The sequence below is a fragment of the Rosa chinensis genome, chromosome 1 (assembly GCF_002994745.2).
Source record: "Rosa chinensis cultivar Old Blush chromosome 1, RchiOBHm-V2, whole genome shotgun sequence".
Lineage (NCBI taxonomy): Eukaryota > Viridiplantae > Streptophyta > Magnoliopsida > Rosales > Rosaceae > Rosa > Rosa chinensis.
In genome coordinates, this window is record NC_037088.1 from 1768232 (window position 1) to 1834066 (window position 65835).

The 65835-nt window shown below is 39.6% G+C and overlaps 4 protein-coding genes and 4 long non-coding RNA genes across 17 annotated transcripts in view; 6 read left to right on the forward strand and 2 right to left on the reverse strand.

Annotated features, from left to right (window-relative positions):
* The window catches only part of LOC112186199 (disease resistance protein RPP4), an 8041-nt gene extending 1696 nt beyond the window's left edge, over nucleotides 1–6345 (forward strand). The window contains exons 3-11 of the mRNA XM_040512766.1: nucleotides 1–406; nucleotides 547–846; nucleotides 941–2839; nucleotides 3181–3335; nucleotides 3827–4091; nucleotides 4417–4549; nucleotides 4937–5048; nucleotides 5198–5388; nucleotides 5534–6345. The exon at nucleotides 1–406 is cut by the window's left edge and continues 708 nt beyond it. Of these exons, the coding sequence (XP_040368700.1) occupies nucleotides 1–406; nucleotides 547–846; nucleotides 941–2809 (2575 nt within the window). The 3' untranslated portion in view covers nucleotides 2810–2839; nucleotides 3181–3335; nucleotides 3827–4091; ... (2 more) ...; nucleotides 5198–5388; nucleotides 5534–6345. The remainder of the gene's footprint in view (nucleotides 407–546; nucleotides 847–940; nucleotides 2840–3180; nucleotides 3336–3826; nucleotides 4092–4416; nucleotides 4550–4936; nucleotides 5049–5197; nucleotides 5389–5533) is intronic.
* An 11134-nt stretch (nucleotides 6346–17479) lies between these two features.
* On the reverse strand, nucleotides 17480–19256 carry LOC121051017. The gene is made up of 3 exons (XR_005804813.1): nucleotides 18951–19256; nucleotides 18154–18258; nucleotides 17480–17859 (listed from the first exon to the last, which is right to left on the reverse strand). It is a non-coding gene; the product is annotated as an uncharacterized LOC121051017 (long non-coding RNA).
* A 388-nt stretch (nucleotides 19257–19644) lies between these two features.
* Nucleotides 19645–21216, forward strand: LOC121051016. Its single transcript, XR_005804812.1, has 3 exons — nucleotides 19645–19925; nucleotides 20014–20128; nucleotides 20909–21216. It is a non-coding gene; the product is annotated as an uncharacterized LOC121051016 (long non-coding RNA).
* A 2787-nt stretch (nucleotides 21217–24003) lies between these two features.
* On the forward strand, nucleotides 24004–25977 carry LOC112191630. Its single transcript, XM_024331016.1, has 3 exons — nucleotides 24004–24665; nucleotides 24840–24981; nucleotides 25294–25977. Exons 1-3 carry the CDS (start codon nucleotides 24004–24006, stop codon nucleotides 25975–25977), a joined length of 1488 nt encoding a protein of 495 aa, XP_024186784.1.
* A 16067-nt stretch (nucleotides 25978–42044) lies between these two features.
* Nucleotides 42045–47748, forward strand: LOC121051845 (disease resistance protein RPV1-like). The gene is made up of 3 exons (XM_040515311.1): nucleotides 42045–42303; nucleotides 46344–46707; nucleotides 46812–47748. Exons 1-3 carry the CDS (start codon nucleotides 42045–42047, stop codon nucleotides 47746–47748), a joined length of 1560 nt encoding a protein of 519 aa, XP_040371245.1.
* On the forward strand, nucleotides 47259–48688 carry LOC121051010 (disease resistance protein RPV1-like). The gene is made up of 2 exons (XM_040512761.1): nucleotides 47259–47930; nucleotides 48065–48688. Exons 1-2 carry the CDS (start codon nucleotides 47769–47771, stop codon nucleotides 48359–48361), a joined length of 459 nt encoding a protein of 152 aa, XP_040368695.1. The 5' UTR covers nucleotides 47259–47768; the 3' UTR covers nucleotides 48362–48688.
* A 301-nt stretch (nucleotides 48689–48989) lies between these two features.
* On the forward strand, nucleotides 48990–54549 carry LOC121051011. Of its 8 annotated transcripts, XR_005804792.1 has the most exons (11): nucleotides 48990–49004; nucleotides 49496–49760; nucleotides 50086–50218; nucleotides 50376–50487; nucleotides 50637–51499; nucleotides 52228–52366; nucleotides 52468–52564; nucleotides 52708–52741; nucleotides 52954–53261; nucleotides 53554–53797; nucleotides 53945–54549. It is a non-coding gene; the product is annotated as an uncharacterized LOC121051011 (long non-coding RNA). The 8 variants fall into 8 exon arrangements; XR_005804790.1 differs by having other exon boundaries at nucleotides 52228–52564; XR_005804789.1 differs by having other exon boundaries at nucleotides 52228–52371; nucleotides 52708–53261.
* LOC112186233 lies at nucleotides 54120–56170 on the reverse strand. 3 transcript variants are annotated; one of them, XR_002930710.2, is made up of 4 exons: nucleotides 55851–56166; nucleotides 55535–55739; nucleotides 54965–55217; nucleotides 54120–54896 (listed from the first exon to the last, which is right to left on the reverse strand). It is a non-coding gene; the product is annotated as an uncharacterized LOC112186233 (long non-coding RNA). The 3 variants fall into 3 exon arrangements; XR_005804803.1 differs by having other exon boundaries at nucleotides 54965–55071; nucleotides 55851–56164; XR_002930709.2 differs by having other exon boundaries at nucleotides 54965–55739; nucleotides 55851–56170.
* Nucleotides 56171–65835: the final 9665 nt, after the last annotated feature.

A 65835-nucleotide genomic window follows, 5' to 3' on the forward strand; every position in this document is an offset into this window, starting at 1 on the left:
CGTAATATTCTGTCATTGCAAGAGCAAAGAAGACTGGGAAGGTGAATTAGTGAAATTAAAAAAATTTCCTAACAAAAAAATCCAGAATGTATTGAGGTTCAGTTATGATGGATTAGAAGAAAATGAGAGGGAGATATTTCTCGATATCGCCTGTTATCACAAAGGGAAGCATATTGATGAGGCAAAAAGAATTTTAGATGCCTGTGGTTTTTGTGCCAATGCAGGAGTAAAAATTCTCGTTGATATGTCTCTCATATCCGTAGGTGAATATTCAACACTTAAGATGCATGATTTGATACAAGAAATGGGTCGGGAAATTGTTCGTGATCCACGTGTTAAAAATCCTGGAAAACGCAGTAGATTGTGGCTTGCAAATGATGTTCGTCATGTATTGACAGATAATACGGTAAGAGCCGAATACACTCTATTGAAAAAGAAAAGACCAAGCAATTCAAAATCTCATTTTCTATAAAAAGTTAAGTAAATTTAGTGAAATCATTTTTGTTCTCTACTGTATGCTCATATATATTTTGCCATTGATTTCAGGGTACTGAAGACATTGAGTGCATGGCCATGAAGATGGATCTCATTAAAGATTTATACGTGAATGTTGCATCCTTCGAAAAGATGCATAAGCTAAGATTACTAGATCTGTACTCATACTCGTATACCAGGGGTGTCAGCAAATTGCACCTTCCTCCAGGTTTCGAGTTTCTCCCTGAGGCCCTTAAATATCTGAGGTGGCATTTCTATCCTTTGACATCTCTGCCATCGAGGTTTTCTTCAGAAAACCTTGTCGAGCTTCATATGTGCAACAGCCGACTTGAGCAACTTTGGAATAAAGGCGTGTGCAGGTTTGCTTAATTTAGTTCTTGTGTTTGAATAATGGTGTGGATGGAAAATATAACTCTTGCCATCAATTGCCTTTGATTTGTTACAGATCAATCTTGGGAGCATAAAAAGTATCGATCTTAGTTGCTCCGAGCACCTGGCTGATGTTTCAGCTCTGATTGAGAGTCCAAATCTCGAGAGAATTAGCCTTTGGGGTTGTAAAAGTTTGGTTCAACTTCCTTCATCGTTTCAGAATCTTGCCAAGCTTACTTTTCTTAGTCTGGGAGGTTGCTCCAATCGCAAAATTCTCCCAGAGATGCCAGGCAATCTGGAAGTCTTAGGGTTGAATCGGACTGCCATAGAAGAATTGCCTTCATCAATTTGGTCTCTCGAGAAGCTTCATCATTTGGATCTTCAAATATGTGAAGAGCTTAAGAGTCTTCCAAGCAGCACTTGTAGGTTGAATTCGCTCCCAATTCTTGATCTACATGGCTGCCGCTCTCTTGAGTCTTTGCCTGTCGAGCTACCTTCTGCGCTGAAGGAATTGTACTTGAGCGATTGTGAGAGTCTTGGGTCTTTGCCTGCCCAGCTACCTTCTGGGCTGAAGAGACTGGAGTTGAGAAATTGCAAGAGTCTTGGGTCTTTGCCTGTCGAGCTACCTTCTAGGCTGAAGAGACTGGAGTTGATCTCTTGCAAGAGTCTTGGGTCTTTGCCTGTCGAGCTACCTTCTGGGCTGAAGAGACTGGAGTTGAGAAATTGCAAGAGTCTTGGGTCTTTGCCTGTCGAGCTACCTTCTGGGCTGGAGTACCTGGACTTGAGCGGTTGTGAGAGTCTTGGGTCTTTGCCTGCCCAGCTACCTTCTGGGCTGAAGAAATTGTACTTGAGCGATTGCAAGAGTCTTGGGTCTTTGCCTGTCGAGCTACCTTCTGGGCTGGAGTACCTGGACTTGAGCGATTGTGAGAGTCTTGGGTCTTTGCCTGTCGAGCTACCTTCTGGGCTGAAGGAATTGTACTTGATCTCTTGCAAGAGTCTTGGGTCTTTACCGAAGCTGCCATGGCTTCTAGCATTGTTTAATGCACATGGCTGCACGTCACTAGAGACAGTCTCAAGTTCGATGAGGACTGCACCCATACAAGGTAGGGATCAATATGTCAACCATTCTGAAAAATTCGAGGAACTTTTATTTATGAATTGCGTGAAATTGGATCAGAGTGCACGGAGCAACATAATGGCTGATGCACAGCTTAGAGTTATGCGAATTGCAACTGCATCACGTCTCCTCAATAAACCCAGTACGATTAATATTGTTTGTCCGGGAAATGAAATTCCAAAGTGGATGAGGTATGAAAGTGAGGGATGTTCGATAAATATCAAGCTTCCTCCTCATTGGTTTCGTCTAGGCTTCCTCGGTTACGCTCTATGCATTGTGGTTGCTTTCAACAACTATACGCCACCCGATATTGACAATTATTCCTACTTTGGTTGTGAAACCCATCACAAAACTAACAATAGTCACGAAGTTTGTTGGGAAGCCCTCCGTATAAGCCTACCAGCTATTCTCATCAATTCAGATCATGTGTTCGTGTGGTATTTCTGCCCTAAATTTGTTCGATTAGAAAGTGCAATCAATCGTGAGGATTGGGTAAAAGCATCCGAGGCCTCTTTTGACTTCAAGTTGTACCAAAATATTATTCAGACCCCAAAAGAAGGAAATCTCTTTGACCCCTCCACTGTGAGGGTGAAAAGGTGTGGAGTCTCCTTGTTGTATGCCCAAGAGATTGAAAAATTACTTGGAGGCATTGATGAAGATGAAGTTATGGAACCAAAACAAACAGTAGAAGAAGAAGATATCATCATCAAAACTAAGAGACGACGGGACGAGTCTGAACTCAGTGGAAGTGGAACTGCAAGCTTCAAAGAAGAATATAACGACCAACTACCTCCCCAGAGTAGTAAAAGGAAAATCAACATCATGTGAAATGTTCACGTTCACATGCCATTTTATGTGGTATGTACTCTCACAAGCTTTGTTTTACATTTTATGGCTCTGCTTAGCTTATCCTCAGAACAACTTGGATTTTGTTGTGGCTAAAGCATGTGGAAATTCAATTTCATACCTCAACTTGATTTGTTTTTTTTTTTTTCTAGCTCTTTTGTGAATTAAGCTTTGAAATGTGATAAATTCTTAGTTAACGACGAGGAAGAAATGCATATAGCAAGAGTACTAGAAGAATCTGGCAATGCATTTTTCAGTTGTGATGGTTCATGCTGTAGATTTACTACGGGTTCATAAAGAACGTGTATGGTTTGATTGCATAATTTTAAGAATGACAAATACTTTTACTACAGTCACAAGCGACAGGCTTGAGATCGTTGGAAGGAATCAAAGCCGACTCACCAGAAAGGTGTTTGACGTAACACCTGAGGTAACGGAGTTGAGGAGAAATAAGAGTGAGGAGGCCAGCTGTAAAGTCTGACTCTGGCTCTGCTGCGACTTTGACAAGGTAAAAATGTTCACCTATGCCTATCACTATAATCACAATATCTGCACAGATCACACAAGCACAGACTCCTGACTAGGGAAAGATATGCTCTTAAAGCTACCTGTGTTTGATCTTTTTCCTTCTATCCTTGGCCTTTCATGTTTTCTACTGGTTGATAAATTGACATTCATACATAATTTTCTCAGATATGCACATTTTGTGTTAATAAAAACCTGCTGGCGAATGAGACAGTCAACACTGGTCTATCCAACTACCCTCACACCAGTACTCAACTAAATTAGAAATTGAGTGATTTATCCATGTAAAGCCTGCATGGTTTCTAATTAAGTTGCCAATACTGCTACTGTAGTTACAATGGTGATGTGATAGGGATTTTTAGCTGCAGACAGAGTTTGACCAAAATAATGCTACAATTGTCTATCTTCTAATAAAAGTCTGACAAAGACAAGTCAAAATCTGAATTATGCAAGCTAATTATAAGAAAATGACAGGGTGCCAACTTAATCCCATTCCAGAAGTACACTGGGATCAAATTGCCAAGCACCAAACAATCCTGGTTTAACACAAGTCTGAACCTCAAGGAATGTGAGATGTTGTGTATGAAGAACTGCTCCTGTACAGCTTATGCAAATTCTAATATCAGGGAAGGAAGAAGTGGGCGCTTGCTGTGGTTAGGTGATCTGATTGACTTAAGAAATTTAGCTGAGAAAGAGAATGGACAAGATATCCATATAAGATTAGCTGCATCAGAGCAAGGTATGTAATCATCTTGATTCCTCAAGACTTGGTACTTTATACCAATTTAGAATAGGAAAGCAGAACACTATACTTCCAATAAGAATATGGTTAAAAGTATTCACTTGATCGATGGTGATTTATGCATTTAATGATCATATATGCACAAAATGATGTCAAAACAGAACAAATGTTTTAACAAATTAGCCGAAGCTCTGTCATTTAACTGACTGTGATATAACTAAGAAAATCTTCTTTTAAATTCTTTGGATGATAGACATTACAGAATTCTTTTTTGGTTAGTCTTTAACTCAAATTAATTTCTTCTTTCAAATTTCATTCATAGATAATGAAGAGACTAATACCAGAATCAATGCTAAACCTGCTAAATCCAATGTGAAGAAAGTGAGAATTGTAGCTAGCACTCTTGTTTTATCTACTGGGCGTAGCTCTGCTCTTTTATGTTTGGAAGAAAGATGGTAAGTTGTTTGTACTCTTCTGATCCCTCCGTTTTCCAGTGAATTAGTTGAGTTTTGTAGTGAGTTATTGATTATAAATTTGATTTTATAATGAAAAAGGAGCTGTACCATTTTTCTAATGTAGAAGTTTTTTTTTTTTTTTTTTTTTTTTTTTTTTTTTTTTTTTTGAGACTAGGGTATCCGAGTCTTTGACCCGACTAATCCCTAGGTCCCCCGCCTGACCCCACAACATTTGGGAAACTGGAAACTCTAGCAATTGCTAGGTGGGTACCTTGGGAGAGGGTCGAACCCCAGACCACTTGGGAGCAAACCAAGGGACTGACCGCTAGACCAACAACTCTTTGGTTAATGTAGAAGTTTATTGAAAAAACCTTTACTTCATTTTAGCAGGAAAACTGAGCCGCAGCCACAAAGAAAATCTGGAATTACCATTGTTTGACTTGGCTACTGTTGTTAATGTAATAAACTAGGAGAAGGTGGCTTCGGATCTGTCTTTAAGGTAACAGCTGACAATCATATCCACTTGATACATGTAGTTTTGGTTTTAACCTGGACTGATGGATAATTGTACTACATAGTGCAAGTAAATTGTGAAGACTACACGAGCATAAATTTTAGTCACAATATACATGAACTGATCAATTTCAGGGTATGATGGAAGATGGACAAGATATAGCAGTGAAAAGGCTCGCAAGAGACTCTATGCAAGGAATTAATGAGTTCAAAAATGAAGTTGTACATATTGCCAAACTTCAGCACAGGAATCTAGCGAAGCTTCTAAGGTGCTGCTTTCAATAAGATGAAATGATGCTCATCTACAAATGCATTCCCAACAAAAGGTTGGACTTCTTTATTTTCGGTTTGATCACTGACAACTTTATATTTGGTTTTATTGGTCCATAGTAAGTACATACCCCAAAGCATAACTAGTCTTAGTCTACTTTCTTTTGTTACAAAACTAATCCCTGATTCATTGGTTTACAGTTGTTACGTGTCCCCAGAATACACAATTGATGGGTTCTACTCGATAAAATCCAATGTCTACAGCTATGGAGTTTTGGTGTTAGAGATAGAGAGTGGGAAGAGAAACTGAGGATTCTCACATCCAGGCCAAAATCGCAACCTTTTTGGACATGTGAGCTACAACTGTCAACTTGAAAGAAATGTATTGCTGCTTGATTCTTCTTCTTCTTCTTCTTCTTCTTCTATAGATTCAGTAAAAGTGAATGTTTTCTTCTTTCAAGCATGGAAGCTGTTCATAGAAGGCAGGTCCATCGAACTTCTTGATCCATCAGTAGAGGACTCTAGCACTCTACATGAAGTTGTGCGACCAATTCATGTAGGTCTTTTATGTGTGCAACAAAAACCACAAGATAGGCCGAGTATGCCAGCTGCTGTTCTAATATTGAGTGGTGAAGGTGCATTGCCTCAACCTCAGAAGCTTGGAATCTGACAGAACTTGAAGATTCTACAGATGAGGCTACAGAATGTTCAGCTAATGAACTCACTGTTACACTAGTGAGGGCTCAATGAATGTTGATATCATGTTGAGTATTCTCTGCCCTTCATCCCCTTGCTTTCCTCTGATATGAATTGGGGCTCATTTGAAAGATGAGTTACAAGCACAAACTTTTGTTAACACTTTAGGCCTAGTTAATTATCAACTTCTCATTGGCACCAATTTGAGTCTGAATTAACCAATGGGTTGAACCAGCCAACTCTTAGTAAATGACTCTGTAAAACTGCATATGGATGCCTAACCAGCCATTTCAATTGAAACTTCGACTGCTACTCTTATATCCCAAAAGCTACACTTACTACAATACATTTTCTACAACTTATTTATGTGGATAGTTGAACGTTGAACCTCATTTAACATTGGAAGGAGATATCTCACGATCAATAGGTAATTGGAAAGCGAAGTAACATTAAACATAGGGTGTGACTATTGCCACCCTACTAATTACTATAAAGTTCCATTTTTATCCTTGAATTCAATCAAAAATAAAACAAAATGAAGTGAAAAAGATACAAAATGTAAATAGTCAAATACTAACTGAAAAGCTATTACCCTTCCCAATAGAAAAGCTCTGCATTTTCGTATCCCTTGAAATTTTGTGTTTGTTTCTGCAACAAAAAAGCTATTACCCTCCCTTTGTTCCATGATCCCATCTAACAAGACAACTATGTTGTTACGACTTGAGAGTACATTCATGCATTCAATAACACAGTTAAACCAAGAGAAGAAAAATATGTTCATATTAATCTCGCAACGATACTAAAACAACCTCTCCATTGATACACACAAAATTAGGAAACTGAATGCCTCAATTGAATGTTTCTCACAGAGAGAGAGAGAGAGAGAGAGAGAGAGAGAGAGAGGATGTCAGCGTTGTTGGTTGCGGCAAACATCACAGGTTTGGGTTGCTGGATGACGGCCTAAGGGTGAGTTGCTCGAATAGGGCTGCTGGTTTATTTGTTTTTGTTATCTTGAATTATTATTTATTTTTTCAAAATTCAAATACTCAAGGGTAAAATTGGATTATTATCATAAAAATACATATGTAGGGTGTGATAAGTATTTAGTAGGGTGGATATAGCCACACCCTAAACATATAGTGAAAATTTTTGATAATGTAGTGGTGGTATTCAATTACTTTTATCCTATTCCACTACTTTAGTCTTTCAATTCGGTATTGTAATCCTTCAACTTTTATTAATGTGTTTTCCGTCTTACTCCATCAGACTTTTGTTACATGTAAAATGGTGAGTCCAAGTCACCTCCTTGTTTTATGTCATCAAAGCTTCCTTGTTAAGCAATTCTCATATTGACATATTCTTCCAAGCTTGCAAACGGGGAATGCTCAACCTTCCGACGCTTCTGTCTACTTTCTCTTTGAACGCTCTCAATATGGTCGCCCTCATCCTTGTCATCTTCAATGTCAATAAAATCATTATACTTTCTTTTAGATGTCTTTAGCTTGATAACATCTCATAATTTTTGTCCCGGTGCTTTTAACCTCGGAAAAATAGTTTTCAATGGTGGTCATAAACTCATAAATATTGTCATATTGAGATGAGATGTGATTGGAGAATGAAACGGTCTCTAGTGGGACGGTCAAAACATTAAGTTCGGTTGATCGTCTATCCAAGTCTCTTTATGTGTTAAATAAAACAAATCGAAGTTTCTTTCAAGTTTTTGCATCGAAGAGAGTGATGATTTTGGTATAATTATTATTATTACTCTTAGTTGTGATTGGTAGGGGAAAAATAATAAAATAAAATAACAACACATTTTGGGTAAATTTTTGTGTTCATTCTGCACGTTAAATTTTTGGGTTAAAAAGCACTACAAGTATTTTCGAACACTCCTTGGAAGGAAAGGGAATGATTACGGGGTAAAAACATTCCTGCGTTTACTAACACATAAAGGAATCAGAATTATTCCGGGTAAAAGAATTCATGCGTTTACTAACACATGAAGGAATCGGAATGAATGTAGGTCTCACCTCCTTATCAGGAATCGATTCCTGAATACTCAGGAATTCGATTACGAAAGGGGGAGATGAGTTTAGGAATCATTCCTCCGGAATCAATACCGATTCCTTTCTTCTCTCATTCCACTTGTCTCCGATTCATGATTATTTTCCATTCCAAGTAAGTAAACGTACCATGGGTGTGTTCGAAAATACTTGCAGTGCTTTTTAACCCAAAAATTAACATGCAGAATGAACACAAAAATGTACCCAAAATGTGTTGTTATTTTATTTTATTAATTTTTTTCCCCTACCAATCACAACTAAGAGTAATAACAATAATTATACCAAAATCATCACTCTCAGAAATAAAGGAAGAAAATATTGATGAAAATATTGAACTGGTTGAAACACCAGAAAATGTTCCAGAAGAATATAAACCATTCATACCACAATAACAAGCTCAAGAAAATGAGCTTCAACAATCAAAAATCGTCTCTACTAGTAGGTACAGCAACTACATAGAGATTGGATTAAAATTTCCAGATCACAAGAAATATCATCTACATGCATTTGTAGATAATGGATCAGGATTTATAGTTGCAAAAAGATTTGCAATTCTAGATGAACTCTGGAAAGAAGATAGCAAAAGAATAGCTACAGGTGTCCAGTTTGATGGAAGTCACTTCACTATGAAAAAGGTAGCTAGAAATGTTCATATCACCATTGGTGGAGGAACATTTATCATCAATACCCTTTGACAATCAGAAGGCCAAGAATCTGATTTCTTGTTGGGAAACGATTTCATTCTCCAACAAAGATATATTCAAGATGAAGAAGCGATATGCTTCAGAAAAGGAGAACGAGTGTTTAGGGCAGATAGATTTACCCAGGAAAAAAGTGTAGTAGGTCCAAACTTTACTACACAATATCAGAGATCGCAATAGAATAGTGGTGATCATAAACCCTACAAACCCAAATTTGAGCCGGTGCTCCAAATCAAACAACAAGAAGAATTACTTGTTGAAGAATCTTCAGAAGAAGAAGAAGAAAAAGAAACTAGTGAAGATGAAGAAGCTAGTTTCATCCATGAGCATAATCTCAAGCACTACCAGAATAAGCTTGAATCTCAGAAAATCACTACTCTTGATAAAATCAAGAAAATGCTCGAACATAATATAGATGTCGACCCTAAGAAATTTTGGGAAAAAGACTCAGTGGTCTGTGAATTAAGATTACATGATATGAATGCTATCTGTCATGTCAAAGCCATTCCTCACTACAAAGAGGAAGACCAAAAAGAATTCAAGAAAGATATCGAAGATCTCCTGAACAAGAGATTAATTCGACTATCCACTAACCCTCATAATGCTCCAGCTTTCTACGTGAGAAATCATGCAGAAAACCTCAGAGGAAAAGCTAGAATGGTGATTGACTATAGAGATGTCAACAAAAAGACTGTCAAAGACAGTTATCAAATTGCTCAAGTAAGAGTCTTGATCAATCAGCTCAGAGGAACTAAAGTCTTTTCAAAATTCGATGCAATGTCGGGTTTTGGCAAGTCAAGATGCATCCTGATAATGTTCCTCTCACTACATTTGGAACACCACAAGGATATTACGAATGGTTAGTAACGCCCTTTGGCTTAAAACAAGCCCCTTCGATTTTCCAGAGAAAAATAGACAACATCTTCAAACATGTTGCTGAATTTTGTGTTGTCTATATTGACGACATCCTTGTCTTCTCCAAAAACAGAGAAGAACACATGAAACACCTCCATGAGGTTGTAAAGCTGATAGTTCAGCATGGAATCATCTTAAGAGAAAAGAAAATCTTCTTTAGCCTAAATGAAGTTGATTTCCTTGGAATAAACATCAAGAATGGATTGATAAAACTCCAACCACACATCCTTGAGAAGATCTAGAAGTTTCCAGATAAAATTCCCTATGCTAAAAGTCTAGAAAGATTCTTAGGAGTCATTAATTATGGGAGAGATTTCATTCCCAAGATCTCGGAGTTAACAGTAATGTTCTCTCCTAAAACAAGTTCCAAAAAAAAAATGGAGCTTCACAGAAGATGATGAAAAAATCATAATGCAGATAAAAGCTCTCTGCAAAAATCTCCCTCCTCTCCAACAACCAGAGGAAAATGATGAAATCATTCTCCAAACATATGCTAGCGATAATTACTGGTCCGGTGTTGTTCTGGCAAAAACCCCAGGAACTAACATTGAAAAGATCTGTAAGTTTTGTAGTGACAAATTCAGCCCTGCAGAATTAAATTATCCTTCAGGAGAAAAATAAATTTTGGCTGTCAAGAAAACAATTTTAAATTCTCCAGCTTTTCTTGGAAAACCCTTTACTGTACGCACCGATTGTGCTAGAGTAAAGAATTTCAAAAATTTTAAACTTGATAAAGCTGCTGATAGAGGAAGACTAGCAAACTGACAATTATTCCTTAACCAATATAATTATAATGTTGAATTAATTGCAGGTAACAAGAATTATCTTCTAGATGCATTGACTAGAGAAAAGGCAATGTTCAGCCGAAGAGACGACGATGAAGGTCGCAATCCCAGAAACAGAAGATCCGGGAAAGAACATGAAGAAGCTGAGGAATCGAAAGAAAAGATCCTCAAAAGATTCTTGCTAAGTCCAAAAGGACTAGCTACAACTGATCAATCCCAGGGTAAAGGATTGGCTAGCCCGTCTCAAACGGCAGACGGTAAAGGTTCATCAAGACCTTTGAAAGTTGTTGCTTTGCCAAAAAGCAAATCCACTCCAACAGGAGTAATAAATATTTTTAATTATGAATTTAAAACTTTTGCAGATCCTGTATTCAGAACTGGCAGGAGACTAGCATACCACCAGAAGGCAATTTTAGATAATCTCTTATATGTCGTTCAAGAAAGAAACAGTGGTCTCATGTTCCCTGCCTTGTTTGCTATAGCTGAAGAACTCCACGAGAATGCCAGACCACAATTTGAAGAAGTTTGTAAAGATATACAGTAGAGTGCTGTCCAGAAAGAGAAAATCCAGTATCTTGAAGAACTTGAGAGTGCTAGAGTTCCTGTTTTAGCACTAAAAGAATCAGATTGGTTCGACTTTCATAATCTTATTGGAAGTCAGAACTCTGCCTCATTTCCTCCAACCCTCTTCGTCATCCCTGGACCCTATGTTGGAAGATATGTGATAAATGTTCAGAGTGAACATCCTCAAGAACACAAGCTTTGGCTTGTTGAAAATGGTTTTGTCCATAATCTCTGGACTAAGACCAATGATGATCTCAAGGGCTTACCTCCCGTCATAGTCAATACAGTCAAAAATGTCAGAAAAAATGACTATATCCTCAGGCTAAAGTTCAGATCAACTCCTCCAGAATGGATCTAAAACAGAAATGGTGAAGTTAAATATATTTCTCCATATCATTATGTGAGGATTATACAAGAAAAATATCCTCAGCCTGCCTGTGTTGGATATAATGACCAGCCTTACTCTAGCATCCCCTGGATGAAGGCCATGTTCCTTGACTATATCAAGAAGATCATCGAAGAAGACCCAGAAAAAACATTCCTGGTAGCAAGAGAGAAAATCATAATTACTGCTTATGATCATCCTGAAGTTGTAAGCAGTGACATTTTCCTATCTCTCAAAAGAAAGGAGATAGACTCCTCATTAGCATGTCTGCAGTGGATCAAAAAGCTTGAAAGTGACAACCACTACAAAATGTATGCAGACACGGAAGTAGAAGACAATGAAGTCAAAGCCAGGATGGAAAATGACAACTCTTTTGTCCTTGGCCATAATTCTGAAACAGACGAAAACATGTGAAGCAGCAGGTGTAAAAAGCACCGAAAGCAGGTTTGGCTTTTCCTAAAGATGCTTTTGCTTTTCAGAAAAACACAGTTGTGAAAAACATTTCCCCAAGAGGAATCTGCTTTCCATCGAACGACCTCCATCATTAGGAGCAATCACGGGAGCAGAAAATAATTGAGTTGTGTTGTACATTTTTATGTTTTGAATTCTAGTTTGAGTTCCGCCTCCTATATAAGGAGCCTTAGGTTCAATTGTAAGGCATCAAAAAATTGAGGAGAAAACATATTCTCTCAAGAAGTAAGAAAGCCATAGTAGCAGTGTGCCTCTTTCCTTCCTGTCTAGTGTGGAAGTACTTTCTTTCCAAGTAAGTATCTGCAAATCAGTCTCATGGATAGCTAAACAGCTTTTTAACTGTTTACTTGAGAATAAGGCTCTGAATTTTAGTTTGTAATTATATTTGAATAAATAATTTCGGATTGCTCATCCACCTTGTCAATATTTCTGCAATATTTAAATGTTTGTTTATATATGTTGTTAGCCTCAATCCTATACTAGTTTTAGGTCTATACTTTCTGTTTCTTAGAGAGATTTGCTTCAACTTCATATAGAAATAAGCAGCAGTGATTCCGCCTGTTACAGTAACCGCTAGGCAGGGAGTCGTTAGGTGAAGAACTTGGGCATGTTAAAGGCTAGTTTTATTTCTTTCAAAAAGTTTGAACAAGTTTTCTTAGGAAAAAACAAATATTAGACCCAAAAGTCAGCATAGGACACGTTAGGCACTACTTTAAAAAAGACTACCCTTATAGGTCTTTTCCTCTAAGATTTGTGTAAATTGGCACAATACAAACTTGTTGGTGCAAGTGGGCACAATACATGTGATTTTTGGGTAAAAATAAATTGTCCCTTCTTTAATCAAGGAATCTGAAGTTGAGCCCAAAACAATGTCATCCACATAGACTTGAGCAAGAATTAAATGATGAGAAGTTCTTTTTACAAACAAAGTTTTGTCAATTGAACCTCTAGCATAGCCTTTATCTAAAAGGTGAGGGGAAAGTCTCTCATACCAAGCTCTAGGGGCTTGTTTCAGCCCATAGAGAGCTTTCTTAAGTCTATACATATGATCAGGATGGATAGGATCTATGAATCCTGCAGGTTGTTTAACATAAACTTCTTCCTGAAGAATGCCATTTAAAAATGCACTTTTCACATTCATTTGATAAAAGAGTAAACCTTAAATGACATGCAATAGCAAAGAGAAGACGAACATATTCAAGTCTTGCAACCGGGGTAAAGGTTTCATAAAAAACAAGACCTTCAACTTGAGAATACCATCAGCAGACAATATTTAATACTTGATTTTACCTGGAGTCAATTGATTTAATTCGGTTGATCCGTCTTAATATCAACTGATTTAGTCAGAACAGATTTGTTTATTGTCAACGGGCCTTTCATATATCGACATGTGTCATTCTCAGAGTTTACCTGGTTTTGCTGACTTAAGAGCCACGTGTACATTTTATGGGACCCGCATGCCAGCTAAATTTGGTCGGTCATAATTTCAAGTGTTGACCGATTTATTTAATGAATTGTTTTAGGGAAACGGAATTGAGAGAAAATTGCTGTGTATTCTCATTGATAATAGAGGTCTCTTTATATAGAGGATTACAAGGCATAGAGTCTGAATCATACAAGGAAAGTAATCGTACATTGGGTGTGTACATGGGAAGATGATGTCCAACATCAGTCCTATTGCAATAACCATTGAAAATCGTCGATGTAAACTCTCTAGCATTGTCAAGTCCAATTGACGGAATATGATGATTCGAGGAGTGAGCCCGTTGTCATATGAAATGTGCTAGAAGTGTAGCATAAGCAGCATTTACAAGTGGACATTGGCACGACATGTGACAAGCGTGTTTACATGTCAACCAACATCATGAGATATTTAAACGTTTGCAGGTTGGTTGAATCAGTCCATAGAATCCGTAGGGATTCTATGTAAGAACATAATGAGTATTTTCATATCCTTTGCAGAGGACGGTCTTAGTCCTAATTTCCCTACGGAACAGGCTTTGTAAACGAGCGAGAGGCTTTAGAAGCAACCAAAATAGGCGAACACGGAACCGAAGAGGTCAATGTAGAAAGAGAGAGGGAGGCAACGCCTCTGGCTATGTTGGTGGCGCCACCAACACTAAGAGCCATCTAAATGACACTTTCAAAGCGCTTCAATTAATGGAGTCTGAGCAAAGAGATACTTGTTCTCGATGTGGAGTATCCGGCAATTGGGCACACATTTGTAGAGCTCGTGAAGAAATTGTTACCGCCTATAAAGCATATTGTGAAGCAAGAGAAGCTCACTACGTGGAACAAGAAGATCAAAAAGATGATCTAGAATGAAGGATTAAAGACTTAAACAAAATTGGCGATCTATTGATCCCAACTAGATTAGTAGTCTTCAACCCTTCATTCTTTCAGGTTACTCATCCTGAAAGAGAACAAGAAGAAGGGTTAGTTTCGGAGCGGAAAAGGCTACCACGAAACATATAAAATTTTTGAGCGTAATCGCTTCCAAGAAATTAAGAATTTCCGAGTATAGTTGCTTCCAAGAAATTCAATTCCAAGAGGGGTTGGATTAGATCGAAACAATGATGTTTGTGGTCGATCGTTTCTTCTCAACAAACTCTAAGTTTGGAGGACTCAACAAGCTCCAAGCTTGGAGTGAGCACGAACCCCCACAGTTTGGCTATTGGTCTCCTCTATGAAGAAGAACGGGGGGTAGAAGAAGAAGAATGGATGTTGGAAGTCCTCGAGAAAAGAAGAAAAGAATGAAAACTTCAAAAACAGGAACTTTTAGAAAAGTTTACCTTGAAAAGTTGTCGGAATTTGGTGGCCAAAGGTGATGGCTGAAGCTAGGTTGGCTGTGCAGGGAAGCTGCGGGTTCGCTGCAGGGATGCCACAAGAATGCCGTGATGCCTCGAGGATGTTGCGGAGATGTCGCATGGATGCCGAAAGGCCGCTGCGGAGATGTCACCAGGTAGCGAGGCCGCTGCGTAGATGGCGTGGGGATGCTGCGGGGATGCCGTGAGGCCACTGCAGAGATGTCTCGGGGATGCTGCGGGGTAGGCTGCGGATGCTGCAGGGCTGCAGGGGCAGCAGATGCAGTGCGCGCATGGGCGCGTAGGAGATGCAGTGTGCGGGGAGTAGAGAGCGCAGGGGCTCGTAGGAGATGCGGGGGATTTCGGGTTTTGGTTTTTAGGGCTAGGGTTAGAGCTCGTGCTGATAACGTGTTTTAGGGAAACAGAATTGAGAGAAAATTGCTGTGTATTCTCATTGATAATAGGGGCCTCTTTATATAGAGGATTACAAGGCATAGAGTCTGAATCATGCAAAGAAAGTAATCGTACATTGAATTAGAATCTAAATCCTTCTAATGTAACCATTTTACCATTAGGTCAAGTAACCTAGAGTTTGGGTCAAACACAGAATAGAGATTTTCTTGAACATGAATTTTATTTTCATTAAATTTTGGCATCCACACTACTCAAAGACAATCAAGTTAAAGACGAAATAATTAATTAATTTCAAGAACCCGCAACGAACGGTAGCACTCTATCATCATAGTTTTTATTTTTTATTTTTTATGAAAAGACTACAGATTAAAGATGGAAGCCTCTCTGGCATCCCGAGTTTACAATTTGTCCACACATTTCCACTAGTACAATTATGGCCTAGATTAGCTATAGCATCTGCTACAAAGTTTGCTTCTCGGAAGATATGACGAAATGAAATTGAGTTAAAACTGGTAGCAATGGCTTGGATATCTTGAATAATTTTGAGTAAGCGCCAGGGTGGGTGTATAACTTTATTAACAGCATCAATGACAAGTTTGGAGTTGCCCTCAACTTCAACTCTGTAGTGTCCCGGCCTCGTTCTAAAGCACAGACGAGTCCGTTACGTAGAGCAATAACTTATGTTAAAGGAACTATATTAGTACCGACTTGTTCAGTGGCAGCTACCAGGGGCCTTCCATGAACATCACGTATAACAAAACCACCACCAACGGAGGTTCCATTTACTGATCCATCAAAGTTGAGTTTAACTGCACAAGCAGAAGGAGCTGTCCACCTAATGGTGGTTCGTTTGTTTTGGGAAAAAACTCACTCTGCTTGTCCCTCTGTAGATCTGACATTACCCATATTCGCAGCGGAAGCTGCTACCACAGATTGTGGGTTTGGGTTTGCATTTCTAAACACTTTATCATTCCTGGCTTTCCAGATTTTCCAACAGGAGGGGATTATTTTTGCAAAGAGGCTACTGTTAAAAGGTTGAGAAAGGAACAAATCATGGAAGACTTTGAGATATCCCTCATTCCAGTTCAAAGTTGCAGGTATACCTGTCAATCTCCACACTTCTGCAGCAAAACTGCAATAGCCAAAAAGATGGTCTGCAGTTTCATTGTCAGTATTACACATAGGGCAGAAATTGTCATCTATCATTCTAAATTTAGAGAGTCTATCTCTTGTTTTCATTCGTCCTCTTAGCAGTTGCCAACCAAAGAGTTTGATTTTTGGCTGGATATCCAGTTTCCATAATTTGCTGATAAGAGCAATTTGATGGTGCCTTTCTTGTGTATTAAGTTGCAACCAAGTAGCTGATTTGATGGTAAAGAGACCATATGAAGATGGTCCCCAAATGAAGTCATCTTCCTGTTCAGTTGTAGGAATAGGAATACTTGTAATCTGATTAATGATGTTAGGATCAAAAAAGAGGGAGAGCTTACCCTTATTCCAGGCCTTGTCTTGTATATAGTTTTCAACAGTTTCATCCCAATTGATTAGGTGCCTTTTGTCTTCTGCAACATAAATATGCAAGGGGTGATCAAACACCCAATTGAATATCCAGAAGTGGATTGATTTTCTATTGCCTAAGATCCATCTCATGCCTTCAAGAATGAGGTCTCGTGCATCCAGTACTCCTTTCCAGGCAAGAGAGTTTGACTGCTTTTTCCTGACCTGGAAAAGAGAGGCATTCCTTAGATACTTTTTTCTCATTATTTGAGCCCACCAGTTATCTTGTTCTTTAATTATTTTCCAAGCGAATTTGGCTATAGTTGCATTGTTGAAGAAAGCAGAGGACCTTATACCTAGACCCCTCATTGACTTGGGTTGGCAAACCTACTTCCAAGCAATCGGGGGGCATTTCATGTCCAATCCCCATAAAAAGGACTTGGCCTGCTTGTCAATACTATTAGTTATCTTCTTGGAGCATTTAAAACACGACATAGCATGGTTTGGCATCCCAGCTAGATTTGATTTAATTAAGGTGAGTCTATCTGCTCTTGAGAGAGTTCCCTTCTTCCAACCCGCAAGCTTGTTGGAGATTCTTAATAAAAGTTCATTAGAATTGATAGGATTTTTCCAAAAAATTACATTATGTATACCAAGATATTTGCCAATTGTAGCCTTTTGGTTTATGTTAAGGATATTAATTATTTCATTCCTTAATCTATTTTGAACATTCTTAGAAAAATAAAGTGAGGATTTGTTAAAATTGATTTTCTGACCTGAGGCTTCAATGAACCTGGTTATGACATTTGAAATGTTTCTCGCTCCTTTCTTTGTGGCTTTGGCAAACACTAGACAGTCATCAGCAAACATTAAATTTGAGATTCTGAAACCAAGAGGAGAAGAGAGTAGTCCAACCTGAGATTTATGGCTTGTAGCCAGATGATTCAAATGTCGGATTAAGGGTTCCATTGCTAAAATAAACAAATAAGGAGAGAGTGGATCTCCTTGTCGGATGCCTCTTGTTGGCTTAAACCAACCTGTTGGCTTCCCATTAATTAGCAAAGAAAAAGAGGCTGAGGTAATACAATTCATGATCATGTTGATCCAATTGTTATGGAAGCCAAACCTCCTAAGGCAACTGGATAAATAGTCCCAGCTGATAAGGTCATAGGCCTTTTCCAGATCCAGTTTTGCAGCTAACGCTCCTATTCGGCCCTTCTTTTTTTGGAAATCTGAGAAGAGAAGATTTCATGAGCAATTAAAATGTTATCATGAATTGATCTGCCTGGTGCGAAGGCTCCTTGGTTATTGGAAATGCATTTCTCTAGCAAAGGCCTTAACCGTTTTATCAAATTTTTTTTCATAATCTTATAGGAAACATTACAAAGGCTTATAGGTCTAAAATCTGTGACTTTTTTGGGGTTCCCCACTTTAGGGATGAGGGCAATGTTAGTATGATTCAGGAGATTTAGAGGAAGGTTATTTGCGAAGAAATCTTTAACTAGGGGAATAATGGTGTCTTTTACCTCAGTCCAGCAGTTTTGATAGAATGCTGCATGTAGTCCATCAGGTCCAGGAGCTTTATGTGGTCCTATGGATGTGACCGCATCAAGGATTTCCTTATCTGTTACCTGTTTCATAAGCAATAAGTTATCTTCATTAGTGATACAGGGATTGATAATAGAAATAAAATTATTTATGAAATTGGCACTAGGTGTATGATCAACAGAGAATCTTTTCTTGAAGTCTCGTACAAGCATCTCGGCTATTTCCTGATTTGTAGTAACCCAGGTTCCCTCATTATTTTTGAGTTTCATAATATAGTTATTCTTTTTCCTCATATTAGCCTGCATTTGGAAAAATTTGGTGTTCCTGTCTCAGAGCTGCAGCCAATTTGCTCTTGATTTTTGTAGCCAGAACAGTTCCTCATCTTTATAACATTGTGTTAATTACTTTCGTAATTCCTGATCATGTTACTGCAAATAAGTATAATCAGGTGTGATCTCTCTAAGAAGGGTGTGGTGCTCAGAGAGATCAAAGTACCCGCATAAATAGTGTTCATTTGGGTAAAATCTGAAAATGAAATGCCTAGATTGTCACCCATGACTGAGCAAGCATGGTCTTGAGAACGCAAACGCCCAAACACGGATCTAGAGACTATGGTAATGGCTATTTTGGTTTTGGGTATAGCCATAAATGGGGCTAAAAGGAATAGGAAGCGTTTCAGAGGGAAATCGAGGCGTTGGAACAAGGTGCTACCTAGGAAAAAGCAGCAACAATTATTATTGAAAATTAATGCAGAAACGCGCTTAAAGAGGCGTACCTGGTCATTACGGCTGATTTCTTCAAGTTTCGAGTAGAAATGATTATGTGCTGCCACTGAGCCGTGGTTGGATTCTGTTCGAAATCTATAGCTGAAAAAGTAGATTTTTAGGCGTGGGAAGATGGCCAGTGGGAGGGTTGCAGATTTAGAGATTTGGTTTATGGGATAGCTAATATTTTCAAGGTTGGGGTGTAGGAAGGGAGGAAGCGGCTCAAGAAATCTTATGTTATAAAGTTGTAAAAACAGGGAATCATGGACATTTGGAAGAGATTTGGGTTGGGAGAGCAACCAATTGGTGGTGCAGAAGCCTGGCCATGGCGGCCACCATCCGATCTCCCTGACAGCTTTGAATCTAAAACAAAAAAACCCTAGCGGAGCTCTAGGAGTCGAAGGAGAGGCGCGTGTAGCGCGTGTCATAGCTCCTTTTGGTTCACTCTATCATCATAGTTTTGAGGGTAAAGTCATGGACCCATTAACACGTGACTTGAGTGAGTGTTAAATGTTAACTAAGTAAAACTGTAAAACAGTAAAAGAAGTAGGGCATTGAAAAGTGAAAAAAAATAAAGAAGCTAGGTCTGCAACCACACGAGTTTGAGTTGAGTGTGAACCACACACGCACCTAAATTAGATCCTTAACATGCGCTCGCTTGAAGCAACAGACTTTGTTTTTTTGTTTTTTGGTGTGTCTCCCACAAGACTGGGCTCTGTTTCTCTCTCTTTCTCTGCTACGTCCACTACTAGAACCTTCCCCCACTCTCTCAAATTTAGGGTTTCTCCAGGGTTTATCACACACCAAAACCCCCTCAGACCCCAAAAAAAATAAAAAAGTAAAAAAAAAGAAGCAAAATTCCAATTTCACTAAAGACTCAACCTTTCTGTTCGATTGATTGATCGATAGAGCTTCCCCCCCCCCAAATGGGTGGCTCCAATGGCGTCAGGCTCTTTTACTCGCTCGCTCGCAGCTCCATTACCTCCGTATTTCTCTCCCTCCTTTATACAATCGATTACAAACTTGAATCATTATCATTTTCATTCTAATTTCTTGAATTTGGATTGGTTTTAGGTATACGCCAGAGTGCTTGGAGGTGGTTATAGGACGTTTAACACTGGGATTTGCAACAATTCCAGGGTTTTAGGAAACTCTTCTTCTACTACTACCACTACTACTGCCAGTAATGGTATGTCAAGCACACACCTTTTTTTTTTCCAGTTTTCTTTTTTCTTCAGTAGAAGGAAAAAAGAAGAAGAAAGAGTAGAGGTTCTTTCTCTTGCACAGTGGTGCTGTTGTTATTTTTGGAGACGCAAAGAATGTCTTGATGAAGAGATGCCTGCCTCTTCTTTAAATATATATCCAAACCAAAAAATGGAGGGAAGCCTTGAACTTTTTCTAGAGTAGGAAAGTGAACCTCTGCCATACCTTAATTCTCAAAATTATGATTAGTTTGGTTACCAAGATATCATGAATTTGGTTCCAAAGCTCAATGCAAATTTTAATTTTGGATTCATCCTTTCGATTTGAATAACCAAACAGGGCATTATCAGCTAGTACCATTAAGGCATCACGGACCTGACAAAGAGGACCTTTAGATTTATATAAAGATTATTTTGTGTTTTCAAGCTGTGTTACTTTTGCTTCTCTTAGGAGCCATATTTTACTTTAAAGCTTTCCTTCCTTAATATCTATGAATCATTAGAGATTTGATTATAGAACTGGCAACTATTTTTCATATCACCTACTTTTACACGTGGACTTCATAGTTTCTTTTGCTGGGGAATCCTACCATTCCAATTGTGTACGTTGCTTTTTGTTTGCGGAAGATGAAGATCGATATATCTAAAGCTAGTATTTGTTTGATGCTGCAACTTTCTTCCGGATCGATCACTTGTGATGCATTCCAATTGGAATCCTAATTACCATATTCCCATTTGACCCTTCCCTTTCTGTTTTGACAATGCAGGCCTTGTGCTACAGCAATAGGTGTTTGATCAAGGGCAAACCTGTCAGTTGATTGAACTCTGATAAGTGTGTTCAAGGAACATCCCTTGATTCACTACAACAAAATTGGCTATAGGACACCATCAGTTAAGGGTGCTTAATAATGGCATAGGCCACTGTTTTCTTCATTAGCCACAATGCAGCCACCCATGCAATGTCAGTCCCCATTGCCCCAGTTTCTAATGCAGCATAGAACACCAATAAGTAATCGGTGGCAAAACTTTTAACTTGACAAACAATCTGTCACATCAAATATGTCTTGTCATTTGCCACCTCTTTCACACCAATTATAACATTAACTAGCAGCTTTTAGAATGGTGTCTAAATTGCTCATGCTGTTTTTAAAAAAGTGGCGCCAATTTGGCACCAAACAAGAGCTTTACATTTCTTTCCTGGCTCACAAATTCACAAAATGATTTGCATTCCATTAAAATGTAATAACTAAACTATGAATTATCCATTGAATATCTGCAACGTATTGCTGTTCAAGTGCTATATTGAAACCATAAGTTATACATCATATCAATAACAGATGGTGACACTTGGCACCTATATATTCTCGACCGAGTGCAACACGCTCAATGCAAATATTTTGGAGCCAGTGAAATGTAATACGTTGCATTATGTCCTCGGATAATCTTCAAGCTCACTCTGCAGACAGTGAAATGCACATCAGATTGTAGCAGCTAATTAAGTAGAGGCAAAACTAAACATTACTAGACCATATTGGATAACATGGAACAAAGAACAAATGATAATAAATGTAATACATAACTGAGAGGAAAGAGTGGGTAACAATATGAACAAAAATTAGCTGACGACAACATGAACATGGTTTCATATAAGAACCATTCTTTTTTCAAATATAAGCATGAACCTTCTTGATCCCAGCAGAGTAACAAGCTAACAATTAATCAAGTGTTGTGTTCAAGCTTTAACTAATCTATAACCCTACAGCCTCCTCATCTTTATTCACTCTTTTTCTGGTTTGGTTCCAATAGCAAAGTTCTTTATAAGCTTGTCAAATACAAAGCCAAAAAACAGTGAAGAGCAAATAAAATAAAATCCAACGTCATAATTATGTATATCGGAAATCCAAAAGCTTAAAGGATAGGAGAAATTCTAAAAGGACACAGTTTGTAGCAACAAAGAGCACACAATAACATTCTATTATATGAGTACCTGATAAAATTTATCTGCATCATCGTAGGGTACGGAAGTGAAGAAACTTTAACCCTTTCAATATTAAAGGAGTACTTGTTAGAATTTGGTAATTGAGGAGATCAAAAGGTATCTGGGTAAATCAATACAAATTTAACTGCACTACTCAAAAACCTTCAATGGGACTACCATGTCGTAGAATATTGAATATTCAAACAAAGTAAACCAAAAAAAAAAAATCTCCGTTCAGTTGGTAATAACAAAACTGTTGCGAAATCAGGGTAACAAATAAAATTGAACCCAAATAATAATCAGACAATTTCAGAACAATAGGAATAAATAGGAGAATCCCAAAATGTTAAAAGACATAGTGGCATTGAAACCAACTCCCACTGAACATATAGATCATTACACTCCTAGATATATCTACGGCTAACTATACAACACAATGCCCAAGAACCAGAAAATTGCCAAAAAATTGAGAATTTTAGTGACTTCAAATTGGCTCCTATTGCTGGAACCTCTAACGGCCATGTTCTAAAACTCTGATCACACACTTAGATAAAATTTAGATGTTGAAAACATGAAAAACTAAATATATAAATTTTTGGCAGCATACCTCTTCAAATATGACTCATAAACTTTTGATGCGGCGGCTTCAAACTACGTTTCCTACATTGCAAAAACATTGAACTTAACTATTATATTCTCATGCACAATTGACTCTACTCTATGGATTCAGGAAAATCCTCGCTGTGTAGATTTAATGCGTCAACACTGAATACAAGTTTTATAACACGTTTATCAATTGCTTTGCTGGATGATGTTTACCTTTATGCATCACACTAGAAAATGTGAATGCTGACTAAAACAACGCAACAATAGCAACTGGAAAAACAATGATTGTGATACCTTGGCTGTTTGTAAGTATATTGGGCTATTACCATTCAATGCATGATTTCCCATTGTCACAAGGAAAACTGAGCTTCAAGGAAACAAAGAGGAAGATAAGATCAAGCAAAATTGATTCACTGATCTTGAGTTTAATATATATTCATTCCAAATCATGTTGCACAATTTAAATTGATCTACATGTCTATTAAATTGATTTGGTGCATTTTGCATTAAAGATTTTTTACATGCATAACAAATAAACAGGAAACATTGATTTCAGTTTTTGATATCTTTCTATATCTATCTTATTTGATGATTAAAGAAAAGATTTGTTTGAGGGGGAGTTTTCCTCCAGTATAAAAGGTTTCGAAACTAATACAAGTTTAGGGTTTTTGGTCTTATGCATAAAAACGTTGTTCACACTTGAACCATGAGGTTTTGTCAAAAATCATTTTTTCTGAAAACTCTCGTTATTTTGTTTCATGTTTCTCTTGTCTAGTCCAGTACTTTCATAAGTCATTCTCAAAGATCAGTGAGACATTTAGAACAAGGAAGATCAGTTGCTTGATTAGAGTTGATGAATTTACAATCAATGTTAGATCAGTTGTAAATCAAGTTAGCATTTGTTGCTTAGTGAATGTGTTTGTTATGAACAACACAACTTGTATACAGTAAACTCATTTGATTCATATTGGATTGATCTTTCGTGTTGGCTACGTGAAAAGCCACGCAGTGAAGTTTCCTCAGTGGAGAGGTTTACACTGCGTTAGCAATTTCTGTGTTCCTCTTGATATAGTAATTTCTTGGTTAAGTTGTTCTATCGATTATAGCACAATATCATTCTGTTTGGTATTTTCATTTGGCATCAAAGCGGGTTCTAGATTATTCTAGTAGATCGCAGGGACGATGGAACAACATCGAGATAGGGCTGCTGGTGGATCTGTTAATAGTCCTCCATGGTTTGATGGAGGATGTGAAAAGTATACTCAATGAAAGATATACATGAAATCATACTTGTATGCGCAAGATGAACATGTATGGAACATTGTGGAAAATGGCTGGAAGACACCAACAATTCCAGCTAAAGGCGAGGGCTCATCGGTCTCTATTCCTAAGCCACGGAAGGACTGGACTGAAGTAGAAGTACGTGATCTTCAAGCTGACTTCAAAGCAAAAAATAGCATTTTCACTGCTCTCTCTGAACGTGAAAAGCTAAGGATTAGTCACTGCGACACTGCAAAACAAGCTTGGGATCTGTTACAGACTACATATGAAGGAAACAAAAAGGTACGTGCACAAAAACTGCAAGGTTTGATTTATGAATTTGAAACTATGGCCATGGGAGATGATGAAACCGTGGATGACTTTCATGGTAGAATCCTAAAGATTACTAGTCAATGTCGTAGTCTAGGTGCCCCTTTTGATGAAGATAAGGTTGTCAAGAAAATACTTAGAGCCTTACCAGAAAAGTTTCACTCTAAAGTCACTAGTATTGAGGACTCTTTTGACATTGATGAATACCCTTTGGATGAACTCATTGGAAATCTGAAAACTTATGAACTAAGACTAAAACCTGAAAAGAAATCCAAAGGTGTGGCTTTCAAGGCTGTGAAAGGGAAAGAAGAGGAAGATGAACCACTTGATCTTGCTCTTCTGACCAAAGAGTTCAAAAAATTTCTTAGAAATAAATCCTCCTCTCAAAGTTTCAATGCTCCCAAGAAAAATTTTGTTAACAATGATAACAACGTGAAAGGAAATTTTAGAGCAAATAAATCTAGAAAAATAAAATGCTATGAATGTGGTGGCTATGGCCATATTTCTACTGATTGTGGTAATAGGAAGCATGGAAATAGCAACAATAAATCCCTCCTCTCGACATGGAGTGATGATGAACATCAGGAGGTCGAAAATGTTGCCTTCGTGTCGTCTCTTTCACTTGAATCTGAAAGTGATGAAGAATTCTCAGATGATGAGACCAATGTCCGCTGCAAACAACTCTAAAAAGCTTCAAAAGCCACATTAATAAAAAATGCAGGTTTGGAGGATGAAATTATGTTGCTAAAAGCTAAAAATGAGAAGTTGGAACTTGTATGGAGGACTTCTCAAAACACTTGGGAACAAGAAAGGAACAAACTCATTGAAGAGCTGCAGAACTCACAAAGTGACAAAAGTTCCCAAACCTGGAAGATACAATGTGCTGAACTGAAGAACAAAATCAAGATTCTTGAACTTAAGGTAAAAGGACAACATGCTCTAAACTTAAATTTACTAACTGAAAATGAATCATTGCAGAAAGAGCTGAAGTCCACTCAAGAGAAGTTCACAAAGTTTGAGATAAGCTCTGCAACAGCATCTAGGTTGTTCAACTCCGGAAAAGCCCACCACGATACATTCGGACTTGGATATTCTGGAGAAAACTCCAAAGGCACACACTTTGTGAGAGAATCCAATTCGGAAGTGGAGAAAGGTGATCCAAGCACCCAAGTCATCAAGGACACTATCACAAGGGCTGACAAGGAACCAAAATCCTCTCAGAAAGTCACTCATGCAAGGATGAATCAGATGTTTCCGACTGATCATAACAGGTATGCAACTCTTAAGTCTTTTATTCCTACATGTCATTACTATGGTAAATTAGGACATATCAGACCAAGATGTAATGAGAGACTTAAGTCAATTCCATCTGGTGAGGAAAAGCTATTTGTAAAATCTTTACATTGTGAACTTAAAGAGCAGAAAGAGCTTATCAACAAATTGGCTAACCTGATTTCTAAAGCAAACATGCAGAATAGAGATAAACCTGTCTGGATTAGAAAGGACTTGAATAATCAGCGTTCTAATCACTCTGATTCTACTGACTCTATTAGTGATATCTGTCTCATGACAAGTGTAAGTACAGGTAATTCTTCAACATATATTGAGGCAACCTGCCTGGTAGCACTCACTGCCTTGGCTGACAAGCGAAAGGATTTCTGATATGTGGACAGTGGTTGCTCAAGACACATGACTGGAGATAAAGCTTGGTTTATCTCATTCAAAGATGAAAGCACTACTGGTTCAGTGACTTTTGGCGATGGAAGAAAAGCGAAAATACTTGCACTAGGAACAATCAATACTCCTGGAATCCCTAATCTAAAAAATGTTTTGTATGTAGAGGGTTTGACTGCCAATCTAATAAGTGTTAGTCACTTGGCTGATGATTATGAGGATGTTTGGTTCAACAAGCAAAGATGTGTGATTCTCGATAAAAAGGGAGAAAATGTTATGAGAGGTAAGAGATCTTCAGATAATTGTTATCACATTCAATCTAATGAATCTCTAAATGTACAAGATTGCTTGTCTATGAGATCTGCCGAAGAAACCTTCGAATTATGGCACAGAAGATTGGGACATGTAAACTATCAGGACCTACTCAAATTATCCACTAAGCAGTGTGTCAGAGGTCTACCAGCACTAAGTGGTAAGACCGACAAGATATGTGGAGAATGCAAAATCGGTAAGCAAGCCAGATCTCCTCATAAAATAATAAACGCTGTCACTACCACAAGAGTATTGGAACTATTGCATATGGACCTTATGGGACCAGCTCAAACAGAAAGCATTGGAGGTAAGAAATACATACTTGTGATCGTTGATGATTTCTCCAGGTACACTTGGGTTAATTTCCTAAGAGACAAAGCTGAAACCTTTGAATCATTCAAGGGTTTAAATCAAAGAATAAAAATTGAAAAACAGTTCACAAACATGTGCTTAGTAAGAGTAAGGTCAGATAATGGAACTGAGTTTAGAAATGCTGCTTTTGCTAACTACTTTCATGAGTTAGGTGTTTCCCATGAGTTCTCAACCCCGATCACTCCACAACAAATGGAATAGTTGAGCGCAAAAATAGAGTGCTGTTAGACATGGCAAGAGTAATGCTGCATTCTGCTGGTCTAAGCTCGAACTTTTGGGCTGAGGCAGTCAGTACTGCATGTTACACCATCAATAGAGTTTTCTTGAGATTTGGAACTGACCAAACAGCTTATGAGTTGTGGAAAGGTAAGAAACCAAACATAAACCACCTTCGTGTGTTCGGATGCCCATGCTACATATTAAGAGATCGAGAGCAACTCGGAAAATTTGATGCTCGAAGCGATGATGGTATCTTCCTTGGATATTTAATTAATAGTCGGGCATATAGAGTCTATAACAAAAGAACCAGGATTGTTATGGAATCTATTAACGTGTCTATTGATGATTACTACATTAGACAGGAGGAAGCTTTTGCAGAAACATCGCCTACTCTCAGATCAAATTCATAATACACATCAACTACTGATGAACAGGATGAAAATGCAGACAACATCTTCGAGCCAGCTCCGCAAGTGAAAAGAGGGTTCAAGCAAGTTCAAAAGGATCATTCTCGTCAAGATATTCTTGGACAAATCTCAGATGGTCTCAAAACCAGAAGCCAAACTGCTCCACAGGTAAGTGTAGATGAGGTAAGACGAGGTAATGCTTTACTTTGTTTTATTACAGAAAATCAAATAGCGATGAATGTCATATCTCAGTGTGGTTTTGTCTCCCTAATTGAACCAAAGAATATCAAGGAAGCTCTACTAGATGATGACTAGATTAGTGCTATGCAGGAAGAATTAAATCAATTCACTAGGAATGATGTGTGGTACTTGGTACCAAGACCTAGAAACTGTAATGTAATAGGCACTAAGTGGATTTTCAGAAATAAAAGTGATGAAAAAGGAAATGTAATCAGAAACAAAGCCAGACTAGTAGCACAAGGTTACTCACAGATTGAAGGTCTCGACTTTGATGAAACTTTTGCCCCTGTTGCTAGATTAGAATCAGTGAGATTGCTTTTGTCTGTTGCTTGTCACCTAAGATTCAAACTGTTTCAAATGGATGTCAAAACTGCCTTTCTGAATGGTGTGTTGCAGGAAGAAGTCTATGTGGAACAACCTCAAGGTTTCAAAGATCCACATAATCTAAATCATGTTTATAGACTCAAGAAAGCTCTGTATGGTTTGAAACAGGCTCCACGAGCCTAGTATGAAAGACTTTCCACTCATCTGGTGGGAAAAGGATATACAAGAGGATCAATTGATAAAACATTGTTTGTAAAACTAGTGAAAAATGATCTTATCATAGCTCAGGTGTATGTTGATGACATTGTTTTTGGCTCTACATCTAAATATCTTGTCAATGAATTTCAATCTGTCATGGAAAGTGAATTTGAAATGAGCATGTGTGGTGAACTAACCTTCTTCCTTGGACTGCAAGTAAAGCAACTTGATGCAGGTATTTTTCTCTCTCAAACCAAATATGCTGAAAATCTCATCAAGAAATTTGGCCTCGAATCCAAGAAAGCTGTTGCAAATCCCATGAGCACAACCACAAAGCTGAGCGAAGATTCAAATGGAAAATCAATCGACTCGACTCTCTATAGAAGCATGATTGGCAGCTTGCTATATCTCACTGCTAGTCGACCTGATATTTCATACAGTGTGGGAGTGTGTGCTCGATTTCAAGCAAATCCCAAAGAATCACACTTGGAAGCTGTCAAGAGAATCATTCGATATGTTTCAGGTACACTCAACTGTGGCATTTTCTATACCTTTGAAACTAACGTGGAAGTTGCAGGGTATTCTGATGCTGACTGGGGAGGAAACTTAAAGGATAGAAAAAGCACTTCTAGAGGCTGTTTCTTCATTGGGAACAACCTTGTTGCCTGGCACAGCAAGAAACAAAATTGTATTTCTCTATCTACTGCTGAAGCTGAATATATTGCTGCTGGGAGCTGCTGTACTCAAATGCTCTGGATGAAACAAATGCTCAAGGATTACAGCTTCTCTCAAGGTAAGTTATCCATCTTCTGTGATAATACAAGTGCCATCAATATCACAAAAAATCCTATTCAACACTCTCGAACAAAACACATTGATCTTTGCTATCACTTTATTAGAGATTTGGTTGAGCAGAATATACTTGAGTTAAGTTTTGTGCCCACTGAAAGTCAACTTGCTGATTTGTTCACTAAGCCTCTTGACACTGCTTGGTTTGAGATGTTAAGGAATGCTTTGGGGATATGTTCTAAGTATTAAGGCACTCAAATGTTTGTCCACTGTTGAGAGAGAACATTGTGATCTTAGTATCCCTTGACCAATGTCATTAGTGACTTGTACATATAATCTGGACATTGTTGTCATGTCTTATTCTGGACAAATATTGTGTACTCATGGTTCGTATCTTAGTCAGTTAATTCTCTTATGCACTTTCACTTATAGCCTATGTGGTGGCATGCTCCTTGTTTACTATCGAAAGAGGTTCAGTGAAATAGGTGAACTAATTACAATGCTCAAATGATTCATTCCCTCTTCTCAAAGTAATTAGGTCCTAGTTGTGGTGAACTTTCTAGGATTCATAAGAAACGAGAATGGATAATTCTATCCTATCTCTCCTAGTAATCTGGCCTTAGTTGTGGTGAACTTTCTAAGGTTTGTAAGAAACGAGTTGGTGAGTGATCTGTGCATGAAAAATAAAGTAATGCAGACAACTACTCGAGACTCTCTCCATGGAGCATCCTTGTTATGTTTAGTACCCTAAGAACATCTGTTCTGGGAGTTACTTAGAAGAGTCTTGTTACATGAGTTCTAATTGTCACTACATAAAAGAAGTCTATGACTCAAATACCATACGAGCTTGGGAACAATGTTTCCTAATCCTTCTAAGGAGATATCATGAGCTTAGTTCACATGGTTAGTTCTCTTACTTCACTCCTTCTCTCTTTCACTAAACTTGTTTCTAAGCCCCACATATTGGTTCTACTCATTTTTATCACAGGTTTACTCCCTAAGATTTGAATATGAGTACCAATTCATTTTGTTGATAGAATACATCATGCTTCGTGCTCTGAACTATGTTCCTTTCACTACGAGATTTGTGCTCTCTGTGATTAAACTATGCTATATTTTCTCTCTTCAATATGCCAACTGCATTCATTGCCTTGATACTTAGCAAAGGAAACGATCATGTGATATAATTGCAGATTCTTGAAATATTTTTGTCTCTTCGTTTTCCTTCCTTGATTGTCATCTGGTTGCACTTAAATTGCTTATTGATTAAGCCTATGTTGAGGGGGAGAAATAAATTGCATGTGTGTATCTCGGAGAATTAAATTGTCATAATTCCTCTTCCCTTTGAGACGCTATCCCAATCGGTGTGTTCTTTGGTTTTCCCTAAACCTACTGCTTCAATCTATATAGCCTCTCTTGTCTCTCTCGGATTTTACTCTTGGTTGTCTCTGTGTGCAGGCTCTTTCAAAAACTATTTCTATCACCATGGTTCGCACAAAATTCACTCCTCGCCTTGGTGGACACCGGCGACGTCCTCCTCCAGAGGAAGGGCGTCAGGCCGCTGCAAGGGACGGCATTCTCCATCCTGGCATGCAACGTGAATGCAGTCGCACTCCTCCTCCTCCTCTTCGTCAATCTCCATCCCCTGATCCCTCTCGGTCCTCCTCTCTTCGGGATGCTATCCTCGTGGCTGATTGGAGAATAGCCTGTCTCACAACTGATATGGATGACATGCACTCTCTCCTCGTTCGCACCAACCATACTCTCAGGGAAGTCCTCAAGGAAATCCGCAACATGCAGCGCCACCCTCCCAGGTTTGACGCTCCTGGTCCGTCCATGCATGTCCCGGAGGCCAATGAACAAGAAGAAAGCAAAGGTTCCATGGACACCGAGGAGTATCAGGACATAGTGACCAAACTGCTGGAGGAGTTTGATGTTCCTTCCCATTCAAAGGGGGAGAAGTAATTTCCATTTTCTTCTTTTCTGTCTCTGCATTTAAATTTTTTCATGAACAATAGTTGTTTTTGTTTTTGGGTTTGTAAGTGCATAAGCACAGATATTTTTGGGATGCTTTTTGTTATTTAATTTTATTTTGATAACTTGGATTTGGAAAAGGATGGAAACTGATTCCTTAATCCAAGTAGCACTCTTTGTTTAGTGATTAGTGTTTATCTGTGAAAACTAACATGCAGGGCAAAAAGATGAAAAATCATGTGTTGAATGGGAATGCCCAAAGGGGGAGATTGTAAGTATATTGGGCTATTACCATTCAATGCATGATTTCCCATTGTCACAAGGAAAACTGAGCTTCAAGGAAACAAAGAGGAAGATAAGATCAAGCAAAATTGATTCACTGATCTTGAGTTTAATATATATTCATTCCAAATCATGTTGCACAATTTAAATTGATCTACATGTCTATTAAATTGATTTGGTGCATTTTGCATTAAAGATTTTTTACATGCATAATAAATAAACATGAAACATTGATTTCAGTTTTTGATATCTTTCTATATCTATCTTATTTGATGATTGAAGAAAAGATTTGTTTGAGGGGGAGTTTTCCTCCAGTATAAAAGGTTTCGAAACTAATACAAGTTTAGGGTTTTTGGTCTTATGCATAAAAACGTTGTTCACACTTGAACCATGAGGTTTTGTCAAAAATCATTTTTTCTGAAAACTCTAGTTATTTTGTTTCATGTTTCTCTTGTCTAGTCCAGTACTTTCATAAATCATTCTCAAAGATCAGTGAGACATTTAGAACAAGGAAGATCAGTTGCTTGATTAGAGTTGATGAATTTACAATCAATGTTAGATCAGTTGTAAATCAAGTTAGCATTTGTTGCTTAGTGAATGTGTTTGTTATGAACAACACAACTTGTATACAGTAAACTCATTTGATTCATATTGGATTGATCTTTCGTGTTGGCTACGTTAAAAGCCACGCAGTGAAGTTTCCTAGTGGAGAGGTTTACACTGCGTTAGCAATTTCTATGTTCCTCTTGATATAGTAATTTCTTGGTTAAGTTGTTCTATCGATTATAGCACAATATCATTCTGTTTGGTATTTTCACTGTTATTTTACTCTCTCTATATATTTGCAAAATCACCACTTATGGGTCAAACGAAGAAATTAGCATAAAACAGAGAAATTTGTTAAGGCATGGAGAAAGCATACACATAACCAGTCTTACTCTGTTAACATCAAGAAAATGAATTTCGGAGCACATTCATGTGGATCTGGAGAAACTTGAAACATGGTGGTGGCGCGTGTGATGAACTCTAGTGACGGCGATGGATAGTGACACGACCATATGGGTTTTGTAGATCGGCTCACCCCGAACCATTGGTGTAGACAGTGTCGCAAGCATATTTAAGGTGACAGTGGATCCGGCATCCGTAGATTATTTCAAATAGAGGAAGAAATGGAGATGAAGAGGGATTATCTGCATTTCGAAAGCTCTCTTCAAAGACCCACTCACCCACATCAAATTCAGTCCTTTTAACTAACATTGGGGTTAAAAGGGTAAATACCAGCAACAGAAAGTGTGCCACACACTCTAGTTATCGATTATTATATCGAAGTTGTATGAAAAACTAAAGTATTAAATTGAAATAAAGTAATTGGGCACTGAAGTTCAGTGACATTTCCATAACAATACACCGATTCATCCCAACCGTGTCATACTATTATGTAAGAGCACCAACCCAAATTGGCGTGCCCAAGTCGGTGCCCTCTGGCCTGTTTTCTAGTAGTGCTTTCTTGGGTAAGCAGTAATCAATCTGTATGTGAATTTTGGAGTAAAGTAGTTGGGAAAAGAAAGGCATAGTTGGAGGTCATGATTTGCATGCAAAAGCAAATCTGCAGGGCTTGTGTTGTGAGCCATCTCAAAGATGCTTTTCTTTCTGCTTAAATTATACACTAATCTTGTTTTTAATTGTTGTCTCCCTCATATCTTCCATTGTTGATACTGTTCAACATCATGTTCAAGCCAGCTCAATTCCTTTCTAAACTACGTGGTTTAGATTCATATACATATGGTGGGATTGATGCACTTTCATAGAACTGCATTAATGGGCCACAAAACAAATAAATAAACGAAATTTGTTAACCATATGTTATGCTCTTTGAAGGCGGTTGTGAAGATAATTACTAAGATTTTGCTCTTTCAGACTTTTTAATTTGACACAGCTTTGGGTACATCACTAGAAAGAATGCTGTGGTTTTTATTTATTTATTTATTTTTTAACTCAAATTTATACATATTACAAATAACATATTATTAAATATTGCTATGAAAGGCCTTATTTAAATTTTTTTTTTTGTTAAAATCAATACATGGGAGTTTGCTCACTAAAAAAAAAAAAAAAGTATAGGAGCTTTTGACACCGTTACAAAAGAATAGAGCAGTATTTCAAATAACTTATGAAGGCTAAATACCAACAACTCAATGGTAACTCAGTACATACATAACATTCATTGCACTTTCAAATGAACTAGTTATGCAGAAGGATTCTCCATGATATAGTTAGATTCAACAACTTGCTGCAATCGTTGATCTCCATAGTCATAGTTGTCAACTTGACTATTTCCATTAACATTGGGCACCACAGTCTCTAGTATTAGTTTCTCTACTCATCATATAATTAGCCACTACAAAACCATGAGTATCATAAAATGATCAATAAATGGAAAACACTAAATTTTACATTTGTTAAATTAAAGCTCATCTACTCATCACAAATCAAGTTGCTAAGAACTTGGGGGGGGGGGGGGGGGGGGGGGGGGGGGGGGGGGGGGGGGGCAAGAATAATGTCATTTTAACCTAAATAGAAAATGGCAGTATCAAATATTTCCATTGACAGTAGGAAAGAGGGTAACATGTGACAAAACTATACTACACCATCAAATCAACCATTTTGGTGACCAAACTATACTACACCATCAAATCAACCAGTATCAAATAAGTAAAAATTTATCAGGGGACTTTACTGTTTAAATGGATTAAGATTATAAGTGTGAAGGCAAACCTCAGGGTCCATCTAGAATGCAGTCCCCTACAAAACTTGAATTTCATTCACTTTGGTGGTTATCTGGAAAAAGGCACAGCGAATACTATTAGGAGAAAAGATTCAAAATGATTGTGAAAACTATTAAAAATATAGAATGGCACAGAGAACAGAAGACATTCCTTTACCAATCCAAAATCTGCAAGCTTGGCAGATCCATAAGCTGTCGCCTAAAAAATTTACACAGAAAAAATGAATAGTTCAAAATCAATGTAGACAAAAAAATGCTGAAAGCAAGCAATGAATCCATAATTCACTACTTCATCTCTTTTCTGCTTCTATTCTGCTGTCAGAATTGCTCACCTTATCAACCTGCAAAACTGTAGCAGTCTATCGTCAATCTTGCGCATTTCCATATATTTCTCTGTATGTAATAGCAAGGCTCAGTTGCCTCAAGAAACTGAATGTTGTACATTATGATCCCCACCACTAACTGTAACATCAAAACACTTTATATCCCTTCGTATCGAGGGGGAAAAAAAACCTTAATTTCTCAATCTATCTAGAAACAGCAATATCAGAGTTCGATCACCCAAACAAATGCATCTAACAAATTCCAAGCATCAAAAGCCATTAATAGAACTCACATCTTGAAACATTTGAGTAACACTATCTGCCAAGCTTGAAGCCATCTCTTGCTCTGAAACCTTATCGGAGAACTCCATTGAAACCAAAGCGGCTCTACACTTCTAAAAGTGGCAATTCTCCATGAACCTAAAGCAACCAGATGCACAATTCAAATATTCAATCCAAGAACTTGTCCATACATATAAACACAATCCAATCTTATTGAAAAAGAAAAAAAACCAAAGTCTTTCTGGGCTTCTCTGCAACCAGATTATACAACAAACACAGTAAACAAATATGAGCAAATTGAAGAAAACCAGAAGGAAGACAAATTACTACGCAAGCCAGAAGAAAGACAAAACTTACCAATGACCAAGAGCAAGCCAGAAGAAAGATGCTTCAAAAAGACAATTATGTTGCCTTTGAAACTTCCAACCAGAACAATCAACACAGTTTCAGAGGTAATAATTGCCCTACATAATATAAAATGTCAGCAATCCCTTCAAGTGCAAAGTGAACACAACAAAAAATAAAAATTGCATTTCACATTAACTTCTAATCAACCCTGAAAAATCAAAATGAGCACAGCACTTCTTTAACAGCAGAGTCATGTTTTAACCTAACTAATTAATCGACAAAAAACACAATATTGTCTCGTAGATTAGGGAAAATGGTCCGTACAGTACCTCACCTTTGGTTCCTTATAACTTTTGGTACCTGACAAAAAAAAATATCAATACGGTACCTGAAGTTCTCTGCCCGACCGAAGATTGGTACATATGGCCGTTACCTCCGTTACGGAACTTGCCAGCTGGCAAATCTACAAGGATACTTTCGTCCATTCACATATCAATTATTTTTTTTTTCTCTAAGGATTTTTCCTCTCTCTCTCTCATTATCCTTCGTCTGCATCTCTCTCTCTCTCAGCACTAAAATTCAAGCCCCAAATCCAAACCCAATCGAACCCTAAACGATCTTCCCGACGAAATTCTGATCCAAATCCTCTCCTTGATTCCGACCTTAGAGGCCATCCACAACTCCCTCGTCTCCCGCCAATGGCGATCCCTCTGGTCCTGTCTCCCCTTCCTCGAATTCTCCTACCACCTCTTCCGGTCAATGACGCCGAACCCCTCCCCGTCACGAGCCACGGCTTCGCCGAGTTCATCAATTGCGCTCTCATTCTCCGCCCCAATTCTCCGATCAAAACCTTCCGCCTCTCTTTCATCTTCTACCAGTACTACACCTCCCACGTCGACTCTTGGGTGCGCTCTGCTGTCACTCGCTTCCGGGTGCGTGAGCCTAACCTCAACTTCTTCATCGACAAAGAGTACCATCTCTGGAGCAAGGAAGATCGAGCCCCGCGTGACAAGTATGATTTCCCTTTCTCTGTGCTGAGAAACGGCTGTGTTGAGAGGCTCACGCACGTCGATCTCACATTACCAGCCAGCATGGCCATGGTGGGTGTGAGCTCGGTGAGGTCCATGTTTCTTGAGGATGTGGATTTGACGGACCAGATGTGGGAGAGTTTGATTTTGGGGCTACACCCATAGAGCTAGCTTTAGTCAATGGAGAGAGAACCAGAGCCTAGAAGAAGAAGAAGAAGAATCGACTCAACCTCAAGCAGCCACTCACGCTTGGCCGATCTATCGGCTCCATGGCATTCCCCTATATTTCTGCATCAGAGAATGATACTATGGAAAGTTCTTTAGTGTTAGGGATGTCGAGATTTGTAGCCAGAATTTTGGATTCAGTAATATTTGTTTCTCTAAGTCATGCTCTATGTGGGGTGATGATGTTCAAAAGCTTTCAGACCTGCATTGGGTCCATGATTATTTTCTTTTGAGGATGGAGAAGAGACGAAATGGGGAAGCAGATTTGGTGGTGTTTTGCCACAAAGGATCTGATTCTAAAAAGGAACTAGAACACCCACATTCAGAGAGTAAAATTTTCTCTGAGATGGTTAGTTTTGTGGATCAGTCTGGGGCAAAATATGCAGTTCTATATGTCTCTGACCCATTAAATCAATCCAATATCCTTCTCATTGAGAGTTTCTCGCTGAAAGTGCCTCAGGAAATGCATCAGACATCATTTCTTCTTTTGCATTCACCGTCAAAAAAAAATATATTCTTTTGATTTTTTTTTATTATATAAAGAAGAACAATTAAGAAATAAAATAAAATAAAGGGTAAATTGGTCATTTTAAGTTGAAAATTGCCAGCTGGCAAGTTCTGTAACGGAGGTAACGACCATATGTACCAATCTTCGGTCGGGCAGAGAACTTCAGGTACCGTATTGATATATATTTTTTGTCAGGTACCAAAAGTTATAAGGAGCCAAAGGCGGGGTATCATACGGACCATTTTCCCCGTAGATTAATTAACAAACAAACAAACAACATACATAGGTAAAACTAATACAACCTCTATTCCAGAAAACAAAAAAATTGTGGTAATTCCCAAACTCTGGAGAAACTGAGACCAAAGTAATGTCTAGAATTTAACTCTAGCTCATAGAAATTCAACCACCTCTCAAATGTAATTTTCAAAAGGGAGCTTCTATTCATACCTCCAAATTTGGCATTTGGACCTCCCTACTTAATAGACCTCCAACTTACTTTTACAAATAATTAATTTGCCATCTACACCTCTCTAATTTTCTTATAATGCCCATCGTCCAATAAAATCCATAAAAGCCTTCTTATGTTTCTTTTTTTTATAGATTCTATTCATATTTTTAAAAATCAGTAGTTAGATCTCCTTCAGTTTTTGAAGATTTGGAATTGCAACAAATTTTTTTTTTTTGGAAGTTCATCCTCGATATACGAGTAACAGAGGTGCTAGCACTTTTTCAATGATTTGTCGACTCTTGGTTAGCGTACGCAACAATACCATGTTTGCTCATCATCTCGTACAAATATGTTTTCCAAGTATTATTTTCATTGCATTTAGTCATTATCCCTAATAGCAACTTGAAATGAACATGGATGGTCCTTTTGTTTTAGATATGTATGGTATAGTGAAGGAAATTACAATAATCAACCACGAGTCTAGTGCATTCTCCATAGATTTATATCAGAGGGTCGAATTTTTCATCATATCTATAGAATAGTTCCACATAAAATTGCTTTGCACTGATGATGTGCGGGAAGATCTTATGGTGTCTACCCATTGCTGCGTTTGTCATATAAACGTGCTAGAGTACTGCTTTTTGTCGCCGCTCGTTCATATGTTTAATTGCATTCAGAATGAGTAGGGCTTCATCAACTGAGGTGTCTTTGTATTTCCTATTTTCTCTCCTTTTATTTTTTTATTTTTTTTATAGCGCAGTGATAGATCTTGTAAAAAGTAGTTATATATACACATCCCCATTTGTTAAATACACACCCTACATTTTTGTGAAAATTCAAAATCCTATTTTGCCCTTTTTTCCAAAAAGTAAATTACTTTGTTGGCAATGATGGCCGTGAGGAGGAGCTAGTTGAGCTCACCCATGTCATTTTTGCGTCTGATCCAGGGCCGGCCCTGAGGGCTGCTACCTGAGGCAGCCGCCTCAGGCCACCGGTCTCCGGCGGGCCTCCGCCAATTTTTTTATTTTTTTTTATTTTACATATATACGTTGTATAATTATATATTTTATTTTTGCCCATATCAAGCAATGAGGCTGCGCTAGTGCAGCGGTGATAGAGTTTTGCTCATTTAGGCAGCACCAAGGTTCGAGTTGTAGCAGCCTCTTTTTTTTTGTTTTTTTTTTCCCTTAATTAATTTCTTTGTAATTAAATGTTTTTTGTTCATTCTTTTTCCAGCTTCTATGGAAAGAATATTTTGAAATTGAATACTAATGTATTTGCCCTTTGTTTTTCATTAGTTTCTTTTGTAATATTTAAATATATTTTGTTCTTTTTTATTTTTTCAACTTCTAAGAGAAAATTATTTTAGAATTGAACACCTTATTATTTTTTATTTTTTGCAATACTATTAATGTAGGGATTCAATTTATATATATATATATATAAGTTTGTTCGATTATATGATTTTTTTATATGAGACCACATTTTAATTATTCGCCTCAAACCTCCAAAATGTCAGGACCGGCACTGGTCTGATCTTAACCAAGATGATTGGTGATCACCAATTTGGCATAATAGCCAATGTTCTTGGCACGTTCATATATATCCTTGTGATTGCTTATCATTACGTGACAGCAAACCCAAAATATGAAGGCCAGTGAGAGTATGGGAATCTGATATTGTATCTGCTAATAGGGATACCAAATTAATGAATTCCAAAGAAAGACCTAGTCGATACATGTGTCACTGAGTTTTGTTAGCACTTGAACTTTTACTACTACCTTAGCGACTTAGCGTTGATCAGCTTCCTATTATGTCCTCTCACTTCTAATTCTACATGCATTTGTCTGTGACTTGTACTGATCATAACCCAGGTCGAAGAGACACAGCAGTTAGGAAGAGAGATCGAATGAATTGAAAAAAGGGTAAAAAAGGAATAATCAGGAAAAAAGTGTCAAAAAAAAATTTATGGATGTGTATTAAGAAAACAGGTGGGTGTATACAAAATTTCTCTCTTGTAAATTGTCAGCGGTGTAAGCAAGGAAGTCTATCACTTTACGAGAACAAAGTCAAATTCAGAAAATTTTGACTACAACGTTAAATAACGTTTGGCGATATATATTTTAGGGTTTACATTGGAGGAGAAATTTTTTCCCAAGTTGAAGACTATTACTATTTATAGAGATAATTAAGAAGAGATTTTTTTTTTCCCTTATTTGTGTCTTTATTGGTAATTTGACATGAGTTGACAAAGTCAATTATTACTTGAAAAAAGTGAGAGGTCAAAATATCAATTTTGGAGGTATGAATAGAAGCTCTCTTTTCAAAAATCATTCAAGTAAACAACAACAAAAAATCGCTAACAGTCCTTAGTTCCATTTGGCTTTACCCATCATAATCCCTATACAATCAAACGTTATGCTTCTCCATAACTGGATCATAATCCCTATACAATCAAACTCGATCAAGGTTTCAAATTTCGGTTTCGATTTCAATTTCGGTACTTCAAATTCAAGGAAATTTCGGAGAAAGTTTCGATTTCGGTGGAAATTTTGGTTAAAAATAAAGAAATCACATTAATTACCCTTATAAAATGATAATTTTGAATGAAACTTTTACATAGACTAAACTAACCTATAATAAACATATTTACAATGTAACCTCACTAAAATCATACATAAATAATAGAATTGTGATATTTAATATGGACGAGTAATTAACTAAAACTGTAGTAAGTTGCTGAACTAGTGTTTTTATCTATATGTAATTATAAATGTTCTGTATATTGATAATGTGAATGTGATTTACTTTTTTTTTTTTTTTTTTATGGCTAGAACCCAGTGGGTGGCTTAGCCATCACGCCTTTTTCACTAATAATTGGTATTACGTCCCCCCCCCCCCCCCCCCCCCCCCCCCCCGCAGTTGTATTTTTCTAATTATTAGTGAAAAATACGTGATGTTCAAGCCTCTCATAAGGAGCAGTATTGTATGATACTAAATGGAAGAAGTTCGACCATATGGATCGAACCACATCATGGTAACACTTATTCTTAATACTTTATATTGCTTTTATTGTACTTGTTCATTTTCATTCACGGGTTTTGGTATTATGTCCCCCCCTCCCGACCACTGTGGGGGCGGTTGTATTTTCTAATTATTAATGAAAAATACGTGATGGCCAAGCCTCACATTGGGTTCCAGCCATAAAAAAAAAAAAAAAAAGTAAATTACATTCACATTATCAATATACAACATAATTATAATTACATATAGATAAAAACACTAGTTTAGTAGTACTAGTTAATTACTCGTACATATTAAATATCACAATTCTATTATAAATGTATAATTTTAGAGAGGCTACATTGTAAATAGGTTTATTATAGGTTAGTTTAGTCTATGTAAAAGTTTCATTCAAAAATATCATTTTATAAATGCAATTAATATCATTTCTTTATTTTTAATCGAAATTTCCACCGAAATCAAAATTTTCTCTGAAATTTCCTTAAATTTGAAGTACCGAAACCGAAATTTGAAACCTTGGCCGAGAGAGAGGTAGGCAAGTAGCCCAAATTATTTGAGAGATTCCTCGAGATGAAATCCCTTCAAGGCGTATCTGAGTAAAGTAGAATCGGGTTCTAGTCAAGAAATAGGCAGAGAGGGAGGCGGCCCAACATATTCCTCGGGCAGATCCAGGTAGGTTTTGATCAAGAAATGGGTCAAGAGGGAGGCGGCTCAGTCTATCTGAGAAATTACTCGAGGCGAAATCCCCTCAAGGTTGATCTGGATCATGCGGAACAGGTCAGCTCAACTGAATCCATTGCAAGCAGGAAGTACTCCCCCACTTCATCTTAAGGGTGGTGTTATGGACACAATAACGCGTGACATGCAAAAGTTGCACACCACTATGCGCATTAATTAAAGATATCTGCTCAGGTTTACCTTTAAATACTTGATAAGGTGAGCAACCTTTCACTTTTACTCCAGTCAACAAAATAAGTGAGGAGATCTTCTACTGAATTGTTCCGCACAAATAGCTGATATATGAAATATAAGAAGATTTTTTTTTAGTAGAAATGTCAATTTTTATTAAACAAACGATTAACTATAACTGAGAAGATATAATAACAAATTGATGAGTCAAACTCAGGACATTCCACTGCATAAAATGTGAAAAATGCCAATTATGCATTATCTTTTAAGACACCCAACAAACATAAACATTAAATTGTTGTAAGGTAAAAGATTTTCTTAGATCACAGAAGCTATTATTTCTAAGTAGTAGTATCGACTGGTTCTTAGAAAGAAAAATTTAGAATTAAATTCAGTTTACCCCCTTGAACTTTGGGCCTAAAATTAGACTGATCCTTAAACTTTTTTTTTAATCAGACTGGTTTTTGTACTCTCAAACAACATCACCCGATTCCAAATTTTGAATCCGGGTCCAAAAATGACATTACTGGCTGAGTTAGAGCCAACATATGGGCCCACACTTCAGATTTTTAAACCCTATAGAGGGCAGAATGGACATTCTCACAATAAAAACATTTAAAAAAAAAAAATTAAAAAAATCATCAAATTCCCTTTCCTTCTTCCTCTTCTTCTTCTTCTGCTTGTTCTTCCGAACCCACCAAACCCAGCCAATTCATTTCCTTCTTCTTCTTCCGAATCCACCAAACCTAGCCAATTCCCTTTCCTTCTTCTTCTTCTGCTTGTTCTTCTGAACCCACCAAACCCAGCCAATTCCTTTCGTTCTTCTTCTTCTGAATCCACCAAACCCAGCCAATTCCCTTTCCTTCTTCTTCTTCTTCTTCTTCTTGTTCTTCCGAACCCATCAACACCTAAACTCAAACCCAATTGCAATCAAATTCAAATCCAAAACCCAATTGCTATCAAATTCAAATCTGAAAACCAAACTCAAATTCAGTTGCATGCTATCAAATTCAAATCCATTGTCTCACCCTTGATGGCCATGAGCAGAGAGGGAGAGGATGGAGGAGAGAGAAGGCGAGGAGAGAGAGAGGGAGCCGAATAAGAAGAAGCAGGCCCTAGTGGCCCATGTCTCCGACGCCGTGACCCGGCTCAGGAAGTTGGTGATGATGTCCAACGCTGGTCGGATCGATGAGAGCTCCGGTGCAAACGATGTCCTACAGGTCGGCGGTGAGGCACGTGGAGCGGATGAGGTCAAAGGCCAGCTTCTTGCAGACGGCGGAGGCGGGGGAGGCGACGATATTTGTGAAGGCAGACTTGGTCTGGATTTGAGAGGAAGGAGGTGAAGATTGAAGAATGAAGGAGGAGAAATTACAAGGTTGAAGCTAGAGTTGTTCAAGGATGACATCGATGGCGCCATCGTGGGAAGGAGGTGAAGGTGAAACGCGTAATCCGGTCGCCGATATAGAGAAGATGAGAGAGAGAGAGAAAATTAGAAATTATATTAGATTTGAAATGTCCATTCTGCCCTCGTTTAGGGTTTAAAAATCTGAAGTGTGGGCCCACATGTCGGCTCCAACTCAGCAAGTGATGTCATTTTTGGACCCGGATTCAAAATTTGGACTCGGGTGATGTTGTTTGATAGTACAAGGACCAGTCTGATTAAAAAAAAAGTTTAAGGATCAGTCTGATTTTAGCCCAAAGTTCAGGGGGGTAAACTGAATTTTTTCCAAAAATTAATGGATGTTTCAAAGTATAAGAAATTTACTCTCTGGTCAAAGTAAGAGGTTAAAACAGTACTTTTAATTTTAGTTGAATTCAGGGGCAGATCTATGTGGTGGGCTATATGGGCTCAAGCCTAGACAGTTTTTGGGGCAAAAAACGACCAAGTATGTGTGTGTGTGTGTGTGTGTGTGTGTGTGTGTGTGTGTGTGTGTATCTAATTTCAGCCCATACCCAAAGGAAAAAAAAAAGAATAGGGAGGTAAAATCGCGTTCTCCCCAGCCACAACAGCTCACTTCTCTCCTCTGTGGTCGAGACATCGACTCGTCGAGTGCTTCACTGCTTCTCTCCTCTCTTCGCCTGAATCGCCTCCTCGCCTATTTTTCACTCAAAGGAAATATCGAACCCTCCGCGGCTCCGCCTTTTCTTCTCCACCTCTCCTTTCCATTGGCCGATCTAATGCCCAACTGCCCAAGGTTTCTCTCACTCTCCTTTTAGCCAATTTCTTATCTTGTTCGATTTTCTTAATGTGGGTTCACTGGGTTGCTCCACTTTTTTATTAATCATTTGCATCTCTATGCTATCTCACTAATTTAAGTTTTGATTCTGGGCATATTCCATTTCACTTGTAGATTAATTTGCAGATTTGTGTTTTGATTAATCAAATACTCCACTTTATGTTTTGATTCTGGGCATATTCCATTTCACTTGTAGATTTGCAGATTTGTGTTTTGATTAATCAAATACTCCACTTTATGTTTTGATTATGGGCATATTCCATTTCACTTGCAGATTTGCAGAGATTCTTGGCTTCTTGCAAACTGGAGTGGAGTGACCGAGTGATTGCCTCGATTTCTAGAAGAGTTCTGGCCCTCCATGTAATTGTGAGTTGGGATTTTGGGTTTTGGGTATAAGTTGATGATTGGGATTGTTGGATTTGTTTAGGGGATATCGGTTTTGGGTTTGTTTCACTCAACTTAGTTGGCTATCTGGCTATCTCTTTTTAAATCTGTTTTGCTTGTGTATAGTGTTTGTGTAGATAATATGAGGTTGAACTGTCAGAGGCCACGATAGAAAGAAGGGGAGCTATTTAATATTATGAGGCTAACTAATGCTCAACTCCTGAGTTTGATCCTTATCGCACCGTTTCGGACTTAATTGACTGCTATTGAGTGTTGATGCCCTTTCCATCTGGTTAGTGTTACTAACTTTATATTCTTTAGCCTGTTTTATACACATAATTAGACATAAAATCTTATGCAAGTTAGTAACTAATAGTAATGTATAATTAGTTGTGTTATGTCTGAAATGTACATATATATGTATAATTCTAATGGTGATATCTATAATATTACGGAGTTTGGTTTTATGTCCCCTCCGTTGTATGTTTTGATTGAAAATAATAAAGGTGTGAGGATGAGCCTCCCACTGGGTTCCAAACCTAAAAAAAAAGAAAAAAAAAATATTGTACTTCTAATTAGCCTAGACAACTCTCGGATCCTGGATTCGCCACTGGCAAAATTAAAATGTAGTTTGATCTTGGTAAAAGACGAAAGAATTAATGGAGTCAATTTTCAATCAAAAAATTAATAATGGGTAGAGTTGACAAAAAAAAAATTGGAGGGAATTGAGAGAAAAAGAACATTACAACCACAGACTCCAATATTCTTTGGAGATGAAAAACATTACGAGAAAGCTACAGACTCCTTATGCTCATAAGGTGTTTGACATAGTGCCTAAGAGAGGAAGCAACCAACAAATAACACCAAGAAGTGAGTTTTTTTTTTTTTTCCAAATGCGTTCCGAAGGCCTGAAACTAAAATGTTGAGATATTGAAAATGAAAATGATAATGGTGCAGCTTTTTTTTTGTCGACAATGATAATGGAGTAGCTTTGAAATTGAGGAGGGTAATGAAGGAGTTGAAGAGAAAGTGTTGTCTACCGGGTTGTGCTGGACTTTTCTTGGGAATGTGAAGACAAACAACGTAAACACGTTCCTCTATCTCTATCCGTTTGACTTAGAGGTGGTAATTATTTGAACATAGGTAGCATTTCATTGTATTTGTTTTTATAAAGTTTTTTAAAGTTGGTAATTTCTAGAGGGATTATGTTGATATTTGATATAAGCATAATATGAGCACAGAGCATAAACGATGCCCAAGAATTAGTTTTTTTTTTGCATTAAACTTATTTATGTATTGTGAAAAACCGCCAATATTCAGCTAGCTGATGGTGATGTGGTTTTAAAAACTTGAGTTTGAAGAGATTTGTAAATGTCAAATTAAGAACCTGTCTTGTCTGTCTAAATTCCGGAACACTATAAAACTTTCAAATGTACAAATGTCACTATAAATTTGTTCAATTTACTTTTAGTTGCTTATTTGATTATTGAACACAAGCAAATATAAATGGCCGAGTTCTCAAATAAATCTAATCTACAAAGTGAATTGAACGTCTTGTGGATTGTCGGATAACGAAATTTGTTAAGCAGTGAAAACACTGCACATAGATGATGGATCAGTAATGAAGTTTTGGCGTCCTGGAAATAGGAAATTATGACTCGTTGTGAAAGATAACATTTAACCGTATGTGCTTTCTGGGGAAAGTAATAGGTTAAAACAGTAATTTTCATTTTAAGCTGGATTAAATGTCGTTTGTCCTGGTAAAAGATGAGATTCAAAAACCGAACAATCCAAGTAGTCGACGTCCCTGGAGATGGATGAAGGACATTACGCAGAAAACAAGCTGCAGACTCGAAATATTCGAAGGCCTTGAACCAGAGTCAAACGGAAGGTGTTTGATGTAACGCCTGAGAGAGGAAGCAACTAAGAAATTGAAGAGGGCAGTGTAGGTTGTGCTGGAATGTACTAGGAAATTTTGGAGTGTCATATTGCTACCTAGCTTTTGCTAGGATACAATCATTACGTGTGAATGCATGGAAGGTGTTCGACATAATGCCTCAGTCAAGAATTGAGCTTTTTTCCAACTCAAATTTCGAGGTGAAGAGAATGAGAATGAGAATGAGAATGGGGTAGCTTTGAAATTGAGAAGGGTAATGTAGGAGTTGACAAGAAAGTGGGATCTGCCGGGTTGTGCTAGAATTTTCTTGGCAATGTGAAGGCAGACAAGGTAAGGATGTTATTTCCATCTTTATCTGTATGATTACAAATGCATTTAGAGGTAGTAATTTTTTGGAAAAAAAAAATTAGAAACCGGAATGTTTGTTGTTTGTGGAGGGATTATGTTGATTTTGCTGCTTTGCATATAAGCATAATATGAGCAAAAAGCATAGAAGATCCTCAAAGATTAGTGAAGTAGACCAAGTCACCAAACTAGCAAATTGTCTTGATTCTCTCACTATTATTCAGTGTGCAAGGTTGCTCTACCTTTATTATGGAGCACTATGAAACTATTAAGTATACAAATATTAGGATAAAGTTTTTTATTTTTGCTTTTTCTTTACTTATTTGATTATTGGAAACAAACAAATATAGAATGCCTAGTTCTCAAATAAACTTTCACCATCGTGGATTAGTGTGTAAGATGCCTTGCTATGTTTGATAAGTCACTTCAACGGAATGCTTCATTTTGAACAGTCAGTGAAAGCAATAATGGTGGCCTCTGAATCGTCTACATAGATTACAAACTGGAGAGAGGGGATGAAATCTCACCTGCCCCTTTCAAAGCAATTGAAGAATCGAAGCTTTCGGTTATCATTTTCTCCAAAAACTATGCTTCTTCTACATGGTGCTTGGATGAACTTGCACACATACTCGAATGCAGAGATCAAGCGCACATACTCGAATCCAGAGGTGAACAGTTTGTTATACCCATCTTCTACGGCGTAGATCCATCAGATGTACGCAAACAATTTGGGAGTTATGCAGATGCATTTGTTGAACATGAGAAACGTTTCAAGGACTCAATGGACAAGGTGCTGAGGTGGAGAGAGGCTTTGACAACAGCAGCCAATATATCTGGGTTTGATTCCCAAACAATTAGGTAACTCATTCATTAACTCATGCGTCCATTTGTGACTTCTATTATGGCTGTGAGTGTTACTGCATCACTTACTAACTACTTTGTCTTTCATTTGTATATGACAGGCCCGAGTCTGAATTAGTTAAGAGGGTGGTCAATGACATTTTGGCGAAATTGGATGGCAAATCGCAAAACGCAGGTGGTTTGGAGCGCTGGGTTGGAATGGACAAACACATAATTCAACTTGTTGAGTTATTATGCCTCAACTCACGGGATGTCCACATTGTAGGCATTTGGGGTATGGGTGGTATCGGTAAGACCACCATTGCTGATGCTGTATTTCACCGTCTCTCTTTTGAATTCGAAGCTTGCTGCTTTATTAAAGATGTTAGGGAAAAAGCATCAGAGACGAAACATGGACTACCATATGATTTGCGAAATGATCTTTTTCGTACTTTACTAAAGGATGAAAAAATACGCATAGACACCCCCTCTATCGGATCAACTTTTATGAGAGACAGGCTTGGCCGTACAAAGGCTCTCATTGTTCTTGATGATGTGAGTGAGTTTTCCCAATTAGAATTTTTTGCTGGAGGCGATTTGAATCTGTTTGGCCCTGGAAGTAGAATCCTTGTAACAAGAAGAAATAAACGCATATTTCGGAACGGTGATGAGATATATGAGGTTGAGGAATTAGACGTCGATGAAGCTCTAGAGCTCTTTTATTCGAGAGCTTTTAGAAATAAGTCTCCCCCGGGTGATTATACAACTTTTGCAAAAGAGGTGGTAGATTATGCGGGAGGCAATCCATTGGCTCTTACAATCTTGGGCTCCGTAATATTCTGTCATTGCAAGAGCAAAGAAGACTGGGAAGGTGAATTAGTGAAATTGAAAAAATTTCCTAACAAAAGAATCCAGAATGTATTGAGATTCAGTTATGATGGATTAGAAGAAAATGAGAGGGAGATATTTCTCGATATCGCCTATTATCACAAAGGGAAGCAAATTGATGAGGCAAAAAGAATTTTAGATGCCTGTGGTTTTTGTGCCAATGCAAATTGAGAGTAAAAATTCTCGTTGATATGTCTCTCATATCCGTAGGTGAATATTCAACACTTGAGATGCATGATTTGATACAAGAAATGGGTCGGGAAATTGTTCGTGATCAATGTGTTAAAAATCCTGAAAAACGCAGTAGATTGTGGCTTGCAAATGATGTTCGTCGTGTACTGGAAAATAATACGGTAAGAGCCGAATACACTCTATTGAAAAAGAAAAGACCAAGCAAAATCTCATTTTCTATAAAAGCTAAGTAAATTGAGTGAAATCATTTTTGTTCTCTACTGTATGCTCATATATATTTTGCCATTGATTTCAGGGTACTGAAGACATTGAGTGCATGGCCATGAATATGGATCTCATTAAAGATTTATATGTGAATGTTGCATCCTTCGAAAAGATGCATAAGCTAAGATTACTAGATCTATACTCGTACTCGTACACCAGGGGTGTCAGCAACTTGGACCTTCCTCCGATGCGTAAGCTAAAATTACTAGATCTATACTGGTACACCAGGGGTGTCAACAAATTGCACCTTCCTACAGGTTTCGAGTTTCTCCCTGAGGCCCTTAAATATCTGAGGTGGCATTTCCTTTGGGGTTGGCTAAAAGTTTGAGAGTCCAAATCTCGAGAGAATTAGCCTTTGGGGTTGTAAAAGTTTGGTTCAACTTCCTTCATCGTTTCAGAATCTTGCCAAGCTTACTTTTCTTAGTCTGGGAGGTTGCTCCAATCGCAAAATTCTCCCAGAGATGCCAGGCAATCTGGAAGTCTTAGGGTTGAGTCGGACTGCAATTGAAGAATTGCCTTCATCAATTTGGTCTCTCGAGAAGCTTCATCATTTGGATCTTCAAATATGTGAAGAGCTTAAGAGTCTTCCAAGCAGCACTTGTAGGTTGAATTCGCTCCCAATTCTTGATCTACATGGCTGCCGCTCTCTTGAGTCTTTGCCATGTAGGAAGAAATGCATATAGCAAGAGTACTAGAAGAATCTGGCAATGCATTTTTCAGTTATGATGGTTCATGCTGTAGATTTACTACAGGTTCAGAAAGAACGTGTATGGTTTGATTGCATAATTTTAAGAATGACAAATACTTTTACTACAGTCACAAGCGACAGGCTTGAGATCATTGGAAGGAATCAAAGCCGACTCACCAGAAAGGTGTTTGACGTAACACCTGAGATAACGGAGTTAAGGAGAAATAAGAGTGAGGAGGCCAGCTGTAAAGTCTGACTCTGGCTCTGCAGCGAGTTTGACAAGGTAAAAATGTTCACCTATGCCTATCACTATAATCACAATATCTGCACAGATCACACAAGCATAGACTCCTGACTAGGGAAAGATATGCTCTTAAAGCTACCTGCGTTTGATCTTTTTCCTTCGATCCTTGGCCTTTCATGTTTTCTGCTGGTTGATAAATTGACATTCATACATAATTTTCTCAGATATGCACATTTTGTGTTAACAAAAACCTGCTGGCGAATGAGACAGTCAACACTGGTCTATCCAACTACCCTCACACCAGTACTCAACTAAATTAGAAATTGAGTGATGTATCCATGTAAAGCCTGCATGGTTTCTAGTTAATTTGCCAATACTGCTACTGTAGTTAGAATGGTGATGTGATAGAGATTTTTAGCTGCAGACAGAGTTTGACCAAAATAATGCTACAATTATCTATCTTCTAATAAAAGTCTGACAAAGACAAGTCAAAATCTGAATTATGCAAGCTAATTATAAGAAAATGACAGGGTGCCAACTTAATCCCATTCCAGAAGTACACTGGGGTCAAATTGCCAAGCACCAAACAATCCTGGTTTAACACAAGTCTGAACCTCAAGGAATGTGAGATGTTGTGTATGAAGAACTGCTCCTGTACAGCTTATGCAAATTCTAATATCAGGGAAGGAAGAAGTGGGTGCTTGCTGTGGTTAGGTGATCTGATTGACTTAAGAAATTTAACTGAGAAAGAGAATGGACAAGATATCCATATAAGATTAGCTGCATCAGAGCAAGGTATGTAATCATCTTGATTCCTCAAGACTTGGTACTTTATACTAACTTAGAATAGGAAAACAGAACACTATACTTCCAATAAGAATATGGTTAAAAGTATTCACTTGATCGATGGTGATTTATGCATTTAATGATCATATATGCACAAAATGATGTCAAAACAGAACAAATGTTTTAACAAATTAGCTGAAGCTCTGTCATTTAACTGACTGTGATATAACTAAGAAAATCTTCTTTTAAATTCTTTGGACGATAGACATTACAGAATTCTTTTTTGGTTAGTCTTTAATTCAAATTAATTTCTTCTTTCAAATTTCATTCATAGATAACGAAGAGACTAGTACCAGAATCAATGCTAAACCTACTAAATCCAATGTTAAGAAAGTGAGAATCGTAGCTAGCACTCTTGTTTTATCTACTGGGCGTAGCTCTGCTCTTTTATGTTTGGAAGAAAGATGGTAAGTTGTTTGTACTCTTCTGATCCCTCCGTTTTCCAGTGAAGTAGTTGAGTTTTGTAGTGAGTTATTGATTATAAATTTGATTTTATAATGAAAAAGGAGCTGTACCATTTTTCTAATGTAGAAGTTTATTGAAAAAACCTTTACTTCATTTTAGCAGGAAAACTGAGCCGCGGCCACTAAGAAAATCTGGAATTACCATTGTTTGACTTGGCTACTGTTGTTAATGTAATAAACTAGGAGAAGGTGGCTTCGGATCTGTTTTTAAGGTAAAAGCTGACAATTATATCCACTTGATACATGTAGTTTTGGTTTTAACCTGGACTGATGGATAATTGTACTACATAGTGCAAGTAAATTGTGAAGACTACATGAGCATAAATTTTAGTCACAATATACATGAACTGATGAATTTCAGGGTATGATGGAAGATGGACAAGAAATAACAGTGAAAAGGCTCGCAAGAGACTCTATGCAAGGAATTAATGAGTTCAAAAATGAGGTTGTACATATTGCCAAACTTCAGCACAGGAATCTAGCGAAGCTTCTAAGGTGCTGCTTTTTCAATAAGATAAATGATGCTGATCTACAAATGCATTCCCAACAAAAGGTTGGACTTCTTTATTTTTGGTTTGATCACTGACAACTTTATATTTGGTTTTAGAGTGATTCTTGCGTGGGGCAGCCGCACCGCCACGTGGTGCGGCAGGCCAATCATTCCCCTAGCAGGGGGGTATTTTGGGTATTTCACATTTAAAAATCAGGGACAATTTCGGAATAAAAACAAAAATTTCTGAGATTTGATTGGGCAGCCGCACCGTACACGTGGTGTGGCTACCCGCACCTAAGAATTGGCCTTGGTTTTATTGGTCCATAGTAAGTACATACCCCAAAGAATAACGGAGTAGGCTGCAATGAACCAACACATTTGTAGACCAACAGATGCCGTCTGCTTTTCTGTTAGACCGACCAAGTCCACTCACACAGGACAAGTTAGATGAAACTGTGAAGTATGAAGTTACCACAGGGGCTTTTAGGGGAGAATGGGAGAGGCAGCTGCATCGAGGAGGAGATAAGATTCCAAGTCTAAATACCCTTCTCCGTCGTCCTTCATCTCTACAAAACACCAATCTGCAAAGGATATCTCATTTTATTGAGAAGATTGCGACCTGCAAAGAAAGCCCACTGTATTTTGAAAACCGAGTTTCAGACTATCGAAATAGGGCGAAATAAGGCAAATCCTTTTAAGTATTGGCTGCCAGAAGGAAGGAGTAGACTCAGGTTTTGTGACCATCTCTGCTCCGATTTGTTGTTGTTAGTCTTTTTTTTTTTTTGGTTCTTGTTAGTCGTTTAGTATATGGAGGAAATGTGAAATTGTAGGGAATAAGAAATTGCATCTTCCGATTTTGGGATTGTGCATGGAGTGGTTTGATTTCTGATATGGGAATCTGCATTCGATTAATTATGAAAATAGCATAGACATTATGCTTAATGATGAGATTCTGGGTTAGTCTCGATGTTAAGTGTTACATTACAAGTTCCTTGAATTGAGATTCTGGGTTATTTTGATATAACGCCGTGTCGTATTAGATTCTACAATTTTCATATCGAATATAATAGTTTATGCCATGGATTTGATTAAGTTGTTCAAATTTGGTTGTGTTATGTTCAAATGCGTTTGTTTGATTTTGATGAAAGAATTTAGCTTTATGAAAACTTTGGTTATGTTAGTTGGCTTGGTGGTAGAATCAGTTTCATTGCATATGAGTGTGTTTTTGTATGATTCTGGTGGCTGTTTATCTGATGAACACTCTATTCTGGGTTTAATAGTGTTTTTGGTAGTCAGAAAAGTGTGAGTTTTATCTACAACTTATAGTTATCTATGAGCTTTAAAAAAGTTTCAGAAGAAAAGTTATCTTTCATACATGTGTGTTTTGTTTAGTATGTTTCGTTTTAGTATATGTCTGTGTGTTGGTTTTGACCAGGCTGTGTATCTATTAAATTTATAGGGCTGCTCCAACTGCGCTGTCGAAGAGACATGCTGATGGTTCATTGCCAATTGAAGATTTCAACATAGTACTTGAAAATCAGATTGGGAAGAAAGTACAAATGGGATCGGAGACTGATCAGCGGTGTGATTTAATCAGGGTTCAGTAATTTCTGTTCTCAAGTTAGATCCTTCTATGAGAAATTAAGGGGATGCAATTCCATTTTGAGTTTGAAGTAAGATTTGAAATGTTGTTTGACAGAGAAATCATGATGAGCCTGATGTTACATACCAATGCAAAGCAACTGATTAAAGCACAAAATTACAAAGATGCAATGGAAGTGCTCAGCATGGAGGAGGTTTGTTACTGGTGCCTTTTTGCAACTGATAGTTTCGTTCATATGAAATTTGCAAGTTACTTGGCTTGTCCATGCTTGTTACAGTAGCTTATGTCTCCTAAACTCTGTGGTTTGTATTTTCTTCCTTTTTTTCATTCTTGTAGGAGGCTTTTTCTCTGCGATCCATCGGTTATTAAGGTGAGTGAGTTACTTTATTGTAGACATTGTATTACTATGAAGTACATGTGGCTGTGTAGCTTTGACAGCTGAACTATATCAATCTGCCTTTCACTTTGTTAGATTGGTTTCAATATGAGTGTATAACATTCGCCATGTTTTGTTTGCTTTCACCTGGTCGATAATCCTTCTATACTGCAAATCGATATGGTTTGGTGTTATTTCATGCTTAGAGACATCAACTGGCTCTCAGTGGCAAGAATTCGCCTTGAGAAAGCCAAAGAAGGTCTTGAACGAGCTCATGGAAAGGACTCTTCTCGTGTTAGACTCCTTCAGGCGGGTCGTTATCCAGAGCGTGCACTGTGACTTCTTCTACTACATATCTGAATGTTTGTCTACACTACGCAGGTCTACTTACTTTGTTGATTCTCATTATAGATATTTGATACTGGAGCTGCTGGAAGGGGTGGCGGCGTATCAGCGTGGTCAGGTTGATAAGTCAATGAAGGTGTTGACTTCTGTACAAGAGTTGTTCACCCAGGTAATTGGAAAGGAGAAGGGCCATGTCATGCACTGAATGTTTGCCTCTCGTAGATAGGATTATGGAGGTCCAAACTTATAAAATGTACTTAAATTTACAGTCAAGTCTTCTCTTCGTACAAATGCAAAGTGCACGAATTTTGTTTAAAAAAAAAAGATGGATTTCCTTTTTCAAGTTTCCACAGAATTTATCAAGCACATTATGCTGGTATTCTATGTCTCCCACTTTTCTGAGTGAAACCATTAGTTTCAACAAAATCCAATTAACATGTATTTTTGGTTGTGGATTCTAGCTTCAGGTGCTGGATGAATCTCTTTGTCTTGTGATGATTATGGGCTTCAGAGAACGAGATACAAAAAGGGCACTGAGGATGAGCAATCAAGATGTTTCCATCAGCCCTGTATAGTCGTTAGTCATCCGAAGAGTTTCTTGACTTTGCAGGTTTGAAAAGGAGCTTGCCGCTGAAGCACTATGAGGAAATGACAGTGGAGAAGGCATTGGGTTTGACAAATCCAGAGACCAATTCTTCCATACAGGTGACTTGAACAATTTTGTTTGAACACTATTTGAAGTTTATTTAGAGAACGAACACTATTAAATTTATGAGGCCAAATCGTGCTCACTTGGTTTATGTTTGTGAGGCCAAATCGTGCTCACTCTGATGTTTACAACTTTGTGTTCAGCAGTCTTAGCTTTGCAGGGTGGAGGGACAATGGACCAAGCAATCTGTCCACTGCTCTCGGGACAGGCACCAAACCCCACAGATGCTGCTAACCAATCTGAGGCAATTCCTGCAGTCAATGCTAACAACAATAGTCAATCTGATGTTGCAATTGACATTGCAAATTCTCTTGCGTCAATGCTTGATAATCAAAATGGTCAAGTTGGAGGTCCTTCAACGTCTAGTAATGCATCAGAGCGTGATTCAGAAATGGAAAGCCAACTTGCTGAAGAACTAGCACAAGGAGATGCTTTCACTGACTATGATATTGAAGTTACTAGACAAGGTGAAGTCATAAGTGAGTACTTGGCTCTACTGAATTCAGCGGGAACAAAGTGAATATCACTCTGCCAATAAGAATTGCGACTTTAACAACCATGCATGTACATGTATAATAACAATAGGTCAAGGATCTAGTTATGGTGATGGTGTTCCGGATGATCAATGTCTTTGATCCGGCATTTTCCCTACTGTTCCAAGACTAATATTGGTGCCATGTAGTTTATCTAACCCGCCTTTCACCATTTCTGGAATTATAAAAAAGCATATTTGCTGCTTTTGAGTAAATGCGGTATAAACATGGTATAAACATTCTGATTTACTAGTATCAATTCAGGATGTGATATCCATCTTGAAATATAAGGGCAACAATGTTAGAGGACAGTCAATGACTTGTGAAAGGTGCAAAAGAATACAAGATTACATGAGGTTGCCTATCATTAGCATTCACAAAATTTTCTGAATTTATAAAATGTTATTTCTCAGATTCATCATTGGAATGAGATTCACTGTCTATGACCATAACTATCTGCTTAATTTTAGATTCTTCATCCTCAACTTGGGTTTCCTTGTAATCCTTGGGAAGTACATTACAATTAATGGTCTGCCATACCGGTCTCTCTGACTGGAATAATCTGTTGGTTGAAAGTAGCCATTAGATTCACTAAATAGAGAGACAGAGGGGAAAGAGATAGAGGCTTACGGATGCTTGCAAAGTGTGGGGCATTTAATTGCAACTGCATACTTGCAGGTGGATATCTCTGTAATTGAACTAATCATAGCTCTCAGCTCTGAGCATACAAATCTCACCTGCAAAATGCATATAGAGTAAGGAGAAGAGGGATGGGAACAGAAAAATGAAAACTAAATAAAGTTCATAGCTTCATATTTCAGTATCTCGAAGCTGTTTTGTAAGATCACAAGTGGTTCCGTTCATATATTAATGAGGATGATACCTGTATGAAAAGAGCATGTTGATAATGAGAATGTGTCCATTTATATCAACGATAACAAGAAAATGCACATATATCAATCAATTCAGTTTTATTTCAATTATTCTGCATAAATCAGTTGTCACTTGTCAAAGACAAAGTTTTTTACAACTAAAGCAATTAGAGTTCTAAACAAGCAAACATTGTCAGAATAAACAAGCTGTTCCAGAAAAAGGGTGGTACCACCCCAAACCAGCATCACAAAAATATAAATCAATCAAGCTTAGCTATGTATCCGCTAACAGCAACTTGCTTGACATATTCAAAGCAAATAAACATACCTTGTCTTTTTATATTACCAAGAACAATTCTATAAGGAGTAATTGCAGATCTCTGAGTGGGCTTTGGCTCCAAAAGCTTACGGAAACTGGAACTTCCAACCTGGGACTCAGCAAACATTTTCCTTTTGGCAACGAGACTAGCATTACGAAGAGAGTTCTGGGATGGAGACTTTGCTATTGGAGATTTTGGAGATTCCAGACCATCCTAGCAAATGAGATAGTATAAAGATGACAACATATTGAGTTACTGCTACAAATTCCAGATTCAATACAATCATCCAAAAAGGAAAGGAATTTAGAGGATATGGGAACGAACCCGTATAGACGAAATTGTGCTCTGGTGGTGAGGTGAGGTGAGGTTTTCGGGGTCCAAGTGTCCATTGCCGCCTACAAATTGCCGTCATCGACTTACCAACACAGCTGCCAAACCATCCAAAATCAAACTGAATGACAATAATCAAAACCATCCGGAAAACAAGTATGAGAGACCCAGAGTCGGAGTCGGAGGTAATTAGGTTGATTGGTGCCGGGATTGGTTTGCTCTCTCTCTCTCTCTCTGCTTTTAATCAGCTTCCGTTAAAAGGGGGAGAGATAACTCGAATGATAGATTAGCGAGGCAAATGACTTCAATACGAACCTGGGTTTGGAGATATTTCCGCAGGGAAAATACTAGAAACCCCTCCTCATTTTACCATCACAGCACAAAACTTACAATTAACAGAGACTTACCCGTCAACAAAAAATCAGCACTCTTTATGGATCATAATTGGCCACGTCAGTGGGGCCCCTTTGGTCTACAAAACGTTTGGTTCATTGCAGACTCTTCCAAGAATAACTAGTCTTAGTCTACTTTCTTTTGTTACAAAACTAATCCTTGATTCATTGGTTTACAGTGGTTACGTGTCCCCAGAATACATAATTGATAGGTTCTACTCGATAAAATCCAATGTCTACAGCTATGGAGTTTTGGTGTTAGAGATAGAGAGTGGGAAGAGTAACCGAGGATTCTCACATCCAGGCCAAAATCGCAACCTTTTTGGACATGTGAGCTACAACTGTCAACTTGAAAGAAATGTATTGCTGCTGTTTGGCTCCAAAACCAGTTGGCTTGCAAACAGTCTCTTTTGAGCGTGTGATTGCGCGGGCGTGCCAGCACTGCGGGGTGCAGTCGTTGGGGTAGTCCCTTGACCTGACTTCTTCTTCAAGCGCTGTGGACGAGGAGAGCACCAACCTCGCCACAGGGTTCTTCTCTAGCCTTTCGGAAAAGGACTTCTTGCCTTATGCGGGTAAGGGCTTTGGTTGCGGTCTCTTTGCATTCACCTTATCGATACTCAACGTTGAAGGCTGAGCAGAGCAATCACTGGGAAGTTGGAGAAGGCACGGGTTTTGCTAAAGCGTGACTTTAGCTTTGCTGGGTTGCGAGGGCGTTACCCTTGCTTCGCTGGGTGTGTCGGTGGCAGTAGTACTAGCAGTCAGCTCGCGAGGAGACTGGGACTAGAAGCACGGTCGCCGGGTTGATCTGGTGAGGCTGACAGTCAGCTCGCGAGGAGACTAGGACTGGCGGACGGTCACCGGGTTTCAACGAGGTTGAAGGTTTGCTCCGGGGAGGCTTTGTAATCGCTGGGATTGATTGATTCGAGAGAGGTCCTTTATTTTGCCGCTTAGTCCTGTATTTATACCCTAGGGTTTCGACTGCTCCTTGCCTCAGAAGGACTCTTAATTGAAGTTTCCTGTTCAGTCTCTACTACTCGATTTCAATAAGGTTTCGTCTCCTTACGAAACACGGAATGGGCGAAGCCATAACCCAAACCCGAGTGGTTTTATTTTTGGGCCGCAGGTATCGGCCCGCTGGTTCGAATCCACTAAAGGATTTTGCCTAAAATTGCTTTTGGGCTCAAACATTGCCCCCTAGGCCGCGAAATCAGGCCCGCTGGGATGTAACTGATTGAAGGGGACTTAGAAAGACGTGCCGGTTGCTTGAAATGATGCCATTAATGAAGGTCGCGTCCTTTCGTTTGTGAAACGCTTTCTGTCGCATCGTTTCCCTCACAAAATCCTTTATTTAAACTCACGCCGCAACCTCACCACTCCAGAAACCCTTCCAGTCTCTTAAGCCCAGAAAAACCATTCCTGCTAACATCTTCTCTGCAAACTAACCAGAAATGGCTCCCCCTAAGAAAATCATCATCGATCAGGAAGAAGAATTAAATGAAAATGCTGCTCAAACTTGGGGTACCAGTATCGGTGCCCGCATTCATCTTGAAACCTCGATTCATCGACCCCTACTCCTTCGTTTTCCCGACCATCACACCGGGTTAGGCCCAGCACCACAAGGCGTTATTCCGGACGATGCCATCGCTCTATATGGCCTTCCTATTCGCCGGCCCATTCCAATCCTTCGAAGGACTCTTGGAGACTTTAGCGGTTGGGGTGCCCAGAACCATCGAGCCAAGATAGGGAATTGGCCATCTTCTATTAGTGCACAGGAGATTTCCTGGTATCGAGAGACGCTGGCACGAGACCTAGCTCGCTGGAACGCGGCAGGTATCGCCCATACTATCGACTTGTGTTTTCATCTCCCTCTCGGTGGTAATCGCTCGCCGCTCGCTGCTTTCCTCTGTTTTTGGAATACCGCCACCAACACATTTGACTTTAGATTTGGTCAAATAAGTATCACTCTGTTGGATATCCTCGCCATCACTGGCCTACCCATCGATGGCGAGCCTTACGTGCACGGCCAATTTGACTCTGTCAACTTCACCTCGACTATGGCGCAACACGGTCGCAGCGCTCACAGTGGCTCCTACCCGCGATGGCTGGCGTATTACAGCCGGGAACACAACGTGACCAGTGGGATTGCCTTTCTTGAGTATTGGCTGTGTAAGTTCATATTCTGCACCTCCTCCTGTAAGCCCACCGGCACCTGGACCTTTTTAGTGATGGCCTTCTACAACGGCCGCAATGTCGGGCTCGGACAACCGATACTAGGGGCCCTCTATCGCATGCTGTACCAAGCGACGATGCATCCATTTGAGACCAACATATCTGGTCCTTTCTGGATTTTAGATTTTTGGATCCAGACTTACTTTCAACTCTTCCGTCGCGAAGATATCCCGCTACTTCCACCGGCCGACCAACTCTTAGGTCGATGGTTCTGCCGCGAGGACAAGTACTCATCTCCCCCTTATTCTGAATGTTTTTCTTATCTGTACTTGCTAGATGATATGCCGTACTGTGACCTAATTTTGAGCAGAAGATTCCCATCTTCGCTCGAATATGGTTTTCTTCCTGGCGATCCTCGCTATTCCGACCGTGCTCGCCTGGCCTTTTGCCGCGCGATCTCCTGTTCAGATATCAGGATCGCCGCTGAAGAACTCAGCTACGAGCTTTATGCTCCTAATCACTTCGCCCTCCAGTTCGGCCTTATCCAATTGGTACCAGTCCCCCTATACAACGCCTGGAACTATAACACCTCTTGGCGCAGATTTGGGCCCCCCTCAGGGCCCTCGCCGGCACAGAGCATGCTCACACTAGTCGATCTCCCTGATTGGGCCCAGGCCATCGACGCTGTAGACGGAACTGAAGAAGGATATGAGATTTGGTGGACAGAAGTCTCCGTCAATTGCTGGACCCTACCAGACGACGAACTCTTCGCAACTATCTTTGGCGAGCTGAGGAATCCCTATCTTGTCTATGTTGACACGCTCGCTCGCTTCTCTGAAGACATTACTGGGCCTCGGCCCCTTCAAGTGATCCGGCCGGTGCGAGTTCCTCGCCCGGCCGAGGCTGGAATTGTAATTCGCGAACCCCCATCGGAGGTAAGTATTATAAATTTACCCTCTGCCAGTCCCTTCACTAGTCACTTCGTTTACTCACACTTCTTTGTACTAGGGGAGTGCGCCGCACCCTGGCCGCCGCACAACCAGTGGTTCCCCGGCCGCCGGACAATCTGGAAAACAGAAAGCAGTGCTCGCTGAACCTACAGCCGAAGATTCTTCTTCTTCTGATGACAACGATCCACAAACCGTAAGAAATCCTCTATCCTCATGATCACGTTCTGTGGGTTAAATCCTAACTTCTTCATTTTGACAGGTTGCAGCTGCTCTAGCTTGCAAGCGCAGTCGCTCGGACCCTCGCGCTGACCTCTGGGCAGAAGACGAACCACCGGCTGATCGATTGGTAAGAAGCGAGAAACTCATACTAAGCATTATCCACACCTTCGCCCAAACTTCCATAACCTTCTCCCTTGCAGGTTCGTCGTCGGCCGTCTGGAAACGCTGGGGAAGGCTCTTCAGCCGCTAGTCAAGGAACCACTGTTTCACGAGCGCCGGCGCCCGTGGGCCCTGAAAATCTTCCACCTCCTATCAACACCGTTGGCGAATCGGCCTCAATTCCTGTGCAGATCATAGAGGACAGTTCACCCGAGCCAAAAGAGAATGCACCCCTGCCAGATGCACCGCCCGAGGAGCCGATCGCTGTACAACCCTCGGTAGACGTATCGCTCAATCTTGACCCCACCGCGGCTGTTGAAGAACCTGCAACGATACCAACTACAGACGAGCCTCCAGCTGCGCAGGTAACCCCTATTCCAAAATCCATGTCTCATCTCTTGATTGACTCTGTTTATCCTGACAAACTTTCCCTACTAGTAGAGTAACGTCCCTGCTGAGGAGGTCGCTGTCGCTGATCCTGCTGAGCCCGCTGGTGAAGGCATGATGGCTCAAGAACCTGCCCCCCAGGTTCTAGAAGTAGGAGCTGAGATAGATGTAGCACCGGAGCCAATCGTGGCCCCTATCGTCGAGCCCCAAGAAGTCTCTGCCGCGGTCGCTGTTGACGCTAATGCTATTGCCGATGTCCCTCCTTCCGAACCTCCTAACAGGCTGGAAAGGCTTGTTCGCGTACTCGAAGTGGCTCCTCCAGGAGTCATAGATGAAGCGAGGGACGGTCTGCAGCGACTTTTGGGTCCTGACATTTTACTACCGGGCGCGCCTACCAGAGCTTAAGAATATTTGATGGTGCTTCGCCGCGAGCGCACTATCACCGAAGCTGAATTTGTTGAGATATACGAGCTCCTACAAAATCTCCCTGCGCGGATTAATGAGAGAACGACCACGGCCGCGCAGGCTAGGCAGGTTCAGATTCACTATCGCGGCCTTGCGCAACAAGCAGAGGCATCTCGCGACTCCTTAGGTGATCGAGCTATTTGCGTCAGGGACCTACGAATCTCGTAGAACCACCTTCGGACCCACATTCAGGACCTCCAAGCCCAACTGATCGAAGCAAAGGCCCAGTTGGTGGTGGTGACGGCCCAACTTGAGCAAGAGGAACCTCAGATAGAGCAGCCCCTAGCAGCCTTCGAAGCGATGACTCAGGACTTGGCTCAAGCACGCGAAGCAGTCTGACAGGCGGAGCGAGCTGCTGCTGACGCTAGCTTTCGCCTAGATGAACACTTACTTCGCTTGACCCATGCGGGTCGTAAACTTTAGGCCTCTTACCCTAGGCCCATTTTGCTTTGTATGAACAAACTTAATATTTAATGTTTAATATTTAGCCCGCTTTGCTCGGCCCAAATACCACTCACAGTCCGATAATTAATGATAAGCAAAACCGTTGAAAAGATAACCCCAATTTGGGCGGTTACCTCCTTGGAGACTGCCCTGCTTCCCACGCGTTTTCAACATCTTCCCTTTCCGAGATTATGGCATTTAACTGCATTGATTCTCTTATTGATGGCGTTGAAAGTGCCTCAACTGCTTATCGCGCGGTGTAGAGTTGGTCCTATAAATACTGGTTTCCAAAGAACAAAGATAATCAGACCACCATGTCTTTCCCACAGATATCCTCGTAAGACCTGTTGCTCTTTCTTCAGTTTCTAAAATCTTCCCTTCATGATTTCAACCTCAGCCACAAATTCTTAGGCTCATGGCTTAATCTCAAGACCTGGGTAGGCCTCATGGCCTAATCTCAGGTCCAGCGGCATGTCTTTGGTTTCTGAAAATCTGGATGAACTTGCCAGTCTCAATTAAACTGAAGAACATGCCACGCTCCTAACGCAGCAGAGTCAGATTCTGAAGAGGCTGTCTCCTCAGACTGTCCGCGAGGAGCATGGGGCGGAAGGACAGAAGGCCACGTTGAGGCCGCCTGTTCTTCTCCTGCGGTCTACCTCCGGGGCCTGGGTACGAGACTTCTGTTCTTCCCCAGGAGGTAGATGTGGTTGTGAGTCGCGCTCGCTCCGGACCCCAACTCCTGCCTGGAAGAAAGGCTCAAGGAAGGAATGTGATGGATTGTTTCCTTCCCCTTTCTTCTAATGCCGATGACAGCAACGGCGACTCAGATCGGATGAGGATCTGAGTAAGGGGGGAAGAGTGCTCTGAGGTAGCGCCCAGATCCTCCTCCTCGCAACCAGATCCGGTCACTTTTAAACTTTACGTTCCCGTCAGAGCCACCTTTGGCCTTGTAATTGCATGTGAAATTGTATTGCTCTATTTTGTTGTATGCTTCTGGCCGCAAAGCCACTTTATGTATGAAATTCCTGCTTTAAACAGAAATCTGCAAAAATTCAATTCAATAATTCAATTTATCTAAATATAAAACAAAGCCTCTTGTATAGGCTTTTCACATCTATTCTTCACACACTTTGTCAAGACATTCGACATTGAGGTTAACTGGGATAACTTGGATAATGAATACAATAATGATAAAACAAAGCCTCATGTATAGGCTATTACATAATACAGCCTCAGATAAGGCTTATTAGATATGGAGTTGCCCCCCAATGTTCATCGGGGAAGCAGCGACGAGAACTAGAGGCCACAGAGAAAAGGCCTAATGATGCGAGCCGATGAAGATTAAGGTTGCCCCCCAGCCTGGGCAAGAACAGGATCAGGTGGATCTTCGAACTCCTAGATACTTGGGTAATATTTCTTCAAGAAACGGCCATTAATAGGGTTGCGATGGATGTCGCCATCGACGTCTCTGAGGTGAAAAGCCCCGCGCTCCAAGATCCGATGGATAACAAAGGGTCCCTCCCATCGCGGCGTCCATTTACCGCGACCGGCTAACTTTTCACCCAAGGGTAAAATGGCCTTCCAGACGAGGTCGCCTTCTTTGTAACTACGACCACGCGTCCGCTTATCATAGGCGCGGGCGATACGTTGTTTTTCCATCACTAAATTGTCCAAAGCTGCCAAGCGCTGCTCGCTTAAATCTTCGTGCTCCTACCACATTGCTTGAACGTACTCCTCGCCAATCAAATGATGCTGTTCTTGCACGCGTAGAGAATGAATGTTAATTTCTAACGGTAAGACAGCGTCATGACCGAACATAAGTGCATACGGCGTCGTGGCGGTGGGATTCCGTTTAGAAGTGCGATAGGCCCAAAGTGTCTCATACAGAGTGTCATGCCATTGTCGAGGGTTTTCTACCAACATCTTCTTTAGTAAGGTGATGATTGTCTTGTTGCTAGCTTCCGCTTGACCATTAGATTGAGCATAATACGGAGTACTATGGATGAATTGAATACCAAAATCATTGATCAGGTCCTCAACAGGGCCTCCCATGAACGCTGTCCCCCTGTCCGAAACCAACACCTCAGGGATACCAAACCTGCAGAGAATGTTACGGAATATAAACTGGCGAATGGTGGCACCGGAAGCCTCCTTCAAAGGCTCTGCTTCAACCCATTTAGTGAAGTAGTCAGTGGCGACAATGATAAACTTGTGCTGAAGGGAAGAATGAGGATGGATCATCCCAATCAGATCTAGCGCCCAACCTCGCGTGGGCCAAGGCTTAATAATAGGCTGCATTGGAATGTTAGGAACATGCTGGACTGGACCATGCGCCTGACAGTCCTCACAACCTTTGGCAAATGCGATACAATCCTTCAAAATGCTGGGCCAATAATAACCATGATGTCACAGAAGCCAGCGCATCTTAGGTCCAACTTGATGGGCTCCACATATCCCCATGTGCACCTCGCGCATCAATCGTTTAGCTTCGCGGCCATATACACACCGAAAATCTATACCATCCTCCCCACGCCGTCGCAATTCATCGCCTCGAAGGAAGTAGTTCAATGCGAGGAAGCGAATCCTCCTGTCAGCTCCGGGGTCTGGTTGTTTGAGGTACTCAATCAGCTGGATTCGCCAATCCACATCAATAGGTTCTAGTACCGCGACTACGGGATCATCTGGTGGGTCAGGTCGGGCAAGCCATGAAGGTAATGTGCGACGCTCTACTTTCAAAATGCGCTCTCGCACCCCATACTTCAATGTGATTCCTGTGGCCAACTGAGCGAGCTCATTAGCTGCAAAGTTACGCTCGCGTGGTATATGTTCCATATCGACATCAGTAAATTGGTCCAGAAGCTCGATGGCGCGATTCAGATATGGCACGAGCAACCAACTCGCACAACGATATTTTTCCTGGAGCTGGTTTATAACGAGCTGAGAATCGCCGCGAATCTGAACGTCCCGTATGCCCAGTGCCAGTAAGACTTCGAGTCCAATGATAAGAGCCTCATATTTAGCCTGATTATTAGTACATTGGAATGTTAGCTGGAAAGAATAAGAGAAGCTGTCACCAGCCGGATTTTCCAGAACGATCCCCGCGCCAGCGAGTGTGTCCATTCTTGAACCATCAAAGAATAATACCCAAGGCTGCAAGGAGACCGTAGCTTGGTACCAAACCACGTACTCAGGGATGCACGCCAAATCTGGTCGAGTTGTATTGGTGCAGGCAATCTCTAACTCCTTCAGTGCGGGTATCTCTAACGTAGGATGATGTGCGAGAAAGTCTGCGATGGCCTGTCCCTTGACAGCTTTCTGTGGTACATATTGGAGCGAAAACTCTGAGAGAGCCAATACCCATTTGCCAATGCGGCCTCTCAAGATAGGCCGGGATAACATGTATTTGACCAGGTCGGTTTGAGCGATGATGCAAGTAGTAAAGGATAGCATGTAGTGTCGTAACTTGCACGCTAAAAAGTACAGAGTAAGGCACAGCTTCTCCATAGGGGTGTACCTTGTCTCGCAGTCTGTCAATGTGCGACTAAGGTAAAATATAGCATGCTCCACACCTCCCTCATCGTCCTGAGCGAGCAGGCTGCCAATGGAGGCCTCAGCTGCTGAAATGTATAGCTTTAATGGGATCCCGGCTCTGGGTGGAACCAGGACTGGTGGGCTTGCCAAATAGGCCTTGATACTGTCGAAAGCCTCTTGATGTTTAGCCTCCCACACAAACTCATTCTGCCCTTGTAACCTTAGTAATGGCGAGAACGGTTGGATTTTGCCTACAGAGTTAGAGATAAAACATCTTAGGAAATTGATCTTACCCAACAAACGCTGTAATTTCTTTTTCGTCCGCGGGGGAGACGCGTTGATAACTGCGCTTGCCTTGTCTTCGGGGACCTCAATCCCTCGCTGTTGAACTATGAACCCGAGAAAGTCTCCTGCCTGGACCCCAAAGACGCATTTAGCTGGATTCATCTTGAGTCTATGTCTTCGCATGCACTCGAATACTTTCCTGAGATCCGCGATATGGTCCTCCTTCTTCTGAGACTTGACGACTACGTCATCGATATATATCTCTAAAACCTTTCCCAGTATGTCGTGGAAGATCAAGTTCATGGCTCTTTGATACGTCGCACCAGCATTCTTCAAGCCAAATGGCATGACCACATATTCAAAAACTCCGCGAACCCAGGGCAGCGGAAAGCGGCCTTATGTCTGTCTTCTTCAATGAACGGAATCTGGTGATATCCTGCAATACCATCCATGAAGGACAACAACTCATGTCCTGCCACAACATCTACCAACATATCCGCGACCGGCATGGGGTAAACATCCTTAGGTGTAGCGAGATTCAAGTCTCTATAATCGACGCAGACTCTCATCTTGCCATTTTTTTTCCGGACAGGTACTATATTAGATAGCCACTGATTATACTTGGCGACCCTTATAATACCCGACTTGTGCATTTTCTCTACCTCCTTCTTAACGAGAATCTGGGTCTCCGAATTCATTCGTCGAGGTTCCTGTTTGACGGGCCTCTTGTCAGGGAAAGTTGGTAGTTGATGACAAACCAAATCTGGTGACAGGCCGACATGTCTTCATACTTCTCCATAAAGCAATCCTTGAATTCTAGCAACAAGGCAATGAGCCTCTGTTTCTTGCTAGGCTCTAGGTAAGCGCTGATGGATACCTCCATAGGCTCGCTCACTGTACCCAGATTGACCTTCTCAGTAGGGTCTCTAACTTTAGGAGGTGTATCGTCCAGTGCTGCCGGGGCAAGTTGAATGCGGA

Excerpts from the sequence above, each read along its gene's own strand:
- LOC112191630 (XM_024331016.1), top strand. The coding sequence starts at position 24,004 with ATGAAATCATACTTGTATGCGCAAGATGAACATGTATGGAACATTGTG. Across the intron at positions 24,666-24,839 it reads CTTGCTCTTCTGACCAAAGA|GAAGCATGGAAATAGCAACA; the intron begins GTTCAAAAAATT and ends TTGTGGTAATAG. Across the intron at positions 24,982-25,293 it reads TCTCAGATGATGAGACCAAT|AAAGAGCTGAAGTCCACTCA; the intron begins GTCCGCTGCAAA and ends GAATCATTGCAG.
- LOC121051845 (XM_040515311.1), top strand. The coding sequence starts at position 42,045 with ATGGAGGAGAGAGAAGGCGAGGAGAGAGAGAGGGAGCCGAATAAGAAG. Across the intron at positions 42,304-46,343 it reads TATTTGTGAAGGCAGACTTG|ATTACAAACTGGAGAGAGGG; the intron begins GTCTGGATTTGA and ends TCGTCTACATAG. Across the intron at positions 46,708-46,811 it reads TTTGATTCCCAAACAATTAG|GCCCGAGTCTGAATTAGTTA; the intron begins GTAACTCATTCA and ends TGTATATGACAG.
- LOC121051010 (XM_040512761.1), top strand. The coding sequence starts at position 47,769 with ATGTCTCTCATATCCGTAGGTGAATATTCAACACTTGAGATGCATGAT. Across the intron at positions 47,931-48,064 it reads GTGTACTGGAAAATAATACG|GGTACTGAAGACATTGAGTG; the intron begins GTAAGAGCCGAA and ends CATTGATTTCAG.